Raw genomic sequence first — 72,089 nt, 5'->3', positions numbered from 1 at the left:
GCGTGCTTGGGCGAGAGTAGTACTAGGATGGGTGACCTCCTGGGAAGTCCTCGTGTTGCACCCCTTTTTTGCCGAATTCGTAATTTTTATTTGTTTTCGGTTATTTTGAGATGGGAAATGGTTTGGGACGCGTAGATCTCGAAAAAAGAACCAATTTAAAAAAAAAAATGTTTAATTCGGACGATCGGGCACAAAGTTACGGCATTTCGAAGGAAATTAGGGGCTGGAAAGGGTATAAATACAAAATAGCGCAATAAGTGAATGGGTGCGATCATACCAGCACTAATGCACCGGATCCCATCAGAACTCCGCAGTTAAGCGTGCTTGGGCGAGAGTAGTACTAGGATGGGTGACCTCCTGGGAAGTCCTCGTGTTGCACCCCTTTTTTGCCGAATTCGTAATTTTTATTTGTTTTCGGTTATTTTGAGATGGGAAATGGTTTGGGACGCGTAGATCTCGAAAAAAGAACCAATTTAAAAAAAAAAAATGTTTAATTCGGACGATCGGGCACAAAGTTACGGCATTTCGAAGGAAATTAGGGCTGGAAAGGGTATAAATACAAAATAGCGCAATAAGTGAATGGGTGCGATCATACCAGCACTAATGCACCGGATCCCATCAGAACTCCGCAGTTAAGCGTGCTTGGGCGAGAGTAGTACTAGGATGGGTGACCTCCTGGGAAGTCCTCGTGTTGCACCCCTTTTTTGCCGAATTCGTAATTTTTATTTGTTTTCGGTTATTTTGAGATGGGAAATGGTTTGGGACGCGTAGATCTCGAAAAAAGAACCAATTTAAAAAAAAAAAAATGTTTAATTCGGACGATCGGGCACAAAGTTACGGCATTTCGAAGGAAATTAGGGGCTGGAAAGGGTATAAATACAAAATAGCGCAATAAGTGAATGGGTGCGATCATACCAGCACTAATGCACCGGATCCCATCAGAACTCCGCAGTTAAGCGTGCTTGGGCGAGAGTAGTACTAGGATGGGTGACCTCCTGGGAAAGTCCTCGTGTTGCACCCCTTTTTTGCCGAATTCGTAATTTTTATTTGTTTTCGGTTATTTTGAGATGGGAAATGGTTTGGGACGCGTAGATCTCGAAAAAAGAACCAATTTAAAAAAAAAAAAATGTTTAATTCGGACGATCGGGCACAAAGTTACGGCATTTCGAAGGAAATTAGGGGCTGGAAAGGGTATAAATACAAAATAGCGCAATAAGTGAATGGGTGCGATCATACCAGCACTAATGCACCGGATCCCATCAGAACTCCGCAGTTAAGCGTGCTTGGGCGAGAGTAGTACTAGGATGGGTGACCTCCTGGGAAGTCCTCGTGTTGCACCCTTTTTTGCCGAATTCGTAATTTTTATTTGTTTTCGGTTATTTTGAGATGGGAAATGGTTTGGGACGCGTAGATCTCGAAAAAAGAACCAATTTAAAAAAAAAAAATGTTTAATTCGGACGATCGGGCACAAAGTTACGGCATTTCGAAGGAAATTAGGGGCTGGAAAGGGTATAAATACAAAATAGCGCAATAAGTGAATGGGTGCGATCATACCAGCACTAATGCACCGGATCCCATCAGAACTCCGCAGTTAAGCGTGCTTGGGCGAGAGTAGTACTAGGATGGGTGACCTCCTGGGAAGTCCTCGTGTTGCACCCCTTTTTTGCCGAATTCGTAATTTTTATTTGTTTTCGGTTATTTTGAGATGGGAAATGGTTTGGGACGCGTAGATCTCGAAAAAAGAACAATTTAAAAAAAAAAAATGTTTAATTCGGACGATCGGGCACAAAGTTACGGCATTTCGAAGGAAATTAGGGGCTGGAAAGGGTATAAATACAAAATAGCGCAATAAGTGAATGGGTGCGATCATACCAGCACTAATGCACCGGATCCATCAGAACTCCGCAGTTAAGCGTGCTTGGGCGAGAGTAGTACTAGGATGGGTGACCTCCTGGGAAGTCCTCGTGTTGCACCCCTTTTTTGCCGAATTCGTAATTTTTATTTGTTTTCGGTTATTTTGAGATGGGAAATGGTTTGGGACGCGTAGATCTCGAAAAAAGAACCAATTTAAAAAAAAAAAATGTTTAATTCGGACGATCGGGCACAAAAGTTACGGCATTTCGAAGGAAATTAGGGGCTGGAAAGGGTATAAATACAAAATAGCGCAATAAGTGAATGGGTGCGATCATACCAGCACTAATGCACCGGATCCCATCAGAACTCCGCAGTTAAGCGTGCTTGGGCGAGAGTAGTACTAGGATGGGTGACCTCCTGGGAAGTCCTCGTGTTGCACCCCTTTTTTGCCGAATTCGTAATTTTTATTTGTTTTCGGTTATTTTGAGATGGGAAATGGTTTGGGACGCGTAGATCTCGAAAAAAGAACAATTTAAAAAAAAAAAATGTTTAATTCGGACGATCGGGCACAAAGTTACGGCATTTCGAAGGAAATTAGGGGCTGGAAAGGGTATAAATACAAAATAGCGCAATAAGTGAATGGGTGCGATCATACCAGCACTAATGCACCGGATCCCATCAGAACTCCGCAGTTAAGCGTGCTTGGGCGAGAGTAGTACTAGGATGGGTGACCTCCTGGGAAGTCCTCGTGTTGCACCCCTTTTTTGCCGAATTCGTAATTTTTTATTTGTTTTCGGTTATTTTGAGATGGGAAATGGTTTGGGACGCGTAGATCTCGAAAAAAGAACCAATTTAAAAAAAAAAAAATGTTTAATTCGGACGATCGGGCACAAAGTTACGGCATTTCGAAGGAAATTAGGGGCTGGAAAGGGTATAAATACAAAATAGCGCAATAAGTGAATGGGTGCGATCATACCAGCACTAATGCACCGGATCCCATCAGAACTCCGCAGTTAAGCGTGCTTGGGCGAGAGTAGTACTAGGATGGGTGACCTCCTGGGAAGTCCTCGTGTTGCACCCCTTTTTTGCCGAATTCGTAATTTTTATTTGTTTTCGGTTATTTTGAGATGGGAAATGGTTTGGGACGCGTAGATCTCGAAAAAAGAACCAATTTAAAAAAAAAAAATGTTTAATTCGGACGATCGGGCACAAAGTTACGGCATTTCGAAGGAAATTAGGGCTGGAAAGGGTATAAATACAAAATAGCGCAATAAGTGAATGGGTGCGATCATACCAGCACTAATGCACCGGATCCCATCAGAACTCCGCAGTTAAGCGTGCTTGGGCGAGAGTAGTACTAGGATGGGTGACCTCCTGGGAAGTCCTCGTGTTGCACCCCTTTTTTGCCGAATTCGTAATTTTTATTTGTTTTCGGTTATTTTGAGATGGGAAATGGTTTGGGACGCGTAGATCTCGAAAAAAGAACCAATTTAAAAAAAAAAATGTTTAATTCGGACGATCGGGCACAAAGTTACGGCATTTCGAAGGAAATTAGGGGCTGGAAAGGGTATAAATACAAAATAGCGCAATAAGTGAATGGGTGCGATCATACCAGCACTAATGCACCGGATCCCATCAGAACTCCGCAGTTAAGCGTGCTTGGGCGAGAGTAGTACTAGGATGGGTGACCTCCTGGGAAGTCCTCGTGTTGCACCCCTTTTTTGCCGAATTCGTAATTTTTATTTGTTTTCGGTTATTTTGAGATGGGAAATGGTTTGGGACGCGTAGATCTCGAAAAAAGAACCAATTTAAAAAAAAAAAATGTTTAATTCGGACGATCGGGCACAAAGTTACGGCATTTCGAAGGAAATTAGGGGCTGGAAAGGGTATAAATACAAAATAGCGCAATAAGTGAATGGGTGCGATCATACCAGCACTAATGCACCGGATCCCATCAGAACTCCGCAGTTAAGCGTGCTTGGGCGAGAGTAGTACTAGGATGGGTGACCTCCTGGGAAGTCCTCGTGTTGCACCCCTTTTTTGCCGAATTCGTAATTTTTATTTGTTTTCGGTTATTTTGAGATGGGAAATGGTTTGGGACGCGTAGATCTCGAAAAAAGAACCAATTTAAAAAAAAAAATGTTTAATTCGGACGATCGGGCACAAAGTTACGGCATTTCGAAGGAAATTAGGGGCTGGAAAGGGTATAAATACAAAATAGCGCAATAAGTGAATGGGTGCGATCATACCAGCACTAATGCACCGGATCCCATCAGAACTCCGCAGTTAAGCGTGCTTGGGCGAGAGTAGTACTAGGATGGGTGACCTCCTGGGAAGTCCTCGTGTTGCACCCCTTTTTTGCCGAATTCGTAATTTTTATTTGTTTTCGGTTATTTTGAGATGGGAAATGGTTTGGGACGCGTAGATCTCGAAAAAAGAACCAATTTAAAAAAAAAAAATGTTTAATTCGGACGATCGGGGCACAAAGTTACGGCATTTCGAAGGAAATTAGGGGCTGGAAAGGGTATAAATACAAAATAGCGCAATAAGTGAATGGGTGCGATCATACCAGCACTAATGCACCGGATCCCATCAGAACTCCGCAGTTAAGCGTGCTTGGGCGAGAGTAGTACTAGGATGGGTGACCTCCTGGGAAGTCCTCGTGTTGCACCCTTTTTTTGCCGAATTCGTAATTTTTATTTGTTTTCGGTTATTTTGAGATGGGAAATGGTTTGGGACGCGTAGATCTCGAAAAAAGAACCAATTTAAAAAAAAAAAATGTTTAATTCGGACGATCGGGCACAAAGTTACGGCATTTCGAAGGAAATTAGGGGCTGGAAAGGGTATAAATACAAAATAGCGCAATAAGTGAATGGGTGCGATCATACCAGCACTAATGCACCGGATCCCATCAGAACTCCGCAGTTAAGCGTGCTTGGGCGAGAGTAGTACTAGGATGGGTGACCTCCTGGGAAGTCCTCGTGTTGCACCCTTTTTTGCCGAATTCGTAATTTTTATTTGTTTTCGGTTATTTTGAGATGGGAAATGGTTTGGGACGCGTAGATCTCGAAAAAAGAACCAATTTAAAAAAAAAAATGTTTAATTCGGACGATCGGGCACAAAGTTACGGCATTTCGAAGGAAATTAGGGGCTGGAAAGGGTATAAATACAAAATAGCGCAATAAGTGAATGGGTGCGATCATACCAGCACTAATGCACCGGATCCCATCAGAACTCCGCAGTTAAGCGTGCTTGGGCGAGAGTAGTACTAGGATGGGTGACCTCCTGGGAAGTCCTCGTGTTGCACCCCTTTTTTGCCGAATTCGTAATTTTTATTTGTTTTCGGTTATTTTGAGATGGGAAATGGTTTGGGACGCGTAGATCTCGAAAAAAGAACCAATTTTAAAAAAAAAAAATGTTTAATTCGGACGATCGGGCACAAAGTTACGGCATTTCGAAGGAAATTAGGGGCTGGAAAGGGTATAAATACAAAATAGCGCAATAAGTGAATGGGTGCGATCATACCAGCACTAATGCACCGGATCCCATCAGAACTCCGCAGTTAAGCGTGCTTGGGCGAGAGTAGTACTAGGATGGGTGACCTCCTGGGAAGTCTCGTGTTGCACCCTTTTTTGCCGAATTCGTAATTTTTATTTGTTTTCGGTTATTTTGAGATGGGAAATGGTTTGGGACGCGTAGATCTCGAAAAAAGAACCAATTTAAAAAAAAAATGTTTAATTCGGACGATCGGGCACAAAGTTACGGCATTTCGAAGGAAATTAGGGGCTGGAAAGGGTATAAATACAAAATAGCGCAATAAGTGAATGGTGCGATCATACCAGCACTAATGCACCGGATCCCATCAGAACTCCGCAGTTAAGCGTGCTTGGGCGAGAGTAGTACTAGGATGGGTGACCTCCTGGGAAGTCCTCGTGTTGCACCCCTTTTTTGCCGAATTCGTAATTTTTATTTGTTTTCGGTTATTTTGAGATGGGAAATGGTTTGGGACGCGTAGATCTCGAAAAAAGAACCAATTTAAAAAAAAAAAATGTTTAATTCGGACGATCGGGCACAAAGTTACGGCATTTCGAAGGAAATTAGGGGCTGGAAAGGGTATAAATACAAAATAGCGCAATAAGTGAATGGGTGCGATCATACCAGCACTAATGCACCGGATCCATCAGAACTCCGCAGTTAAGCGTGCTTGGGCGAGAGTAGTACTAGGATGGGTGACCTCCTGGGAAGTCCTCGTGTTGCACCCCTTTTTTGCCGAATTCGTAATTTTTATTTGTTTTCGGTTATTTTGAGATGGGAAATGGTTTGGGACGCGTAGATCTCGAAAAAAGAACCAATTTAAAAAAAAAAAAATGTTTAATTCGGACGATCGGGCACAAAGTTACGGCATTTCGAAGGAAATTAGGGGCTGGAAAGGGTATAAATACAAAATAGCGCAATAAGTGAATGGGTGCGATCATACCAGCACTAATGCACCGGATCCCATCAGAACTCCGCAGTTAAGCGTGCTTGGGCGAGAGTAGTACTAGGATGGGTTGACCTCCTGGGAAGTCCTCGTGTTGCACCCTTTTTTGCCGAATTCGTAATTTTTATTTGTTTTCGGTTATTTTGAGATGGGAAATGGTTTGGGACGCGTAGATCTCGAAAAAAGAACCAATTTAAAAAAAAAAAATGTTTAATTCGGACGATCGGGCACAAAGTTACGGCATTTCGAAGGAAATTAGGGGCTGGAAAGGGTATAAATACAAAATAGCGCAATAAGTGAATGGGTGCGATCATACCAGCACTAATGCACCGGATCCCATCAGAACTCCGCAGTTAAGCGTGCTTGGGCGAGAGTAGTACTAGGATGGGTGACCTCCTGGGAAGTCCTCGTGTTGCACCCCTTTTTTGCCGAATTCGTAATTTTTATTTGTTTTCGGTTATTTTGAGATGGGAAATGGTTTGGGACGCGTAGATCTCGAAAAAGAACCAATTTAAAAAAAAAAAATGTTTAATTCGGACGATCGGGCACAAAGTTACGGCATTTCGAAGGAAATTAGGGGCTGGAAAGGGTATAAATACAAAAATAGCGCAATAAGTGAATGGGTGCGATCATACCAGCACTAATGCACCGGATCCCATCAGAACTCCGCAGTTAAGCGTGCTTGGGCGAGAGTAGTACTAGGATGGGTGACCTCCTGGGAAGTCCTCGTGTTGCACCCCTTTTTTGCCGAATTCGTAATTTTTATTTGTTTTCGGTTATTTTGAGATGGGAAATGGTTTGGGACGCGTAGATCTCGAAAAAAGAACCAATTTAAAAAAAAAAAAATGTTTAATTCGGACGATCGGGCACAAAGTTACGGCATTTCGAAGGAAATTAGGGGCTGGAAAGGGTATAAATACAAAATAGCGCAATAAGTGAATGGGTGCGATCATACCAGCACTAATGCAACCGGATCCCATCAGAACTCCGCAGTTAAGCGTGCTTGGGCGAGAGTAGTACTAGGATGGGTGACCTCCTGGGAAGTCCTCGTGTTGCACCCTTTTTTTGCCGAATTCGTAATTTTTATTTGTTTTCGGTTATTTTGAGATGGGAAATGGTTTGGGACGCGTAGATCTCGAAAAAAGAACCAATTTAAAAAAAAAAAATGTTTAATTCGGACGATCGGGCACAAAGTTACGGCATTTCGAAGGAAATTAGGGGCTGGAAAGGGTATAAATACAAAATAGCGCAATAAGTGAATGGGTGCGATCATACCAGCACTAATGCACCGGATCCCATCAGAACTCCGCAGTTAAGCGTGCTTGGGCGAGAGTAGTACTAGGATGGGTGACCTCCTGGGAAGTCCTCGTGTTGCACCCTTTTTTGCCGAATTCGTAATTTTTATTTGTTTTCGGTTATTTTGAGATGGGAAATGGTTTGGGACGCGTAGATCTCGAAAAAAGAACAATTTAAAAAAAAAAAAAATGTTTAATTCGGACGATCGGGCACAAAGTTACGGCATTTCGAAGGAAATTAGGGGCTGGAAAGGGTATAAATACAAAATAGCGCAATAAGTGAATGGGTGCGATCATACCAGCACTAATGCACCGGATCCCATCAGAACTCCGCAGTTAAGCGTGCTTGGGCGAGAGTAGTACTAGGATGGGTGACCTCCTGGGAAGTCTCGTGTTGCACCCCTTTTTTGCCGAATTCGTAATTTTTTATTTGTTTTCGGTTATTTTGAGATGGGAAATGGTTTGGGACGCGTAGATCTCGAAAAAAGAACCAATTTAAAAAAAAAAATGTTTAATTCGGACGATCGGGCACAAAGTTACGGCATTTCGAAGGAAATTAGGGGCTGGAAAGGGTATAAATACAAAATAGCGCAATAAGTGAATGGGTGCGATCATACCAGCACTAATGCACCGGATCCATCAGAACTCCGCAGTTAAGCGTGCTTGGGCGAGAGTAGTACTAGGATGGGTGACCTCCTGGGAAGTCCTCGTGTTGCACCCCTTTTTTGCCGAATTCGTAATTTTTATTTGTTTTCGGTTATTTTGAGATGGGAAATGGTTTGGGACGCGTAGATCTCGAAAAAAGAACCAATTTAAAAAAAAAAAATGTTTAATTCGGACGATCGGGCACAAAGTTACGGCATTTCGAAGGAAATTAGGGGCTGGAAAGGGTATAAATACAAAATAGCGCAATAAGTGAATGGGTGCGATCATACCAGCACTAATGCACCGGATCCCATCAGAACTCCGCAGTTAAGCGTGCTTGGGCGAGAGTAGTACTAGGATGGGTGACCTCCTGGGAAGTCCTCGTGTTGCACCCCTTTTTTGCCGAATTCGTAATTTTTATTTGTTTTCGGTTATTTTGAGATGGGAAATGTTTGGGACGCGTAGATCTCGAAAAAAGAACCAATTTAAAAAAAAAAAATGTTTAATTCGGACGATCGGGCACAAAGTTTACGGCATTTCGAAGGAAATTAGGGGCTGGAAAGGGTATAAATACAAAATAGCGCAATAAGTGAATGGGTGCGATCATACAGCACTAATGCACCGGATCCCATCAGAACTCCGCAGTTAAGCGTGCTTGGGCGAGAGTAGTACTAGGATGGGTGACCTCCTGGAAGTCCTCGTGTTGCACCCCTTTTTTGCCGAATTCGTAATTTTTATTTGTTTTCGGTTATTTTGAGATGGGAAATGGTTTGGGACGCGTAGATCTCGAAAAAAGAACCAATTTAAAAAAAAAAAATGTTTAATTCGGACGATCGGGCACAAAGTTACGGCATTTCGAAGGAAATTAGGGGCTGGAAAGGGTATAAATACAAAATAGCGCAATAAGTGAATGGGTGCGATCATACCAGCACTAATGCACCGGATCCCATCAGAACTCCGCAGTTAAGCGTGCTTGGGCGAGAGTAGTAACTAGGATGGGTTGACCTCCTGGGAAGTCCTCGTGTTGCACCCCTTTTTTGCCGAATTCGTAATTTTTATTTGTTTTCGGTTATTTTGAGATGGGAAATGGTTTGGGACGCGTAGATCTCGAAAAAAAGAACCAATTTAAAAAAAAAAAAATGTTTAATTCGGACGATCGGGCACAAAGTTACGGCATTTCGAAGGAAATTAGGGGCTGGAAAGGGTATAAATACAAAATAGCGCAATAAGTGAATGGGTGCGATCATACCAGCACTAATGCACCGGATCCCATCAGAACTCCGCAGTTAAGCGTGCTTGGGCGAGAGTAGTACTAGGATGGGTGACCTCCTGGGAAGTCCTCGTGTTGCACCCCTTTTTTGCCGAATTCGTAATTTTTTATTTGTTTTCGGTTATTTTTGAGATGGGAAATGGTTTGGGACGCGTAGATCTCGAAAAAAAGAACCAATTTAAAAAAAAAAAAAATGTTTAATTCGGACGATCGGGCACAAAGTTACGGCATTTCGAAGGAAATTAGGGGCTGGAAAGGGTATAAATACAAAATAGCGCAATAAGTGAATGGGTGCGATCATACCAGCACTAATGCACCGGATCCCATCAGAACTCCGCAGTTAAGCGTGCTTGGGCGAGAGTAGTACTAGGATGGGTGACCTCCTGGGAAGTCCTCGTGTTGCACCCCTTTTTTGCCGAATTCGTAATTTTTATTTGTTTTCGGTTATTTTGAGATGGGAAATGGTTTGGGACGCGTAGATCTCGAAAAAAAGAAACCAATTTAAAAAAAAAAAATGTTTAATTCGGACGATCGGGCACAAAGTTACGGCATTTCGAAGGAAATTAGGGGCTGGAAAGGGTATAAATACAAAAATAGCGCAATAAGTGAATGGGTGCGATCATACCAGCACTAATGCACCGGATCCCATCAGAACTCCGCAGTTAAGCGTGCTTGGGCGAGAGTAGTACTAGGATGGGTGACCTCCTGGGAAGTCCTCGTGTTGCACCCCTTTTTTGCCGAATTCGTAATTTTTATTTGTTTTCGGTTATTTTTGAGATGGGAAATGGTTTGGGACGCGTAGATCTCGAAAAAAGAACCAATTTAAAAAAAAAAAAATGTTTAATTCGGACGATCGGGCGACAAAGTTACGGCATTTCGAAGGAAATTAGGGGCTGGAAAGGGTATAAATACAAAATAGCGCAATAAGTGAATGGGTGCGATCATACCAGCACTAATGCACCGGATCCCATCAGAACTCCGCAGTTAAGCGTGCTTGGGCGAGAGTAGTACTAGGATGGGTGACCTCCTGGGAAGTCCCTCGTGTTGCACCCCTTTTTTTGCCGAATTCGTAATTTTTATTTGTTTTCGGTTATTTTGAGATGGGAAATGGTTTGGGACGCGTAGATCTCGAAAAAAGAACCAATTTAAAAAAAAAAATGTTTAATTCGGACGATCGGGCACAAAGTTACGGCATTTCGAAGGAAATTAGGGGCTGGAAAGGGTATAAATACAAAATAGCGCAATAAGTGAATGGGTGCGATCATACCAGCACTAATGCACCGGATCCCATCAGAACTCCGCAGTTAAGCGTGCTTGGGCGAGAGTAGTACTAGGATGGGTGACCTCCTGGGAAGTCCTCGTGTTGCACCCCTTTTTTTGCCGAATTCGTAATTTTTATTTGTTTTCGGTTATTTTGAGATGGGAAATGGTTTGGGACGCGTAGATCTCGAAAAAAGAACCAATTTAAAAAAAAAAAATGTTTAATTCGGACGATCGGGCACAAAGTTACGGCATTTCGAAGGAAATTAGGGCTGGAAAGGGTATAAATACAAAATAGCGCAATAAGTGAATGGGTGCGATCATACCAGCACTAATGCACCGGATCCCATCAGAACTCCGCAGTTAAGCGTGCTTGGGCGAGAGTAGTACTAGGATGGGTGACCTCCTGGGAAGTCCTCGTGTTGCACCCCTTTTTTTTGCCGAATTCGTAATTTTTATTTGTTTTCGGTTATTTTGAGATGGGAAATGGTTTGGGACGCGTAGATCTCGAAAAAAGAACCAATTTAAAAAAAAAAATGTTTAATTCGGACGATCGGGCACAAAGTTACGGCATTTCGAAGGAAATTAGGGGCTGGAAAGGGTATAAATACAAAATAGCGCAATAAGTGAATGGTGCGATCATACCAGCACTAATGCACCGGATCCCATCAGAACTCCGCAGTTAAGCGTGCTTGGGCGAGAGTAGTACTAGGATGGGTGACCTCCTGGGAAGTCCTCGTGTTGCACCCCTTTTTTGCCGAATTCGTAATTTTTATTTGTTTTCGGTTATTTTGAGATGGGAAATGGTTTGGGACGCGTAGATCTCGAAAAAAGAACCAATTTAAAAAAAAAAAAATGTTTAATTCGGACGATCGGGCACAAAGTTACGGCATTTCGAAGGAAATTAGGGCTGGAAAGGGTATAAATACAAAATAGCGCAATAAGTGAATGGGTGCGATCATACCAGCACTAATGCACCGGATCCCATCAGAACTCCGCAGTTAAGCGTGCTTGGGCGAGAGTAGTACTAGGATGGGTGACCTCCTGGGAAGTCCTCGTGTTGCACCCCTTTTTTGCGAATTCGTAATTTTTATTTGTTTTCGGTTATTTTGAGATGGGAAATGGTTTGGGACGCGTAGATCTCGAAAAAAGAACCAATTTAAAAAAAAAAAATGTTTAATTCGGACGATCGGGCACAAAGTTACGGCATTTCGAAGGAAATTAGGGGCTGGAAAGGGTATAAATACAAAAATAGCGCAATAAGTGAATGGGTGCGATCATACCAGCACTAATGCACCGGATCCCATCAGAACTCCGCAGTTAAGCGTGCTTGGGCGAGAGTAGTACTAGGATGGGTGACCTCCTGGAAGTCCTCGTGTTGCACCCCTTTTTTGCCGAATTCGTAATTTTTATTTGTTTTCGGTTATTTTGAGATGGGAAATGGTTTTGGGACGCGTAGATCTCGAAAAAAGAACCAATTTAAAAAAAAAAATGTTTAATTCGGACGATCGGGCACAAAGTTACGGCATTTCGAAGGAAATTAGGGGCTGGAAAGGGTATAAATACAAAATAGCGCAATAAGTGAATGGGTGCGATCATACCAGCACTAATGCACCGGATCCCATCAGAACTCCGCAGTTAAGCGTGCTTGGGCGAGAGTAGTACTAGGATGGTGACCTCCTGGGAAGTCCTCGTGTTGCACCCCTTTTTTGCCGAATTCGTAATTTTTATTTGTTTTCGGTTATTTTGAGATGGGAAATGGTTTGGGACGCGTAGATCTCGAAAAAAGAACCAATTTTAAAAAAAAAATGTTTAATTCGGACGATCGGGCACAAAGTTACGGCATTTCGAAGGAAATTAGGGGCTGGAAAGGGTATAAATACAAAATAGCGCAATAAGTGAATGGTGCGATCATACCAGCACTAATGCACCGGATCCCATCAGAACTCCGCAGTTAAGCGTGCTTGGGCGAGAGTAGTACTAGGATGGGTGACCTCCTGGGAAGTCCTCGTGTTGCACCCCTTTTTTGCCGAATTCGTAATTTTTATTTGTTTTCGGTTATTTTGAGATGGGAAATGGTTTGGGACGCGTAGATCTCGAAAAAAGAACCAATTTAAAAAAAAAAATGTTTAATTCGGACGATCGGGCACAAAGTTACGGCATTTCGAAGGAAATTAGGGGCTGGAAAGGGTATAAATACAAAATAGCGCAATAAGTGAATGGGTGCGATCATACCAGCACTAATGCACCGGATCCCATCAGAACTCCGCAGTTAAGCGTGCTTGGGCGAGAGTAGTACTAGGATGGGTGACCTCCTGGGAAGTCCTCGTGTTGCACCCCTTTTTTGCCGAATTCGTAATTTTTATTTGTTTTCGGTTATTTTGAGATGGGAAATGGTTTGGGACGCGTAGATCTCGAAAAAAGAACCAATTTAAAAAAAAAAATGTTTAATTCGGACGATCGGGCACAAAGTTACGGCATTTCGAAGGAAATTAGGGGCTGGAAAGGGTATAAATACAAAATAGCGCAATAAGTGAATGGGTGCGATCATACCAGCACTAATGCACCGGATCCCATCAGAACTCCGCAGTTAAGCGTGCTTGGGCGAGAGTAGTACTAGGATGGGTGACCTCCTGGAAGTCCTCGTGTTGCACCCCTTTTTTGCCGAATTCGTAATTTTTATTTGTTTTCGGTTATTTTGAGATGGGAAATGGTTTGGGACGCGTAGATCTCGAAAAAAGAACCAATTTAAAAAAAAAAAATGTTTAATTCGGACGATCGGGCACAAAGTTACGGCATTTCGAAGGAAATTAGGGGCTGGAAAGGGTATAAATACAAAATAGCGCAATAAGTGAATGGGTGCGATCATACCAGCACTAATGCACCGGATCCCATCAGAACTCCGCAGTTAAGCGTGCTTGGGCGAGAGTAGTACTAGGATGGGTGACCTCCTGGGAAGTCCTCGTGTTGCACCCCTTTTTTTGCCGAATTCGTAATTTTTATTTGTTTTCGGTTATTTTGAGATGGGAAATGGTTTGGGACGCGTAGATCTCGAAAAAAGAACCAATTTAAAAAAAAAAATGTTTAATTCGGACGATCGGGCACAAAGTTACGGCATTTCGAAGGAAATTAGGGGCTGGAAAGGGTATAAATACAAAATAGCGCAATAAGTGAATGGGTGCGATCATACCAGCACTAATGCACCGGATCCCATCAGAACTCCGCAGTTAAGCGTGCTTGGGCGAGAGTAGTACTAGGATGGGTGACCTCCTGGGAAGTCCTCGTGTTGCACCCCTTTTTTGCCGAATTCGTAATTTTTATTTGTTTTCGGTTATTTTGAGATGGGAAATGGTTTGGGACGCGTAGATCTCGAAAAAAAGAACCAATTTAAAAAAAAAAATGTTTAATTCGGACGATCGGGCACAAAGTTACGGCATTTCGAAGGAAATTAGGGGCTGGAAAGGGTATAAATACAAAATAGCGCAATAAGTGAATGGGTGCGATCATACCAGCACTAATGCACCGGATCCCATCAGAACTCCGCAGTTAAGCGTGCTTGGGCGAGAGTAGTACTAGGATGGGTGACCTCCTGGGAAGTCCTCGTGTTGCACCCCTTTTTTGCCGAATTCGTAATTTTTATTTGTTTTCGGTTATTTTGAGATGGGAAATGGTTTGGGACGCGTAGATCTCGAAAAAAGAACCAATTTAAAAAAAAAAATGTTTAATTCGGACGATCGGGCACAAAGTTACGGCATTTCGAAGGAAATTAGGGGCTGGAAAGGGTATAAATACAAAATAGCGCAATAAGTGAATGGGTGCGATCATACCAGCACTAATGCACCGGATCCCATCAGAACTCCGCAGTTAAGCGTGCTTGGGCGAGAGTAGTACTAGGATGGGTGACCTCCTGGGAAGTCCTCGTGTTGCACCCCTTTTTTGCCGAATTCGTAATTTTTATTTGTTTTCGGTTATTTTGAGATGGGAAATGGTTTGGGACGCGTAGATCTCGAAAAAAGAACCAATTTAAAAAAAAAAATGTTTAATTCGGACGATCGGGCACAAAGTTACGGCATTTCGAAGGAAATTAGGGGCTGGAAAGGGTATAAATACAAAATAGCGCAATAAGTGAATGGGTGCGATCATACCAGCACTAATGCACCGGATCCCATCAGAACTCCGCAGTTAAGCGTGCTTGGGCGAGAGTAGTACTAGGATGGGTGACCTCCTGGGAAGTCCTCGTGTTGCACCCTTTTTTGCCGAATTCGTAATTTTTATTTGTTTTCGGTTATTTTGAGATGGGAAATGGTTTGGGACGCGTAGATCTCGAAAAAAGAACCAATTTAAAAAAAAAATGTTTAATTCGGACGATCGGGCACAAAGTTACGGCATTTCGAAGGAAATTAGGGGCTGGAAAGGGTATAAATACAAAATAGCGCAATAAGTGAATGGGTGCGATCATACCAGCACTAATGCACCGGATCCCATCAGAACTCCGCAGTTAAGCGTGCTTGGGCGAGAGTAGTACTAGGATGGGTGACCTCCTGGGAAGTCCTCGTGTTGCACCCCTTTTTTGCCGAATTCGTAATTTTTATTTGTTTTCGGTTATTTTGAGATGGGAAATGGTTTGGGACGCGTAGATCTCGAAAAAAGAACCAATTTAAAAAAAAAAATGTTTAATTCGGACGATCGGGCACAAAGTTACGGCATTTCGAAGGAAATTAGGGGCTGGAAAGGGTATAAATACAAAATAGCGCAATAAGTGAATGGGTGCGATCATACCAGCACTAATGCACCGGATCCCATCAGAACTCCGCAGTTAAGCGTGCTTGGGCGAGAGTAGTACTAGGATGGGTGACCTCCTGGGAAGTCCTCGTGTTGCACCCCTTTTTTGCCGAATTCGTAATTTTTATTTGTTTTCGGTTATTTTGAGATGGGAAATGGTTTGGGACGCGTAGATCTCGAAAAAAGAACCAATTTAAAAAAAAAAAATGTTTAATTCGGACGATCGGGCACAAAGTTACGGCATTTCGAAGGAAATTAGGGGCTGGAAAGGGTATAAATACAAAATAGCGCAATAAGTGAATGGGTGCGATCATACCAGCACTAATGCACCGGATCCCATCAGAACTCCGCAGTTAAGCGTGCTTGGGCGAGAGTAGTACTAGGATGGGTGACCTCCTGGGAAGTCCTCGTGTTGCACCCCTTTTTTTGCCGAATTCGTAATTTTTATTTGTTTTCGGTTATTTTGAGATGGGAAATGGTTTGGGACGCGTAGATCTCGAAAAAAGAACCAATTTAAAAAAAAAAATGTTTAATTCGGACGATCGGGCACAAAGTTACGGCATTTCGAAGGAAATTAGGGGCTGGAAAGGGTATAAATACAAAATAGCGCAATAAGTGAATGGGTGCGATCATACCAGCACTAATGCACCGGATCCCATCAGAACTCCGCAGTTAAGCGTGCTTGGGCGAGAGTAGTACTAGGATGGGTGACCTCCTGGGAAGTCCTCGTGTTGCACCCCTTTTTTGCCGAATTCGTAATTTTTATTTGTTTTCGGTTATTTTGAGATGGGAAATGGTTTGGGACGCGTAGATCTCGAAAAAAGAACCAATTTAAAAAAAAAATGTTTAATTCGGACGATCGGGCACAAAGTTACGGCATTTCGAAGGAAATTAGGGGCTGGAAAGGGTATAAATACAAAATAGCGCAATAAGTGAATGGGTGCGATCATACCAGCACTAATGCACCGGATCCCATCAGAACTCCGCAGTTAAGCGTGCTTGGGCGAGAGTAGTACTAGGATGGGTGACCTCCTGGGAAGTCCTCGTGTTGCACCCCTTTTTTGCCGAATTCGTAATTTTTATTTGTTTTCGGTTATTTTGAGATGGGAAATGGTTTGGGACGCGTAGATCTCGAAAAAAAGAACCAATTTAAAAAAAAAAATGTTTAATTCGGACGATCGGGCACAAAGTTACGGCATTTCGAAGGAAATTAGGGGCTGGAAAGGGTATAAATACAAAATAGCGCAATAAGTGAATGGGTGCGATCATACCAGCACTAATGCACCGGATCCCATCAGAACTCCGCAGTTAAGCGTGCTTGGGCGAGAGTAGTACTAGGATGGGTGACCTCCTGGGAAGTCCTCGTGTTGCACCCCTTTTTTGCCGAATTCGTAATTTTTATTTGTTTTCGGTTATTTTGAGATGGGAAATGGTTTGGGACGCGTAGATCTCGAAAAAAGAACCAATTTAAAAAAAAAAATGTTTAATTCGGACGATCGGGCACAAAGTTACGGCATTTCGAAGGAAATTAGGGGCTGGAAAGGGTATAAATACAAAATAGCGCAATAAGTGAATGGGTGCGATCATACCAGCACTAATGCACCGGATCCCATCAGAACTCCGCAGTTAAGCGTGCTTGGGCGAGAGTAGTACTAGGATGGGTGACCTCCTGGGAAGTCCTCGTGTTGCACCCCTTTTTTGCCGAATTCGTAATTTTTATTTGTTTTCGGTTATTTTGAGATGGGAAATGGTTTGGGACGCGTAGATCTCGAAAAAAGAACCAATTTAAAAAAAAAAATGTTTAATTCGGACGATCGGGCACAAAGTTACGGCATTTCGAAGGAAATTAGGGGCTGGAAAGGGTATAAATACAAAATAGCGCAATAAGTGAATGGGTGCGATCATACCAGCACTAATGCACCGGATCCCATCAGAACTCCGCAGTTAAGCGTGCTTGGGCGAGAGTAGTACTAGGATGGGTGACCTCCTGGGAAGTCCTCGTGTTGCACCCCTTTTTTGCCGAATTCGTAATTTTTATTTGTTTTCGGTTATTTTGAGATGGGAAATGGTTTGGGACGCGTAGATCTCGAAAAAAGAACCAATTTAAAAAAAAAATGTTTAATTCGGACGATCGGGCACAAAGTTACGGCATTTCGAAGGAAATTAGGGGCTGGAAAGGGTATAAATACAAAATAGCGCAATAAGTGAATGGGTGCGATCATACCAGCACTAATGCACCGGATCCCATCAGAACTCCGCAGTTAAGCGTGCTTGGGCGAGAGTAGTACTAGGATGGGTGACCTCCTGGGAAGTCCTCGTGTTGCACCCCTTTTTTGCCGAATTCGTAATTTTTATTTGTTTTCGGTTATTTTGAGATGGGAAATGGTTTGGGACGCGTAGATCTCGAAAAAAGAACCAATTTAAAAAAAAAAATGTTTAATTCGGACGATCGGGCACAAAGTTACGGCATTTCGAAGGAAATTAGGGGCTGGAAAGGGTATAAATACAAAATAGCGCAATAAGTGAATGGGTGCGATCATACCAGCACTAATGCACCGGATCCCATCAGAACTCCGCAGTTAAGCGTGCTTGGGCGAGAGTAGTACTAGGATGGGTGACCTCCTGGGAAGTCCTCGTGTTGCACCCCTTTTTTGCCGAATTCGTAATTTTTATTTGTTTTCGGTTATTTTGAGATGGGAAATGGTTTGGGACGCGTAGATCTCGAAAAAAGAACCAATTTAAAAAAAAAAAATGTTTAATTCGGACGATCGGGCACAAAGTTACGGCATTTCGAAGGAAATTAGGGGCTGGAAAGGGTATAAATACAAAATAGCGCAATAAGTGAATGGGTGCGATCATACCAGCACTAATGCACCGGATCCCATCAGAACTCCGCAGTTAAGCGTGCTTGGGCGAGAGTAGTACTAGGATGGGTGACCTCCTGGGAAGTCCTCGTGTTGCACCCCTTTTTTGCCGAATTCGTAATTTTTATTTGTTTTCGGTTATTTTGAGATGGGAAATGGTTTGGGACGCGTAGATCTCGAAAAAAGAACCAATTTAAAAAAAAAATGTTTAATTCGGACGATCGGGCACAAAGTTACGGCATTTCGAAGGAAATTAGGGGCTGGAAAGGGTATAAATACAAAATAGCGCAATAAGTGAATGGGTGCGATCATACCAGCACTAATGCACCGGATCCCATCAGAACTCCGCAGTTAAGCGTGCTTGGGCGAGAGTAGTACTAGGATGGGTGACCTCCTGGGAAGTCCTCGTGTTGCACCCCTTTTTTGCCGAATTCGTAATTTTTATTTGTTTTCGGTTATTTTGAGATGGGAAATGGTTTGGGACGCGTAGATCTCGAAAAAAGAACCAATTTAAAAAAAAAATGTTTAATTCGGACGATCGGGCACAAAGTTACGGCATTTCGAAGGAAATTAGGGGCTGGAAAGGGTATAAATACAAAATAGCGCAATAAGTGAATGGGTGCGATCATACCAGCACTAATGCACCGGATCCCATCAGAACTCCGCAGTTAAGCGTGCTTGGGCGAGAGTAGTACTAGGATGGGTGACCTCCTGGGAAGTCCTCGTGTTGCACCCCTTTTTTGCCGAATTCGTAATTTTTATTTGTTTTCGGTTATTTTGAGATGGGAAATGGTTTGGGACGCGTAGATCTCGAAAAAAAGAACCAATTTAAAAAAAAAAATGTTTAATTCGGACGATCGGGCACAAAGTTACGGCATTTCGAAGGAAATTAGGGGCTGGAAAGGGTATAAATACAAAATAGCGCAATAAGTGAATGGGTGCGATCATACCAGCACTAATGCACCGGATCCCATCAGAACTCCGCAGTTAAGCGTGCTTGGGCGAGAGTAGTACTAGGATGGGTGACCTCCTGGGAAGTCCTCGTGTTGCACCCCTTTTTTGCCGAATTCGTAATTTTTATTTGTTTTCGGTTATTTTGAGATGGGAAATGGTTTGGGACGCGTAGATCTCGAAAAAAGAACCAATTTAAAAAAAAAAATGTTTAATTCGGACGATCGGGCACAAAGTTACGGCATTTCGAAGGAAATTAGGGGCTGGAAAGGGTATAAATACAAAATAGCGCAATAAGTGAATGGGTGCGATCATACCAGCACTAATGCACCGGATCCCATCAGAACTCCGCAGTTAAGCGTGCTTGGGCGAGAGTAGTACTAGGATGGGTGACCTCCTGGGAAGTCCTCGTGTTGCACCCCTTTTTTGCCGAATTCGTAATTTTTATTTGTTTTCGGTTATTTTGAGATGGGAAATGGTTTGGGACGCGTAGATCTCGAAAAAAAGAACCAATTTAAAAAAAAAATGTTTAATTCGGACGATCGGGCACAAAGTTACGGCATTTCGAAGGAAATTAGGGGCTGGAAAGGGTATAAATACAAAATAGCGCAATAAGTGAATGGGTGCGATCATACCAGCACTAATGCACCGGATCCCATCAGAACTCCGCAGTTAAGCGTGCTTGGGCGAGAGTAGTACTAGGATGGGTGACCTCCTGGGAAGTCCTCGTGTTGCACCCCTTTTTTTGCCGAATTCGTAATTTTTATTTGTTTTCGGTTATTTTGAGATGGGAAATGGTTTGGGACGCGTAGATCTCGAAAAAAGAACCAATTTAAAAAAAAAAATGTTTAATTCGGACGATCGGGCACAAAGTTACGGCATTTCGAAGGAAATTAGGGGCTGGAAAGGGTATAAATACAAAATAGCGCAATAAGTGAATGGGTGCGATCATACCAGCACTAATGCACCGGATCCCATCAGAACTCCGCAGTTAAGCGTGCTTGGGCGAGAGTAGTACTAGGATGGGTGACCTCCTGGGAAGTCCTCGTGTTGCACCCCTTTTTTGCCGAATTCGTAATTTTTATTTGTTTTCGGTTATTTTGAGATGGGAAATGGTTTGGGACGCGTAGATCTCGAAAAAAGAACCAATTTAAAAAAAAAATGTTTAATTCGGACGATCGGGCACAAAGTTACGGCATTTCGAAGGAAATTAGGGGCTGGAAAGGGTATAAATACAAAATAGCGCAATAAGTGAATGGGTGCGATCATACCAGCACTAATGCACCGGATCCCATCAGAACTCCGCAGTTAAGCGTGCTTGGGCGAGAGTAGTACTAGGATGGGTGACCTCCTGGGAAGTCCTCGTGTTGCACCCCTTTTTTGCCGAATTCGTAATTTTTATTTGTTTTCGGTTATTTTGAGATGGGAAATGGTTTGGGACGCGTAGATCTCGAAAAAAGAACCAATTTAAAAAAAAAAATGTTTAATTCGGACGATCGGGCACAAAGTTACGGCATTTCGAAGGAAATTAGGGGCTGGAAAGGGTATAAATACAAAATAGCGCAATAAGTGAATGGGTGCGATCATACCAGCACTAATGCACCGGATCCCATCAGAACTCCGCAGTTAAGCGTGCTTGGGCGAGAGTAGTACTAGGATGGGTGACCTCCTGGGAAGTCCTCGTGTTGCACCCCTTTTTTGCCGAATTCGTAATTTTTATTTGTTTTCGGTTATTTTGAGATGGGAAATGGTTTGGGACGCGTAGATCTCGAAAAAAGAACCAATTTAAAAAAAAAAAATGTTTAATTCGGACGATCGGGCACAAAGTTACGGCATTTCGAAGGAAATTAGGGGCTGGAAAGGGTATAAATACAAAATAGCGCAATAAGTGAATGGGTGCGATCATACCAGCACTAATGCACCGGATCCCATCAGAACTCCGCAGTTAAGCGTGCTTGGGCGAGAGTAGTACTAGGATGGGTGACCTCCTGGGAAGTCCTCGTGTTGCACCCCTTTTTTGCCGAATTCGTAATTTTTATTTGTTTTCGGTTATTTTGAGATGGGAAATGGTTTGGGACGCGTAGATCTCGAAAAAAGAACCAATTTAAAAAAAAAATGTTTAATTCGGACGATCGGGCACAAAGTTACGGCATTTCGAAGGAAATTAGGGGCTGGAAAGGGTATAAATACAAAATAGCGCAATAAGTGAATGGGTGCGATCATACCAGCACTAATGCACCGGATCCCATCAGAACTCCGCAGTTAAGCGTGCTTGGGCGAGAGTAGTACTAGGATGGGTGACCTCCTGGGAAGTCCTCGTGTTGCACCCCTTTTTTGCCGAATTCGTAATTTTTATTTGTTTTCGGTTATTTTGAGATGGGAAATGGTTTGGGACGCGTAGATCTCGAAAAAAGAACCAATTTAAAAAAAAAATGTTTAATTCGGACGATCGGGCACAAAGTTACGGCATTTCGAAGGAAATTAGGGGCTGGAAAGGGTATAAATACAAAATAGCGCAATAAGTGAATGGGTGCGATCATACCAGCACTAATGCACCGGATCCCATCAGAACTCCGCAGTTAAGCGTGCTTGGGCGAGAGTAGTACTAGGATGGGTGACCTCCTGGGAAGTCCTCGTGTTGCACCCCTTTTTTGCCGAATTCGTAATTTTTATTTGTTTTCGGTTATTTTGAGATGGGAAATGGTTTGGGACGCGTAGATCTCGAAAAAAGAACCAATTTAAAAAAAAAAATGTTTAATTCGGACGATCGGGCACAAAGTTACGGCATTTCGAAGGAAATTAGGGGCTGGAAAGGGTATAAATACAAAATAGCGCAATAAGTGAATGGGTGCGATCATACCAGCACTAATGCACCGGATCCCATCAGAACTCCGCAGTTAAGCGTGCTTGGGCGAGAGTAGTACTAGGATGGGTGACCTCCTGGGAAGTCCTCGTGTTGCACCCCTTTTTTGCCGAATTCGTAATTTTTATTTGTTTTCGGTTATTTTGAGATGGGAAATGGTTTGGGACGCGTAGATCTCGAAAAAAGAACCAATTTAAAAAAAAAAATGTTTAATTCGGACGATCGGGCACAAAGTTACGGCATTTCGAAGGAAATTAGGGGCTGGAAAGGGTATAAATACAAAATAGCGCAATAAGTGAATGGGTGCGATCATACCAGCACTAATGCACCGGATCCCATCAGAACTCCGCAGTTAAGCGTGCTTGGGCGAGAGTAGTACTAGGATGGGTGACCTCCTGGGAAGTCCTCGTGTTGCACCCCTTTTTTGCCGAATTCGTAATTTTTATTTGTTTTCGGTTATTTTGAGATGGGAAATGGTTTGGGACGCGTAGATCTCGAAAAAAGAACCAATTTAAAAAAAAAAAATGTTTAATTCGGACGATCGGGCACAAAGTTACGGCATTTCGAAGGAAATTAGGGGCTGGAAAGGGTATAAATACAAAATAGCGCAATAAGTGAATGGGTGCGATCATACCAGCACTAATGCACCGGATCCCATCAGAACTCCGCAGTTAAGCGTGCTTGGGCGAGAGTAGTACTAGGATGGGTGACCTCCTGGGAAGTCCTCGTGTTGCACCCCTTTTTTGCCGAATTCGTAATTTTTATTTGTTTTCGGTTATTTTGAGATGGGAAATGGTTTGGGACGCGTAGATCTCGAAAAAAGAACCAATTTAAAAAAAAAAATGTTTAATTCGGACGATCGGGCACAAAGTTACGGCATTTCGAAGGAAATTAGGGGCTGGAAAGGGTATAAATACAAAATAGCGCAATAAGTGAATGGGTGCGATCATACCAGCACTAATGCACCGGATCCCATCAGAACTCCGCAGTTAAGCGTGCTTGGGCGAGAGTAGTACTAGGATGGGTGACCTCCTGGGAAGTCCTCGTGTTGCACCCCTTTTTTGCCGAATTCGTAATTTTTATTTGTTTTCGGTTATTTTGAGATGGGAAATGGTTTGGGACGCGTAGATCTCGAAAAAAGAACCAATTTAAAAAAAAAAAATGTTTAATTCGGACGATCGGGCACAAAGTTACGGCATTTCGAAGGAAATTAGGGGCTGGAAAGGGTATAAATACAAAATAGCGCAATAAGTGAATGGGTGCGATCATACCAGCACTAATGCACCGGATCCCATCAGAACTCCGCAGTTAAGCGTGCTTGGGCGAGAGTAGTACTAGGATGGGTGACCTCCTGGGAAGTCCTCGTGTTGCACCCCTTTTTTGCCGAATTCGTAATTTTTATTTGTTTTCGGTTATTTTGAGATGGGAAATGGTTTGGGACGCGTAGATCTCGAAAAAAGAACCAATTTAAAAAAAAAAATGTTTAATTCGGACGATCGGGCACAAAGTTACGGCATTTCGAAGGAAATTAGGGGCTGGAAAGGGTATAAATACAAAATAGCGCAATAAGTGAATGGGTGCGATCATACCAGCACTAATGCACCGGATCCCATCAGAACTCCGCAGTTAAGCGTGCTTGGGCGAGAGTAGTACTAGGATGGGTGACCTCCTGGAAGTCCTCGTGTTGCACCCCTTTTTTGCCGAATTCGTAATTTTTATTTGTTTTCGGTTATTTTGAGATGGGAAATGGTTTGGGACGCGTAGATCTCGAAAAAAGAACCAATTTAAAAAAAAAAAATGTTTAATTCGGACGATCGGGCACAAAGTTACGGCATTTCGAAGGAAATTAGGGCTGGAAAGGGTATAAATACAAAATAGCGCAATAAGTGAATGGGTGCGATCATACCAGCACTAATGCACCGGATCCCATCAGAACTCCGCAGTTAAGCGTGCTTGGGCGAGAGTAGTACTAGGATGGGTGACCTCCTGGGAAGTCCTCGTGTTGCACCCCTTTTTTGCCGAATTCGTAATTTTTATTTGTTTTCGGTTATTTTGAGATGGGAAATGGTTTGGGACGCGTAGATCTCGAAAAAAGAACCAATTTAAAAAAAAAAAATGTTTAATTCGGACGATCGGGCACAAAGTTACGGCATTTCGAAGGAAATTAGGGGCTGGAAAGGGTATAAATACAAAATAGCGCAATAAGTGAATGGGTGCGATCATACCAGCACTAATGCACCGGATCCCATCAGAACTCCGCAGTTAAGCGTGCTTGGGCGAGAGTAGTACTAGGATGGGTGACCTCCTGGAAGTCCTCGTGTTGCACCCCTTTTTTGCCGAATTCGTAATTTTTATTTGTTTTCGGTTATTTTGAGATGGGAAATGGTTTGGGACGCGTAGATCTCGAAAAAAGAACCAATTTAAAAAAAAAATGTTTAATTCGGACGATCGGGCACAAAGTTACGGCATTTCGAAGGAAATTAGGGGCTGGAAAGGGTATAAATACAAAATAGCGCAATAAGTGAATGGGTGCGATCATACCAGCACTAATGCACCGGATCCCATCAGAACTCCGCAGTTAAGCGTGCTTGGGCGAGAGTAGTACTAGGATGGGTGACCTCCTGGGAAGTCCTCGTGTTGCACCCCTTTTTTGCCGAATTCGTAATTTTTATTTGTTTTCGGTTATTTTGAGATGGGAAATGGTTTGGGACGCGTAGATCTCGAAAAAAGAACCAATTTAAAAAAAAAATGTTTAATTCGGACGATCGGGCACAAAGTTACGGCATTTCGAAGGAAATTAGGGGCTGGAAAGGGTATAAATACAAAATAGCGCAATAAGTGAATGGGTGCGATCATACCAGCACTAATGCACCGGATCCCATCAGAACTCCGCAGTTAAGCGTGCTTGGGCGAGAGTAGTACTAGGATGGGTGACCTCCTGGGAAGTCCTCGTGTTGCACCCCTTTTTTGCCGAATTCGTAATTTTTTATTTGTTTTCGGTTATTTTGAGATGGGAAATGGTTTGGGACGCGTAGATCTCGAAAAAAGAACCAATTTAAAAAAAAAAATGTTTAATTCGGACGATCGGGCACAAAGTTACGGCATTTCGAAGGAAATTAGGGGCTGGAAAGGGTATAAATACAAAATAGCGCAATAAGTGAATGGGTGCGATCATACCAGCACTAATGCACCGGATCCCATCAGAACTCCGCAGTTAAGCGTGCTTGGGCGAGAGTAGTACTAGGATGGGTGACCTCCTGGGAAGTCCTCGTGTTGCACCCCTTTTTTGCCGAATTCGTAATTTTTATTTGTTTTCGGTTATTTTGAGATGGGAAATGGTTTGGGACGCGTAGATCTCGAAAAAAGAACCAATTTAAAAAAAAAAAATGTTTAATTCGGACGATCGGGCACAAAGTTACGGCATTTCGAAGGAAATTAGGGGCTGGAAAGGGTATAAATACAAAATAGCGCAATAAGTGAATGGGTGCGATCATACCAGCACTAATGCACCGGATCCCATCAGAACTCCGCAGTTAAGCGTGCTTGGGCGAGAGTAGTACTAGGATGGGTGACCTCCTGGGAAGTCCTCGTGTTGCACCCCTTTTTTGCCGAATTCGTAATTTTTATTTGTTTTCGGTTATTTTGAGATGGGAAATGGTTTGGGACGCGTAGATCTCGAAAAAAGAACCAATTTAAAAAAAAAAAATGTTTTAATTCGGACGATCGGGCACAAAGTTACGGCATTTCGAAGGAAATTAGGGGCTGGAAAGGGTATAAATACAAAATAGCGCAATAAGTGAATGGGTGCGATCATACCAGCACTAATGCACCGGATCCCATCAGAACTCCGCAGTTAAGCGTGCTTGGGCGAGAGTAGTACTAGGATGGGTGACCTCCTGGGAAGTCCTCGTGTTGCACCCCTTTTTTTGCCGAATTCGTAATTTTTATTTGTTTTCGGTTATTTTGAGATGGGAAATGGTTTGGGACGCGTAGATCTCGAAAAAAGAACCAATTTAAAAAAAAAAATGTTTAATTCGGACGATCGGGCACAAAGTTACGGCATTTCGAAGGAAATTAGGGGCTGGAAAGGGTATAAATACAAAATAGCGCAATAAGTGAATGGGTGCGATCATACCAGCACTAATGCACCGGATCCCATCAGAACTCCGCAGTTAAGCGTGCTTGGGCGAGAGTAGTACTAGGATGGGTGACCTCCTGGGAAGTCCTCGTGTTGCACCCCTTTTTTGCCGAATTCGTAATTTTTATTTGTTTTCGGTTATTTTGAGATGGGAAATGGTTTGGACGCGTAGATCTCGAAAAAAGAACCAATTTAAAAAAAAAAAAATGTTTAATTCGGACGATCGGGCACAAAGTTACGGCATTTCGAAGGAAATTAGGGGCTGGAAAGGGTATAAATACAAAATAGCGCAATAAGTGAATGGGTGCGATCATACCAGCACTAATGCACCGGATCCCATCAGAACTCCGCAGTTAAGCGTGCTTGGGCGAGAGTAGTACTAGGATGGGTGACCTCCTGGGAAGTCCTCGTGTTGCACCCCTTTTTTGCCGAATTCGTAATTTTTATTTGTTTTCGGTTATTTTGAGATGGGAAATGGTTTGGGACGCGTAGATCTCGAAAAAAGAACCAATTTAAAAAAAAAAATGTTTTAATTCGGACGATCGGGCACAAAGTTACGGCATTTCGAAGGAAATTAGGGGCTGGAAAGGGTATAAATACAAAATAGCGCAATAAGTGAATGGGTGCGATCATACCAGCACTAATGCACCGGATCCCATCAGAACTCCGCAGTTAAGCGTGCTTGGGCGAGAGTAGTACTAGGATGGGTGACCTCCTGGGAAGTCCTCGTGTTGCACCCCTTTTTTGCCGAATTCGTAATTTTTATTTGTTTTCGGTTATTTTGAGATGGGAAATGGTTTGGGACGCGTAGATCTCGAAAAAAGAACCAATTTAAAAAAAAAAATGTTTAATTCGGACGATCGGGCACAAAGTTACGGCATTTCGAAGGAAATTAGGGGCTGGAAAGGGTATAAATACAAAATAGCGCAATAAGTGAATGGGTGCGATCATACCAGCACTAATGCACCGGATCCCATCAGAACTCCGCAGTTAAGCGTGCTTGGGCGAGAGTAGTACTAGGATGGGTGACCTCCTGGGAAGTCCTCGTGTTGCACCCCTTTTTTTGCCGAATTCGTAATTTTTATTTGTTTTCGGTTATTTTGAGATGGGAAATGGTTTGGGACGCGTAGATCTCGAAAAAAGAACCAATTTAAAAAAAAAAAATGTTTAATTCGGACGATCGGGCACAAAGTTACGGCATTTCGAAGGAAATTAGGGGCTGGAAAGGGTATAAATACAAAATAGCGCAATAAGTGAATGGGTGCGATCATACCAGCACTAATGCACCGGATCCCATCAGAACTCCGCAGTTAAGCGTGCTTGGGCGAGAGTAGTACTAGGATGGGTGACCTCCTGGGAAGTCCTCGTGTTGCACCCCTTTTTTGCCGAATTCGTAATTTTTATTTGTTTTCGGTTATTTTGAGATGGGAAATGGTTTGGGACGCGTAGATCTCGAAAAAAGAACCAATTTAAAAAAAAAAAATGTTTAATTCGGACGATCGGGCACAAAGTTACGGCATTTCGAAGGAAATTAGGGGCTGGAAAGGGTATAAATACAAAATAGCGCAATAAGTGAATGGGTGCGATCATACCAGCACTAATGCACCGGATCCCATCAGAACTCCGCAGTTAAGCGTGCTTGGGCGAGAGTAGTACTAGGATGGGTGACCTCCTGGGAAGTCCTCGTGTTGCACCCCTTTTTTTGCCGAATTCGTAATTTTTATTTGTTTTCGGTTATTTTGAGATGGGAAATGGTTTGGGACGCGTAGATCTCGAAAAAAGAACCAATTTAAAAAAAAAAATGTTTAATTCGGACGATCGGGCACAAAGTTACGGCATTTCGAAGGAAATTAGGGGCTGGAAAGGGTATAAATACAAAATAGCGCAATAAGTGAATGGGTGCGATCATACCAGCACTAATGCACCGGATCCCATCAGAACTCCGCAGTTAAGCGTGCTTGGGCGAGAGTAGTACTAGGATGGGTGACCTCCTGGGAAGTCCTCGTGTTGCACCCCTTTTTTGCCGAATTCGTAATTTTTATTTGTTTTCGGTTATTTTGAGATGGGAAATGGTTTGGGACGCGTAGATCTCGAAAAAAGAACCAATTTAAAAAAAAAAAAATGTTTAATTCGGACGATCGGGCACAAAGTTACGGCATTTCGAAGGAAATTAGGGCTGGAAAGGGTATAAATACAAAATAGCGCAATAAGTGAATGGGTGCGATCATACCAGCACTAATGCACCGGATCCCATCAGAACTCCGCAGTTAAGCGTGCTTGGGCGAGAGTAGTACTAGGATGGGTGACCTCCTGGGAAGTCCTCGTGTTGCACCCCTTTTTTGCCGAATTCGTAATTTTTATTTGTTTTCGGTTATTTTGAGATGGGAAATGGTTTGGGACGCGTAGATCTCGAAAAAAGAACCAATTTAAAAAAAAAAATGTTTAATTCGGACGATCGGGCACAAAGTTACGGCATTTCGAAGGAAATTAGGGGCTGGAAAGGGTATAAATACAAAATAGCGCAATAAGTGAATGGGTGCGATCATACCAGCACTAATGCACCGGATCCCATCAGAACTCCGCAGTTAAGCGTGCTTGGGCGAGAGTAGTACTAGGATGGGTGACCTCCTGGGAAGTCCTCGTGTTGCACCCCTTTTTTGCCGAATTCGTAATTTTTATTTGTTTTCGGTTATTTTGAGATGGGAAATGGTTTGGGACGCGTAGATCTCGAAAAAAGAACCAATTTAAAAAAAAAAATGTTTAATTCGGACGATCGGGCACAAAGTTACGGCATTTCGAAGGAAATTAGGGGCTGGAAAGGGTATAAATACAAAATAGCGCAATAAGTGAATGGGTGCGATCATACCAGCACTAATGCACCGGATCCCATCAGAACTCCGCAGTTAAGCGTGCTTGGCGAGAGTAGTACTAGGATGGGTGACCTCCTGGGAAGTCCTCGTGTTGCACCCCTTTTTTGCCGAATTCGTAATTTTTATTTGTTTTCGGTTATTTTGAGATGGGAAATGGTTTGGGACGCGTAGATCTCGAAAAAAGAACCAATTTAAAAAAAAAAAATGTTTAATTCGGACGATCGGGCACAAAGTTACGGCATTTCGAAGGAAATTAGGGGCTGGAAAGGGTATAAATACAAAATAGCGCAATAAGTGAATGGGTGCGATCATACCAGCACTAATGCACCGGATCCCATCAGAACTCCGCAGTTAAGCGTGCTTGGGCGAGAGTAGTACTAGGATGGGTGACCTCCTGGGAAGTCCTCGTGTTGCACCCCTTTTTTGCCGAATTCGTAATTTTTATTTGTTTTCGGTTATTTTGAGATGGGAAATGGTTTGGGACGCGTAGATCTCGAAAAAAGAACCAATTTAAAAAAAAAAATGTTTAATTCGGACGATCGGGCACAAAGTTACGGCATTTCGAAGGAAATTAGGGGCTGGAAAGGGTATAAATACAAAATAGCGCAATAAGTGAATGGGTGCGATCATACCAGCACTAATGCACCGGATCCCATCAGAACTCCGCAGTTAAGCGTGCTTGGGCGAGAGTAGTACTAGGATGGGTGACCTCCTGGGAAGTCCTCGTGTTGCACCCCTTTTTTGCCGAATTCGTAATTTTTATTTGTTTTCGGTTATTTTGAGATGGGAAATGGTTTTGGACGCGTAGATCTCGAAAAAAGAACCAATTTAAAAAAAAAAATGTTTAATTCGGACGATCGGGCACAAAGTTACGGCATTTCGAAGGAAATTAGGGGCTGGAAAGGGTATAAATACAAAATAGCGCAATAAGTGAATGGGTGCGATCATACCAGCACTAATGCACCGGATCCCATCAGAACTCCGCAGTTAAGCGTGCTTGGGCGAGAGTAGTACTAGGATGGGTGACCTCCTGGGAAGTCCTCGTGTTGCACCCCTTTTTTTGCCGAATTCGTAATTTTTATTTGTTTTCGGTTATTTTGAGATGGGAAATGGTTTGGGACGCGTAGATCTCGAAAAAAGAACCAATTTAAAAAAAAAAAATGTTTAATTCGGACGATCGGGCACAAAGTTACGGCATTTCGAAGGAAATTAGGGGCTGGAAAGGGTATAAATACAAAATAGCGCAATAAGTGAATGGGTGCGATCATACCAGCACTAATGCACCGGATCCCATCAGAACTCCGCAGTTAAGCGTGCTTGGGCGAGAGTAGTACTAGGATGGGTGACCTCCTGGGAAGTCCTCGTGTTGCACCCCTTTTTTGCCGAATTCGTAATTTTTATTTGTTTTCGGTTATTTTGAGATGGGAAATGGTTTGGGACGCGTAGATCTCGAAAAAAGAACCAATTTAAAAAAAAAAATGTTTAATTCGGACGATCGGGCACAAAGTTACGGCATTTCGAAGGAAATTAGGGGCTGGAAAGGGTATAAATACAAAATAGCGCAATAAGTGAATGGGTGCGATCATACCAGCACTAATGCACCGGATCCCATCAGAACTCCGCAGTTAAGCGTGCTTGGGCGAGAGTAGTACTAGGATGGGTGACCTCCTGGGAAGTCCTCGTGTTGCACCCCTTTTTGCCGAATTCGTAATTTTTATTTGTTTTCGGTTATTTTGAGATGGGAAATGGTTTGGGACGCGTAGATCTCGAAAAAAGAACCAATTTAAAAAAAAAAATGTTTAATTCGGACGATCGGGCACAAAGTTACGGCATTTCGAAGGAAATTAGGGGCTGGAAAGGGTATAAATACAAAATAGCGCAATAAGTGAATGGGTGCGATCATACCAGCACTAATGCACCGGATCCCATCAGAACTCCGCAGTTAAGCGTGCTTGGGCGAGAGTAGTACTAGGATGGGTGACCTCCTGGGAAGTCCTCGTGTTGCACCCCTTTTTTGCCGAATTCGTAATTTTTATTTGTTTTCGGTTATTTTGAGATGGGAAATGGTTTGGGACGCGTAGATCTCGAAAAAAGAACCAATTTAAAAAAAAAAAATGTTTAATTCGGACGATCGGGCACAAAGTTACGGCATTTCGAAGGAAATTAGGGGCTGGAAAGGGTATAAATACAAAATAGCGCAATAAGTGAATGGGTGCGATCATACCAGCACTAATGCACCGGATCCCATCAGAACTCCGCAGTTAAGCGTGCTTGGGCGAGAGTAGTACTAGGATGGGTGACCTCCTGGGAAGTCCTCGTGTTGCACCCCTTTTTTGCCGAATTCGTAATTTTTATTTGTTTTCGGTTATTTTGAGATGGGAAATGGTTTGGGACGCGTAGATCTCGAAAAAAGAACCAATTTAAAAAAAAAAATGTTTAATTCGGACGATCGGGCACAAAGTTACGGCATTTCGAAGGAAATTAGGGGCTGGAAAGGGTATAAATACAAAATAGCGCAATAAGTGAATGGGTGCGATCATACCAGCACTAATGCACCGGATCCCATCAGAACTCCGCAGTTAAGCGTGCTTGGGCGAGAGTAGTACTAGGATGGGTGACCTCCTGGGAAGTCCTCGTGTTGCACCCCTTTTTTGCCGAATTCGTAATTTTTATTTGTTTTCGGTTATTTTGAGATGGAAATGGTTTGGGACGCGTAGATCTCGAAAAAAGAACCAATTTAAAAAAAAAAAATGTTTAATTCGGACGATCGGGCACAAAGTTACGGCATTTCGAAGGAAATTAGGGGCTGGAAAGGGTATAAATACAAAATAGCGCAATAAGTGAATGGGTGCGATCATACCAGCACTAATGCACCGGATCCCATCAGAACTCCGCAGTTAAGCGTGCTTGGCGAGAGTAGTACTAGGATGGGTGACCTCCTGGGAAGTCCTCGTGTTGCACCCCTTTTTTGCCGAATTCGTAATTTTTATTTGTTTTCGGTTATTTTGAGATGGGAAATGGTTTGGGACGCGTAGATCTCGAAAAAAGAACCAATTTAAAAAAAAAAATGTTTAATTCGGACGATCGGGCACAAAGTTACGGCATTTCGAAGGAAATTAGGGGCTGGAAAGGGTATAAATACAAAATAGCGCAATAAGTGAATGGGTGCGATCATACCAGCACTAATGCACCGGATCCCATCAGAACTCCGCAGTTAAGCGTGCTTGGGCGAGAGTAGTACTAGGATGGGTGACCTCCTGGGAAGTCCTCGTGTTGCACCCCTTTTTTGCCGAATTCGTAATTTTTATTTGTTTTCGGTTATTTTGAGATGGGAAATGGTTTGGGACGCGTAGATCTCGAAAAAAGAACCAATTTAAAAAAAAAAAATGTTTAATTCGGACGATCGGGCACAAAGTTACGGCATTTCGAAGGAAATTAGGGGCTGGAAAGGGTATAAATACAAAATAGCGCAATAAGTGAATGGGTGCGATCATACCAGCACTAATGCACCGGATCCCATCAGAACTCCGCAGTTAAGCGTGCTTGGGCGAGAGTAGTACTAGGATGGGTGACCTCCTGGGAAGTCCTCGTGTTGCACCCCTTTTTTGCCGAATTCGTAATTTTTATTTGTTTTCGGTTATTTTGAGATGGGAAATGGTTTGGGACGCGTAGATCTCGAAAAAAGAACCAATTTTAAAAAAAAAAATGTTTAATTCGGACGATCGGGCACAAAGTTACGGCATTTCGAAGGAAATTAGGGGCTGGAAAGGGTATAAATACAAAATAGCGCAATAAGTGAATGGGTGCGATCATACCAGCACTAATGCACCGGATCCCATCAGAACTCCGCAGTTAAGCGTGCTTGGGCGAGAGTAGTACTAGGATGGGTGACCTCCTGGGAAGTCCTCGTGTTGCACCCCTTTTTTGCCGAATTCGTAATTTTTATTTGTTTTCGGTTATTTTGAGATGGGAAATGGTTTGGGACGCGTAGATCTCGAAAAAAGAACCAATTTAAAAAAAAAAAATGTTTAATTCGGACGATCGGGCACAAAGTTACGGCATTTCGAAGGAAATTAGGGGCTGGAAAGGGTATAAATACAAAATAGCGCAATAAGTGAATGGGTGCGATCATACCAGCACTAATGCACCGGATCCCATCAGAACTCCGCAGTTAAGCGTGCTTGGGCGAGAGTAGTACTAGGATGGGTGACCTCCTGGGAAGTCCTCGTGTTGCACCCCTTTTTTGCCGAATTCGTAATTTTTATTTGTTTTCGGTTATTTTGAGATGGGAAATGGTTTGGGACGCGTAGATCTCGAAAAAAGAACCAATTTAAAAAAAAAAAATGTTTAATTCGGACGATCGGGCACAAAGTTACGGCATTTCGAAGGAAATTAGGGGCTGGAAAGGGTATAAATACAAAATAGCGCAATAAGTGAATGGGTGCGATCATACCAGCACTAATGCACCGGATCCCATCAGAACTCCGCAGTTAAGCGTGCTTGGGCGAGAGTAGTACTAGGATGGGTGACCTCCTGGGAAGTCCTCGTGTTGCACCCCTTTTTTGCCGAATTCGTAATTTTTATTTGTTTTCGGTTATTTTGAGATGGGAAATGGTTTGGGACGCGTAGATCTCGAAAAAAGAACCAATTTAAAAAAAAAAATGTTTAATTCGGACGATCGGGCACAAAGTTACGGCATTTCGAAGGAAATTAGGGGCTGGAAAGGGTATAAATACAAAATAGCGCAATAAGTGAATGGGTGCGATCATACCAGCACTAATGCACCGGATCCCATCAGAACTCCGCAGTTAAGCGTGCTTGGGCGAGAGTAGTACTAGGATGGGTGACCTCCTGGGAAGTCCTCGTGTTGCACCCCTTTTTTGCCGAATTCGTAATTTTTATTTGTTTTCGGTTATTTTGAGATGGGAAATGGTTTGGGACGCGTAGATCTCGAAAAAAGAACCAATTTAAAAAAAAAAAATGTTTAATTCGGACGATCGGGCACAAAGTTACGGCATTTCGAAGGAAATTAGGGGCTGGAAAGGGTATAAATACAAAATAGCGCAATAAGTGAATGGGTGCGATCATACCAGCACTAATGCACCGGATCCCATCAGAACTCCGCAGTTAAGCGTGCTTGGGCGAGAGTAGTACTAGGATGGGTGACCTCCTGGGAAGTCCTCGTGTTGCACCCCTTTTTTGCCGAATTCGTAATTTTTATTTGTTTTCGGTTATTTTGAGATGGGAAATGGTTTGGGACGCGTAGATCTCGAAAAAAGAACCAATTTAAAAAAAAAAAATGTTTAATTCGGACGATCGGGCACAAAGTTACGGCATTTCGAAGGAAATTAGGGGCTGGAAAGGGTATAAATACAAAATAGCGCAATAAGTGAATGGGTGCGATCATACCAGCACTAATGCACCGGATCCCATCAGAACTCCGCAGTTAAGCGTGCTTGGGCGAGAGTAGTACTAGGATGGGTGACCTCCTGGGAAGTCCTCGTGTTGCACCCCTTTTTTGCCGAATTCGTAATTTTTATTTGTTTTCGGTTATTTTGAGATGGGAAATGGTTTGGGACGCGTAGATCTCGAAAAAAGAACCAATTTAAAAAAAAAAATGTTTAATTCGGACGATCGGGCACAAAGTTACGGCATTTCGAAGGAAATTAGGGGCTGGAAAGGGTATAAATACAAAATAGCGCAATAAGTGAATGGGTGCGATCATACCAGCACTAATGCACCGGATCCCATCAGAACTCCGCAGTTAAGCGTGCTTGGGCGAGAGTAGTACTAGGATGGGTGACCTCCTGGGAAGTCCTCGTGTTGCACCCCTTTTTTGCCGAATTCGTAATTTTTATTTGTTTTCGGTTATTTTGAGATGGGAAATGGTTTGGGACGCGTAGATCTCGAAAAAAGAACCAATTTAAAAAAAAAAAATGTTTAATTCGGACGATCGGGCACAAAGTTACGGCATTTCGAAGGAAATTAGGGGCTGGAAAGGGTATAAATACAAAATAGCGCAATAAGTGAATGGGTGCGATCATACCAGCACTAATGCACCGGATCCCATCAGAACTCCGCAGTTAAGCGTGCTTGGGCGAGAGTAGTACTAGGATGGGTGACCTCCTGGGAAGTCCTCGTGTTGCACCCCTTTTTTGCCGAATTCGTAATTTTTATTTGTTTTCGGTTATTTTGAGATGGGAAATGGTTTGGGACGCGTAGATCTCGAAAAAAGAACCAATTTAAAAAAAAAAATGTTTAATTCGGACGATCGGGCACAAAGTTACGGCATTTCGAAGGAAATTAGGGGCTGGAAAGGGTATAAATACAAAATAGCGCAATAAGTGAATGGGTGCGATCATACCAGCACTAATGCACCGGATCCCATCAGAACTCCGCAGTTAAGCGTGCTTGGGCGAGAGTAGTACTAGGATGGGTGACCTCCTGGGAAGTCCTCGTGTTGCACCCCTTTTTTGCCGAATTCGTAATTTTTATTTGTTTTCGGTTATTTTGAGATGGGAAATGGTTTGGGACGCGTAGATCTCGAAAAAAGAACCAATTTAAAAAAAAAAAATGTTTAATTCGGACGATCGGGCACAAAGTTACGGCATTTCGAAGGAAATTAGGGGCTGGAAAGGGTATAAATACAAAATAGCGCAATAAGTGAATGGGTGCGATCATACCAGCACTAATGCACCGGATCCCATCAGAACTCCGCAGTTAAGCGTGCTTGGGCGAGAGTAGTACTAGGATGGGTGACCTCCTGGGAAGTCCTCGTGTTGCACCCCTTTTTTGCCGAATTCGTAATTTTTATTTGTTTTCGGTTATTTTGAGATGGGAAATGGTTTGGGACGCGTAGATCTCGAAAAAAGAACCAATTTAAAAAAAAAAAATGTTTAATTCGGACGATCGGGCACAAAGTTACGGCATTTCGAAGGAAATTAGGGGCTGGAAAGGGTATAAATACAAAATAGCGCAATAAGTGAATGGGTGCGATCATACCAGCACTAATGCACCGGATCCCATCAGAACTCCGCAGTTAAGCGTGCTTGGGCGAGAGTAGTACTAGGATGGGTGACCTCCTGGGAAGTCCTCGTGTTGCACCCCTTTTTTGCCGAATTCGTAATTTTTATTTGTTTTCGGTTATTTTGAGATGGGAAATGGTTTGGGACGCGTAGATCTCGAAAAAAGAACCAATTTAAAAAAAAAAAATGTTTAATTCGGACGATCGGGCACAAAGTTACGGCATTTCGAAGGAAATTAGGGGCTGGAAAGGGTATAAATACAAAATAGCGCAATAAGTGAATGGGTGCGATCATACCAGCACTAATGCACCGGATCCCATCAGAACTCCGCAGTTAAGCGTGCTTGGGCGAGAGTAGTACTAGGATGGGTGACCTCCTGGGAAGTCCTCGTGTTGCACCCCTTTTTTGCCGAATTCGTAATTTTTATTTGTTTTCGGTTATTTTGAGATGGGAAATGGTTTGGGACGCGTAGATCTCGAAAAAAGAACCAATTTAAAAAAAAAAAATGTTTAATTCGGACGATCGGGCACAAAGTTACGGCATTTCGAAGGAAATTAGGGGCTGGAAAGGGTATAAATACAAAATAGCGCAATAAGTGAATGGGTGCGATCATACCAGCACTAATGCACCGGATCCCATCAGAACTCCGCAGTTAAGCGTGCTTGGGCGAGAGTAGTACTAGGATGGGTGACCTCCTGGGAAGTCCTCGTGTTGCACCCCTTTTTTGCCGAATTCGTAATTTTTATTTGTTTTCGGTTATTTTGAGATGGGAAATGGTTTGGGACGCGTAGATCTCGAAAAAAGAACCAATTTAAAAAAAAAAAATGTTTAATTCGGACGATCGGGCACAAAGTTACGGCATTTCGAAGGAAATTAGGGGCTGGAAAGGGTATAAATACAAAATAGCGCAATAAGTGAATGGGTGCGATCATACCAGCACTAATGCACCGGATCCCATCAGAACTCCGCAGTTAAGCGTGCTTGGGCGAGAGTAGTACTAGGATGGGTGACCTCCTGGGAAGTCCTCGTGTTGCACCCCTTTTTTGCCGAATTCGTAATTTTTATTTGTTTTCGGTTATTTTGAGATGGGAAATGGTTTGGGACGCGTAGATCTCGAAAAAAGAACCAATTTAAAAAAAAAAATGTTTAATTCGGACGATCGGGCACAAAGTTACGGCATTTCGAAGGAAATTAGGGGCTGGAAAGGGTATAAATACAAAATAGCGCAATAAGTGAATGGGTGCGATCATACCAGCACTAATGCACCGGATCCCATCAGAACTCCGCAGTTAAGCGTGCTTGGGCGAGAGTAGTACTAGGATGGGTGACCTCCTGGGAAGTCCTCGTGTTGCACCCCTTTTTTGCCGAATTCGTAATTTTTATTTGTTTTCGGTTATTTTGAGATGGGAAATGGTTTGGGACGCGTAGATCTCGAAAAAAGAACCAATTTAAAAAAAAAAATGTTTAATTCGGACGATCGGGCACAAAGTTACGGCATTTCGAAGGAAATTAGGGGCTGGAAAGGGTATAAATACAAAATAGCGCAATAAGTGAATGGGTGCGATCATACCAGCACTAATGCACCGGATCCCATCAGAACTCCGCAGTTAAGCGTGCTTGGGCGAGAGTAGTACTAGGATGGGTGACCTCCTGGGAAGTCCTCGTGTTGCACCCCTTTTTTGCCGAATTCGTAATTTTTATTTGTTTTCGGTTATTTTGAGATGGGAAATGGTTTGGGACGCGTAGATCTCGAAAAAAGAACCAATTTAAAAAAAAAAAATGTTTAATTCGGACGATCGGGCACAAAGTTACGGCATTTCGAAGGAAATTAGGGGCTGGAAAGGGTATAAATACAAAATAGCGCAATAAGTGAATGGGTGCGATCATACCAGCACTAATGCACCGGATCCCATCAGAACTCCGCAGTTAAGCGTGCTTGGGCGAGAGTAGTACTAGGATGGGTGACCTCCTGGGAAGTCCTCGTGTTGCACCCCTTTTTTGCCGAATTCGTAATTTTTATTTGTTTTCGGTTATTTTGAGATGGGAAATGGTTTGGGACGCGTAGATCTCGAAAAAAGAACCAATTTAAAAAAAAAAATGTTTAATTCGGACGATCGGGCACAAAGTTACGGCATTTCGAAGGAAATTAGGGGCTGGAAAGGGTATAAATACAAAATAGCGCAATAAGTGAATGGGTGCGATCATACCAGCACTAATGCACCGGATCCCATCAGAACTCCGCAGTTAAGCGTGCTTGGGCGAGAGTAGTACTAGGATGGGTGACCTCCTGGGAAGTCCTCGTGTTGCACCCCTTTTTTGCCGAATTCGTAATTTTTATTTGTTTTCGGTTATTTTGAGATGGGAAATGGTTTGGGACGCGTAGATCTCGAAAAAAGAACCAATTTAAAAAAAAAAAATGTTTAATTCGGACGATCGGGCACAAAGTTACGGCATTTCGAAGGAAATTAGGGGCTGGAAAGGGTATAAATACAAAATAGCGCAATAAGTGAATGGGTGCGATCATACCAGCACTAATGCACCGGATCCCATCAGAACTCCGCAGTTAAGCGTGCTTGGGCGAGAGTAGTACTAGGATGGGTGACCTCCTGGGAAGTCCTCGTGTTGCACCCCTTTTTTGCCGAATTCGTAATTTTTATTTGTTTTCGGTTATTTTGAGATGGGAAATGGTTTGGGACGCGTAGATCTCGAAAAAAGAACCAATTTAAAAAAAAAAATGTTTAATTCGGACGATCGGGCACAAAGTTACGGCATTTCGAAGGAAATTAGGGGCTGGAAAGGGTATAAATACAAAATAGCGCAATAAGTGAATGGGTGCGATCATACCAGCACTAATGCACCGGATCCCATCAGAACTCCGCAGTTAAGCGTGCTTGGGCGAGAGTAGTACTAGGATGGGTGACCTCCTGGGAAGTCCTCGTGTTGCACCCCTTTTTTGCCGAATTCGTAATTTTTATTTGTTTTCGGTTATTTTGAGATGGGAAATGGTTTGGGACGCGTAGATCTCGAAAAAAGAACCAATTTAAAAAAAAAAAATGTTTAATTCGGACGATCGGGCACAAAGTTACGGCATTTCGAAGGAAATTAGGGGCTGGAAAGGGTATAAATACAAAATAGCGCAATAAGTGAATGGGTGCGATCATACCAGCACTAATGCACCGGATCCCATCAGAACTCCGCAGTTAAGCGTGCTTGGGCGAGAGTAGTACTAGGATGGGTGACCTCCTGGGAAGTCCTCGTGTTGCACCCCTTTTTTGCCGAATTCGTAATTTTTATTTGTTTTCGGTTATTTTGAGATGGGAAATGGTTTGGGACGCGTAGATCTCGAAAAAAGAACCAATTTAAAAAAAAAAAAATGTTTAATTCGGACGATCGGGCACAAAGTTACGGCATTTCGAAGGAAATTAGGGGCTGGAAAGGGTATAAATACAAAATAGCGCAATAAGTGAATGGGTGCGATCATACCAGCACTAATGCACCGGATCCCATCAGAACTCCGCAGTTAAGCGTGCTTGGGCGAGAGTAGTACTAGGATGGGTGACCTCCTGGGAAGTCCTCGTGTTGCACCCCTTTTTTGCCGAATTCGTAATTTTTATTTGTTTTCGGTTATTTTGAGATGGGAAATGGTTTGGGACGCGTAGATCTCGAAAAAAGAACCAATTTAAAAAAAAAAAATGTTTAATTCGGACGATCGGGCACAAAGTTACGGCATTTCGAAGGAAATTAGGGGCTGGAAAGGGTATAAATACAAAATAGCGCAATAAGTGAATGGGTGCGATCATACCAGCACTAATGCACCGGATCCCATCAGAACTCCGCAGTTAAGCGTGCTTGGGCGAGAGTAGTACTAGGATGGGTGACCTCCTGGGAAGTCCTCGTGTTGCACCCCTTTTTTGCCGAATTCGTAATTTTTATTTGTTTTCGGTTATTTTGAGATGGGAAATGGTTTGGGACGCGTAGATCTCGAAAAAAGAACCAATTTAAAAAAAAAAAAATGTTTAATTCGGACGATCGGGCACAAAGTTACGGCATTTCGAAGGAAATTAGGGGCTGGAAAGGGTATAAATACAAAATAGCGCAATAAGTGAATGGGTGCGATCATACCAGCACTAATGCACCGGATCCCATCAGAACTCCGCAGTTAAGCGTGCTTGGGCGAGAGTAGTACTAGGATGGGTGACCTCCTGGGAAGTCCTCGTGTTGCACCCCTTTTTTGCCGAATTCGTAATTTTTATTTGTTTTCGGTTATTTTGAGATGGGAAATGGTTTGGGACGCGTAGATCTCGAAAAAAGAACCAATTTAAAAAAAAAAATGTTTAATTCGGACGATCGGGCACAAAGTTACGGCATTTCGAAGGAAATTAGGGGCTGGAAAGGGTATAAATACAAAATAGCGCAATAAGTGAATGGGTGCGATCATACCAGCACTAATGCACCGGATCCCATCAGAACTCCGCAGTTAAGCGTGCTTGGGCGAGAGTAGTACTAGGATGGGTGACCTCCTGGGAAGTCCTCGTGTTGCACCCCTTTTTTGCCGAATTCGTAATTTTTATTTGTTTTCGGTTATTTTGAGATGGGAAATGGTTTGGGACGCGTAGATCTCGAAAAAAGAACCAATTTAAAAAAAAAAAATGTTTAATTCGGACGATCGGGCACAAAGTTACGGCATTTCGAAGGAAATTAGGGGCTGGAAAGGGTATAAATACAAAATAGCGCAATAAGTGAATGGGTGCGATCATACCAGCACTAATGCACCGGATCCCATCAGAACTCCGCAGTTAAGCGTGCTTGGGCGAGAGTAGTACTAGGATGGGTGACCTCCTGGGAAGTCCTCGTGTTGCACCCCTTTTTTGCCGAATTCGTAATTTTTATTTGTTTTCGGTTATTTTGAGATGGGAAATGGTTTGGGACGCGTAGATCTCGAAAAAAGAACCAATTTAAAAAAAAAAAATGTTTAATTCGGACGATCGGGCACAAAGTTACGGCATTTCGAAGGAAATTAGGGGCTGGAAAGGGTATAAATACAAAATAGCGCAATAAGTGAATGGGTGCGATCATACCAGCACTAATGCACCGGATCCCATCAGAACTCCGCAGTTAAGCGTGCTTGGGCGAGAGTAGTACTAGGATGGGTGACCTCCTGGGAAGTCCTCGTGTTGCACCCCTTTTTTGCCGAATTCGTAATTTTTATTTGTTTTCGGTTATTTTGAGATGGGAAATGGTTTGGGACGCGTAGATCTCGAAAAAAGAACCAATTTAAAAAAAAAAAATGTTTAATTCGGACGATCGGGCACAAAGTTACGGCATTTCGAAGGAAATTAGGGGCTGGAAAGGGTATAAATACAAAATAGCGCAATAAGTGAATGGGTGCGATCATACCAGCACTAATGCACCGGATCCCATCAGAACTCCGCAGTTAAGCGTGCTTGGGCGAGAGTAGTACTAGGATGGGTGACCTCCTGGGAAGTCCTCGTGTTGCACCCCTTTTTTGCCGAATTCGTAATTTTTATTTGTTTTCGGTTATTTTGAGATGGGAAATGGTTTGGGACGCGTAGATCTCGAAAAAAGAACCAATTTAAAAAAAAAAAAATGTTTAATTCGGACGATCGGGCACAAAGTTACGGCATTTCGAAGGAAATTAGGGGCTGGAAAGGGTATAAATACAAAATAGCGCAATAAGTGAATGGGTGCGATCATACCAGCACTAATGCACCGGATCCCATCAGAACTCCGCAGTTAAGCGTGCTTGGGCGAGAGTAGTACTAGGATGGGTGACCTCCTGGGAAGTCCTCGTGTTGCACCCCTTTTTTGCCGAATTCGTAATTTTTATTTGTTTTCGGTTATTTTGAGATGGGAAATGGTTTGGGACGCGTAGATCTCGAAAAAAGAACCAATTTAAAAAAAAAAAATGTTTAATTCGGACGATCGGGCACAAAGTTACGGCATTTCGAAGGAAATTAGGGGCTGGAAAGGGTATAAATACAAAATAGCGCAATAAGTGAATGGGTGCGATCATACCAGCACTAATGCACCGGATCCCATCAGAACTCCGCAGTTAAGCGTGCTTGGGCGAGAGTAGTACTAGGATGGGTGACCTCCTGGGAAGTCCTCGTGTTGCACCCCTTTTTTGCCGAATTCGTAATTTTTATTTGTTTTCGGTTATTTTGAGATGGGAAATGGTTTGGGACGCGTAGATCTCGAAAAAAGAACCAATTTAAAAAAAAAAAATGTTTAATTCGGACGATCGGGCACAAAGTTACGGCATTTCGAAGGAAATTAGGGGCTGGAAAGGGTATAAATACAAAATAGCGCAATAAGTGAATGGGTGCGATCATACCAGCACTAATGCACCGGATCCCATCAGAACTCCGCAGTTAAGCGTGCTTGGGCGAGAGTAGTACTAGGATGGGTGACCTCCTGGGAAGTCCTCGTGTTGCACCCCTTTTTTGCCGAATTCGTAATTTTTATTTGTTTTCGGTTATTTTGAGATGGGAAATGGTTTGGGACGCGTAGATCTCGAAAAAAGAACCAATTTAAAAAAAAAAAAATGTTTAATTCGGACGATCGGGCACAAAGTTACGGCATTTCGAAGGAAATTAGGGGCTGGAAAGGGTATAAATACAAAATAGCGCAATAAGTGAATGGGTGCGATCATACCAGCACTAATGCACCGGATCCCATCAGAACTCCGCAGTTAAGCGTGCTTGGGCGAGAGTAGTACTAGGATGGGTGACCTCCTGGGAAGTCCTCGTGTTGCACCCCTTTTTTGCCGAATTCGTAATTTTTATTTGTTTTCGGTTATTTTGAGATGGGAAATGGTTTGGGACGCGTAGATCTCGAAAAAAGAACCAATTTAAAAAAAAAAAATGTTTAATTCGGACGATCGGGCACAAAGTTACGGCATTTCGAAGGAAATTAGGGGCTGGAAAGGGTATAAATACAAAATAGCGCAATAAGTGAATGGGTGCGATCATACCAGCACTAATGCACCGGATCCCATCAGAACTCCGCAGTTAAGCGTGCTTGGGCGAGAGTAGTACTAGGATGGGTGACCTCCTGGGAAGTCCTCGTGTTGCACCCCTTTTTTGCCGAATTCGTAATTTTTATTTGTTTTCGGTTATTTTGAGATGGGAAATGGTTTGGGACGCGTAGATCTCGAAAAAAGAACCAATTTAAAAAAAAAAATGTTTAATTCGGACGATCGGGCACAAAGTTACGGCATTTCGAAGGAAATTAGGGGCTGGAAAGGGTATAAATACAAAATAGCGCAATAAGTGAATGGGTGCGATCATACCAGCACTAATGCACCGGATCCCATCAGAACTCCGCAGTTAAGCGTGCTTGGGCGAGAGTAGTACTAGGATGGGTGACCTCCTGGGAAGTCCTCGTGTTGCACCCCTTTTTTGCCGAATTCGTAATTTTTATTTGTTTTCGGTTATTTTGAGATGGGAAATGGTTTGGGACGCGTAGATCTCGAAAAAAGAACCAATTTAAAAAAAAAAAAATGTTTAATTCGGACGATCGGGCACAAAGTTACGGCATTTCGAAGGAAATTAGGGGCTGGAAAGGGTATAAATACAAAATAGCGCAATAAGTGAATGGGTGCGATCATACCAGCACTAATGCACCGGATCCCATCAGAACTCCGCAGTTAAGCGTGCTTGGGCGAGAGTAGTACTAGGATGGGTGACCTCCTGGGAAGTCCTCGTGTTGCACCCCTTTTTTGCCGAATTCGTAATTTTTATTTGTTTTCGGTTATTTTGAGATGGGAAATGGTTTGGGACGCGTAGATCTCGAAAAAAGAACCAATTTAAAAAAAAAAAATGTTTAATTCGGACGATCGGGCACAAAGTTACGGCATTTCGAAGGAAATTAGGGGCTGGAAAGGGTATAAATACAAAATAGCGCAATAAGTGAATGGGTGCGATCATACCAGCACTAATGCACCGGATCCCATCAGAACTCCGCAGTTAAGCGTGCTTGGGCGAGAGTAGTACTAGGATGGGTGACCTCCTGGGAAGTCCTCGTGTTGCACCCCTTTTTTGCCGAATTCGTAATTTTTATTTGTTTTCGGTTATTTTGAGATGGGAAATGGTTTGGGACGCGTAGATCTCGAAAAAAGAACCAATTTAAAAAAAAAAAAATGTTTAATTCGGACGATCGGGCACAAAGTTACGGCATTTCGAAGGAAATTAGGGGCTGGAAAGGGTATAAATACAAAATAGCGCAATAAGTGAATGGGTGCGATCATACCAGCACTAATGCACCGGATCCCATCAGAACTCCGCAGTTAAGCGTGCTTGGGCGAGAGTAGTACTAGGATGGGTGACCTCCTGGGAAGTCCTCGTGTTGCACCCCTTTTTTGCCGAATTCGTAATTTTTATTTGTTTTCGGTTATTTTGAGATGGGAAATGGTTTGGGACGCGTAGATCTCGAAAAAAGAACCAATTTAAAAAAAAAAAATGTTTAATTCGGACGATCGGGCACAAAGTTACGGCATTTCGAAGGAAATTAGGGGCTGGAAAGGGTATAAATACAAAATAGCGCAATAAGTGAATGGGTGCGATCATACCAGCACTAATGCACCGGATCCCATCAGAACTCCGCAGTTAAGCGTGCTTGGGCGAGAGTAGTACTAGGATGGGTGACCTCCTGGGAAGTCCTCGTGTTGCACCCCTTTTTTGCCGAATTCGTAATTTTTATTTGTTTTCGGTTATTTTGAGATGGGAAATGGTTTGGGACGCGTAGATCTCGAAAAAAGAACCAATTTAAAAAAAAAAATGTTTAATTCGGACGATCGGGCACAAAGTTACGGCATTTCGAAGGAAATTAGGGGCTGGAAAGGGTATAAATACAAAATAGCGCAATAAGTGAATGGGTGCGATCATACCAGCACTAATGCACCGGATCCCATCAGAACTCCGCAGTTAAGCGTGCTTGGGCGAGAGTAGTACTAGGATGGGTGACCTCCTGGGAAGTCCTCGTGTTGCACCCCTTTTTTGCCGAATTCGTAATTTTTATTTGTTTTCGGTTATTTTGAGATGGGAAATGGTTTGGGACGCGTAGATCTCGAAAAAAGAACCAATTTAAAAAAAAAAAATGTTTAATTCGGACGATCGGGCACAAAGTTACGGCATTTCGAAGGAAATTAGGGGCTGGAAAGGGTATAAATACAAAATAGCGCAATAAGTGAATGGGTGCGATCATACCAGCACTAATGCACCGGATCCCATCAGAACTCCGCAGTTAAGCGTGCTTGGGCGAGAGTAGTACTAGGATGGGTGACCTCCTGGGAAGTCCTCGTGTTGCACCCCTTTTTTGCCGAATTCGTAATTTTTATTTGTTTTCGGTTATTTTGAGATGGGAAATGGTTTGGGACGCGTAGATCTCGAAAAAAGAACCAATTTAAAAAAAAAAATGTTTAATTCGGACGATCGGGCACAAAGTTACGGCATTTCGAAGGAAATTAGGGGCTGGAAAGGGTATAAATACAAAATAGCGCAATAAGTGAATGGGTGCGATCATACCAGCACTAATGCACCGGATCCCATCAGAACTCCGCAGTTAAGCGTGCTTGGGCGAGAGTAGTACTAGGATGGGTGACCTCCTGGGAAGTCCTCGTGTTGCACCCCTTTTTTGCCGAATTCGTAATTTTTATTTGTTTTCGGTTATTTTGAGATGGGAAATGGTTTGGGACGCGTAGATCTCGAAAAAAGAACCAATTTAAAAAAAAAAAAATGTTTAATTCGGACGATCGGGCACAAAGTTACGGCATTTCGAAGGAAATTAGGGGCTGGAAAGGGTATAAATACAAAATAGCGCAATAAGTGAATGGGTGCGATCATACCAGCACTAATGCACCGGATCCCATCAGAACTCCGCAGTTAAGCGTGCTTGGGCGAGAGTAGTACTAGGATGGGTGACCTCCTGGGAAGTCCTCGTGTTGCACCCCTTTTTTGCCGAATTCGTAATTTTTATTTGTTTTCGGTTATTTTGAGATGGGAAATGGTTTGGGACGCGTAGATCTCGAAAAAAGAACCAATTTAAAAAAAAAAATGTTTAATTCGGACGATCGGGCACAAAGTTACGGCATTTCGAAGGAAATTAGGGGCTGGAAAGGGTATAAATACAAAATAGCGCAATAAGTGAATGGGTGCGATCATACCAGCACTAATGCACCGGATCCCATCAGAACTCCGCAGTTAAGCGTGCTTGGGCGAGAGTAGTACTAGGATGGGTGACCTCCTGGGAAGTCCTCGTGTTGCACCCCTTTTTTGCCGAATTCGTAATTTTTATTTGTTTTCGGTTATTTTGAGATGGGAAATGGTTTGGGACGCGTAGATCTCGAAAAAAGAACCAATTTAAAAAAAAAAAATGTTTAATTCGGACGATCGGGCACAAAGTTACGGCATTTCGAAGGAAATTAGGGGCTGGAAAGGGTATAAATACAAAATAGCGCAATAAGTGAATGGGTGCGATCATACCAGCACTAATGCACCGGATCCCATCAGAACTCCGCAGTTAAGCGTGCTTGGGCGAGAGTAGTACTAGGATGGGTGACCTCCTGGGAAGTCCTCGTGTTGCACCCCTTTTTTGCCGAATTCGTAATTTTTATTTGTTTTCGGTTATTTTGAGATGGGAAATGGTTTGGGACGCGTAGATCTCGAAAAAAGAACCAATTTAAAAAAAAAAAAATGTTTAATTCGGACGATCGGGCACAAAGTTACGGCATTTCGAAGGAAATTAGGGGCTGGAAAGGGTATAAATACAAAATAGCGCAATAAGTGAATGGGTGCGATCATACCAGCACTAATGCACCGGATCCCATCAGAACTCCGCAGTTAAGCGTGCTTGGGCGAGAGTAGTACTAGGATGGGTGACCTCCTGGGAAGTCCTCGTGTTGCACCCCTTTTTTGCCGAATTCGTAATTTTTATTTGTTTTCGGTTATTTTGAGATGGGAAATGGTTTGGGACGCGTAGATCTCGAAAAAAGAACCAATTTAAAAAAAAAAATGTTTAATTCGGACGATCGGGCACAAAGTTACGGCATTTCGAAGGAAATTAGGGGCTGGAAAGGGTATAAATACAAAATAGCGCAATAAGTGAATGGGTGCGATCATACCAGCACTAATGCACCGGATCCCATCAGAACTCCGCAGTTAAGCGTGCTTGGGCGAGAGTAGTACTAGGATGGGTGACCTCCTGGGAAGTCCTCGTGTTGCACCCCTTTTTTGCCGAATTCGTAATTTTTATTTGTTTTCGGTTATTTTGAGATGGGAAATGGTTTGGGACGCGTAGATCTCGAAAAAAGAACCAATTTAAAAAAAAAAAATGTTTAATTCGGACGATCGGGCACAAAGTTACGGCATTTCGAAGGAAATTAGGGGCTGGAAAGGGTATAAATACAAAATAGCGCAATAAGTGAATGGGTGCGATCATACCAGCACTAATGCACCGGATCCCATCAGAACTCCGCAGTTAAGCGTGCTTGGGCGAGAGTAGTACTAGGATGGGTGACCTCCTGGGAAGTCCTCGTGTTGCACCCCTTTTTTGCCGAATTCGTAATTTTTATTTGTTTTCGGTTATTTTGAGATGGGAAATGGTTTGGGACGCGTAGATCTCGAAAAAAGAACCAATTTAAAAAAAAAAAATGTTTAATTCGGACGATCGGGCACAAAGTTACGGCATTTCGAAGGAAATTAGGGGCTGGAAAGGGTATAAATACAAAATAGCGCAATAAGTGAATGGGTGCGATCATACCAGCACTAATGCACCGGATCCCATCAGAACTCCGCAGTTAAGCGTGCTTGGGCGAGAGTAGTACTAGGATGGGTGACCTCCTGGGAAGTCCTCGTGTTGCACCCCTTTTTTGCCGAATTCGTAATTTTTATTTGTTTTCGGTTATTTTGAGATGGGAAATGGTTTGGGACGCGTAGATCTCGAAAAAAGAACCAATTTAAAAAAAAAAAAATGTTTAATTCGGACGATCGGGCACAAAGTTACGGCATTTCGAAGGAAATTAGGGGCTGGAAAGGGTATAAATACAAAATAGCGCAATAAGTGAATGGGTGCGATCATACCAGCACTAATGCACCGGATCCCATCAGAACTCCGCAGTTAAGCGTGCTTGGGCGAGAGTAGTACTAGGATGGGTGACCTCCTGGGAAGTCCTCGTGTTGCACCCCTTTTTTTGCCGAATTCGTAATTTTTATTTGTTTTCGGTTATTTTGAGATGGGAAATGGTTTGGGACGCGTAGATCTCGAAAAAAGAACCAATTTAAAAAAAAAAAATGTTTAATTCGGACGATCGGGCACAAAGTTACGGCATTTCGAAGGAAATTAGGGGCTGGAAAGGGTATAAATACAAAATAGCGCAATAAGTGAATGGGTGCGATCATACCAGCACTAATGCACCGGATCCCATCAGAACTCCGCAGTTAAGCGTGCTTGGGCGAGAGTAGTACTAGGATGGGTGACCTCCTGGGAAGTCCTCGTGTTGCACCCCTTTTTTGCCGAATTCGTAATTTTTATTTGTTTTCGGTTATTTTGAGATGGGAAATGGTTTGGGACGCGTAGATCTCGAAAAAAGAACCAATTTAAAAAAAAAAAATGTTTAATTCGGACGATCGGGCACAAAGTTACGGCATTTCGAAGGAAATTAGGGGCTGGAAAGGGTATAAATACAAAATAGCGCAATAAGTGAATGGGTGCGATCATACCAGCACTAATGCACCGGATCCCATCAGAACTCCGCAGTTAAGCGTGCTTGGGCGAGAGTAGTACTAGGATGGGTGACCTCCTGGGAAGTCCTCGTGTTGCACCCCTTTTTTTGCCGAATTCGTAATTTTTATTTGTTTTCGGTTATTTTGAGATGGGAAATGGTTTGGGACGCGTAGATCTCGAAAAAAGAACCAATTTAAAAAAAAAAAAATGTTTAATTCGGACGATCGGGCACAAAGTTACGGCATTTCGAAGGAAATTAGGGGCTGGAAAGGGTATAAATACAAAATAGCGCAATAAGTGAATGGGTGCGATCATACCAGCACTAATGCACCGGATCCCATCAGAACTCCGCAGTTAAGCGTGCTTGGGCGAGAGTAGTACTAGGATGGGTGACCTCCTGGGAAGTCCTCGTGTTGCACCCCTTTTTTGCCGAATTCGTAATTTTTATTTGTTTTCGGTTATTTTGAGATGGGAAATGGTTTGGGACGCGTAGATCTCGAAAAAAGAACCAATTTAAAAAAAAAAAATGTTTAATTCGGACGATCGGGCACAAAGTTACGGCATTTCGAAGGAAATTAGGGGCTGGAAAGGGTATAAATACAAAATAGCGCAATAAGTGAATGGGTGCGATCATACCAGCACTAATGCACCGGATCCCATCAGAACTCCGCAGTTAAGCGTGCTTGGGCGAGAGTAGTACTAGGATGGGTGACCTCCTGGGAAGTCCTCGTGTTGCACCCCTTTTTTGCCGAATTCGTAATTTTTATTTGTTTTCGGTTATTTTGAGATGGGAAATGGTTTGGGACGCGTAGATCTCGAAAAAAAGAACCAATTTAAAAAAAAAAAATGTTTAATTCGGACGATCGGGCACAAAGTTACGGCATTTCGAAGGAAATTAGGGGCTGGAAAGGGTATAAATACAAAATAGCGCAATAAGTGAATGGGTGCGATCATACCAGCACTAATGCACCGGATCCCATCAGAACTCCGCAGTTAAGCGTGCTTGGGCGAGAGTAGTACTAGGATGGGTGACCTCCTGGGAAGTCCTCGTGTTGCACCCCTTTTTTGCCGAATTCGTAATTTTTATTTGTTTTCGGTTATTTTGAGATGGGAAATGGTTTGGGACGCGTAGATCTCGAAAAAAAGAACCAATTTAAAAAAAAAAAATGTTTAATTCGGACGATCGGGCACAAAGTTACGGCATTTCGAAGGAAATTAGGGGCTGGAAAGGGTATAAATACAAAATAGCGCAATAAGTGAATGGGTGCGATCATACCAGCACTAATGCACCGGATCCCATCAGAACTCCGCAGTTAAGCGTGCTTGGGCGAGAGTAGTACTAGGATGGGTGACCTCCTGGGAAGTCCTCGTGTTGCACCCCTTTTTTGCCGAATTCGTAATTTTTATTTGTTTTCGGTTATTTTGAGATGGGAAATGGTTTGGGACGCGTAGATCTCGAAAAAAAGAACCAATTTAAAAAAAAAAAATGTTTAATTCGGACGATCGGGCACAAAGTTACGGCATTTCGAAGGAAATTAGGGGCTGGAAAGGGTATAAATACAAAATAGCGCAATAAGTGAATGGGTGCGATCATACCAGCACTAATGCACCGGATCCCATCAGAACTCCGCAGTTAAGCGTGCTTGGGCGAGAGTAGTACTAGGATGGGTGACCTCCTGGGAAGTCCTCGTGTTGCACCCCTTTTTTGCCGAATTCGTAATTTTTATTTGTTTTCGGTTATTTTGAGATGGGAAATGGTTTGGGACGCGTAGATCTCGAAAAAAGAACCAATTTAAAAAAAAAAAATGTTTAATTCGGACGATCGGGCACAAAGTTACGGCATTTCGAAGGAAATTAGGGGCTGGAAAGGGTATAAATACAAAATAGCGCAATAAGTGAATGGGTGCGATCATACCAGCACTAATGCACCGGATCCCATCAGAACTCCGCAGTTAAGCGTGCTTGGGCGAGAGTAGTACTAGGATGGGTGACCTCCTGGGAAGTCCTCGTGTTGCACCCCTTTTTTGCCGAATTCGTAATTTTTATTTGTTTTCGGTTATTTTGAGATGGGAAATGGTTTGGGACGCGTAGATCTCGAAAAAAGAACCAATTTAAAAAAAAAAAAATGTTTAATTCGGACGATCGGGCACAAAGTTACGGCATTTCGAAGGAAATTAGGGGCTGGAAAGGGTATAAATACAAAATAGCGCAATAAGTGAATGGGTGCGATCATACCAGCACTAATGCACCGGATCCCATCAGAACTCCGCAGTTAAGCGTGCTTGGGCGAGAGTAGTACTAGGATGGGTGACCTCCTGGGAAGTCCTCGTGTTGCACCCCTTTTTTTGCCGAATTCGTAATTTTTATTTGTTTTCGGTTATTTTGAGATGGGAAATGGTTTGGGACGCGTAGATCTCGAAAAAAAGAACCAATTTTAAAAAAAAAAAATGTTTAATTCGGAACGATCGGGCACAAAGTTACGGCATTTCGAAGGAAATTAGGGGCTGGAAAGGGTATAAATACAAAATAGCGCAATAAGTGAATGGGTGCGATCATACCAGCACTAATGCACCGGATCCCATCAGAACTCCGCAGTTAAGCGTGCTTGGGCGAGAGTAGTACTAGGATGGGTGACCTCCTGGGAAGTCCTCGTGTTGCACCCCTTTTTTGCCGAATTCGTAATTTTTATTTGTTTTCGGTTATTTTGAGATGGGAAATGGTTTGGGACGCGTAGATCTCGAAAAAAGAACCAATTTAAAAAAAAAAAATGTTTAATTCGGACGATCGGGCACAAAGTTACGGCATTTCGAAGGAAATTAGGGGCTGGAAAGGGTATAAATACAAAATAGCGCAATAAGTGAATGGGTGCGATCATACCAGCACTAATGCACCGGATCCCATCAGAACTCCGCAGTTAAGCGTGCTTGGGCGAGAGTAGTACTAGGATGGGTGACCTCCTGGGAAGTCCTCGTGTTGCACCCCTTTTTTGCCGAATTCGTAATTTTTATTTGTTTTCGGTTATTTTGAGATGGGAAATGGTTTGGGACGCGTAGATCTCGAAAAAAGAACCAATTTAAAAAAAAAAAATGTTTAATTCGGACGATCGGGCACAAAGTTACGGCATTTCGAAGGAAATTAGGGGCTGGAAAGGGTATAAATACAAAATAGCGCAATAAGTGAATGGTGCGATCATACCAGCACTAATGCACCGGATCCCATCAGAACTCCGCAGTTAAGCGTGCTTGGGCGAGAGTAGTACTAGGATGGGTGACCTCCTGGGAAGTCCTCGTGTTGCACCCCTTTTTTTGCCGAATTCGTAATTTTTATTTGTTTTCGGTTATTTTGAGATGGGAAATGGTTTGGGACGCGTAGATCTCGAAAAAAGAACCAATTTAAAAAAAAAAAATGTTTAAATTCGGGACGATCGGGCACAAAGTTACGGCATTTCGAAGGAAATTAGGGGCTGGAAAGGGTATAAATACAAAATAGCGCAATAAGTGAATGGGTGCGATCATACCAGCACTAATGCACCGGATCCCATCAGAACTCCGCAGTTAAGCGTGCTTGGGCGAGAGTAGTACTAGGATGGGTGACCTCCTGGGAAGTCCTCGTGTTGCACCCCTTTTTTTGCCGAATTCGTAATTTTTATTTGTTTTCGGTTATTTTGAGATGGGAAATGGTTTGGGACGCGTAGATCTCGAAAAAGAAACCAATTTAAAAAAAAAAAAAATGTTTAATTCGGACGATCGGGCACAAAGTTACGGCATTTCGAAGGAAATTAGGGGCTGGAAAGGGTATAAATACAAAATAGCGCAATAAGTGAATGGGGTGCGATCATACCAGCACTAATGCACCGGATCCCATCAGAACTCCGCAGTTAAGCGTGCTTGGGCGAGAGTAGTACTAGGATGGGTGACCTCCTGGGAAGTCCTCGTGTTGCACCCCTTTTTTGCCGAATTCGTAATTTTTATTTGTTTTCGGTTATTTTGAGATGGGAAATGGTTTGGGACGCGTAGATCTCGAAAAAAGAACCAATTTTAAAAAAAAAAAAAATGTTTAATTCGGACGATCGGGCACAAAGTTACGGCATTTCGAAGGAAATTAGGGGCTGGAAAGGGTATAAATACAAAATAGCGCAATAAGTGAATGGGTGCGATCATACCAGCACTAAATGCACCGGATCCCATCAGAACTCCGCAGTTTAAGCGTGCTTGGGCGAGAGTAGTACTAGGATGGGTGACCTCCTGGGAAGTCCTCGTGTTGCACCCCTTTTTTGCCGAATTCGTAATTTTTATTTGTTTTCGGTTATTTTGAGATGGGGAAATGGTTTGGGACGCGTAGATCTCGAAAAAAGAACCAATTTAAAAAAAAAAAAATGTTTAATTCGGACGATCGGGCACAAAAGTTACGGCATTTCGAAGGAAATTAGGGGCTGGAAAGGGTATAAATACAAAATAGCGCAATAAGTGAATGGGTGCGATCATACCAGCACTAATGCACCGGATCCCATCAGAACTCCGCAGTTAAGCGTGCTTGGGCGAGAGTAGTACTAGGATGGGTGACCTCCTGGGAAGTCCTCGTGTTGCACCCCTTTTTTGCCGAATTCGTAATTTTTATTTGTTTTCGGTTATTTTGAGATGGGAAATGGTTTTGGGACGCGTAGATCTCGAAAAAAGAACCAATTTAAAAAAAAAAAAATGTTTAATTCGGACGATCGGGCACAAAGTTACGGCATTTCGAAGGAAATTAGGGGCTGGAAAGGGTATAAATACAAAATAGCGCAATAAGTGAATGGGTGCGATCATACCAGCACTAATGCACCGGATCCATCAGAACTCCGCAGTTAAGCGTGCTTGGGCGAGAGTAGTACTAGGATGGGGTTGACCTCCTGGGAAGTCCTCGTGTTGCACCCCTTTTTTTGCCGAATTCGTAATTTTTATTTGTTTTCGGTTATTTTGGAGATGGGAAATGGTTTGGGACGCGTAGATCTCGAAAAAAAAAAAGAACCAATTTAAAAAAAAAAAAAATGTTTAATTCGGACGATCGGGCACAAAGTTACGGCATTTCGAAGGAAATTAGGGGCTGGAAAGGGTATAAATACAAAATAGCGCAATAAGTGAATGGGTGCGATCATACCAGCACTAATGCACCGGATCCATCAGAACTCCGCAGTTTAAGCGTGCTTGGGCGGAGAGTAGTACTAGGATGGGTGACCTCCTGGGAAGTCCTCGTGTTGCACCCTTTTTTTGCCGAATTCGTAAATTTTTATTTGTTTTCGGTTATTTTGAGATGGGAAATGGTTTGGGACGCGTAGATCTCGAAAAAAGAACCAATTTAAAAAAAAAAAAATGTTTAATTCGGACGATCGGGCACAAAGTTACGGCATTTCGAAGGAAATTAGGGGCTGGAAAGGGTATAAATACAAAATAGCGCAATAAGTGAATGGGTGCGATCATACCAGCACTAATGCACCGGATCCCATCAGAACTCCGCAGTTAAGCGTGCTTGGGCGAGAGTAGTACTAGGATGGGTGACCTCCTGGGAAGTCTCGTGTTGCACCCCTTTTTTGCCGAATTCGTAATTTTTATTTGTTTTCGGTTATTTTGAGATGGGAAATGGTTTGGGACGCGTAGATCTCGAAAAAAAGAACCAATTTAAAAAAAAAAAATGTTTAATTCGGACGATCGGGCACAAAGTTACGGCATTTCGAAGGAAATTAGGGGCTGGAAAGGGTATAAATACAAAAATAGCGCAATAAGTGAATGGGTGCGATCATACCAGCACTAATGCACCGGATCCCATCAGAACTCCGCAGTTAAGCGTGCTTGGGCGAGAGTAGTACTAGGATGGGTGACCTCCTGGGAAGTCCTCGTGTTGCACCCCTTTTTTGCCGAATTCGTAATTTTTATTTGTTTTCGGTTATTTTGAGATGGGAAATTGGTTTGGGACGCGTAGATCTCGAAAAAAGAACCAATTTAAAAAAAAAAAAATGTTTAATTCGGACGATCGGGCACAAAGTTACGGCATTTCGAAGGAAATTAGGGGCTGGAAAGGGTATAAATACAAAATAGCGCAATAAGTGAATGGGTGCGATCATACCAGCACTAATGCACCGGATCCCATCAGAACTCCGCAGTTAAGCGTGCTTGGGCGAGAGTAGTACTAGGATGGGTGACCTCCTGGGAAGTCCTCGTGTTGCACCCCTTTTTTGCCGAATTTCGTAATTTTTTAATTTGTTTTCGGTTATTTTGAGATGGGAAATGGTTTGGGACGCGTAGATCTCGAAAAAAGAACCAATTTAAAAAAAAAAATGTTTTAATTCGGACGATCGGGCACAAAGTTACGGCATTTCGAAGGAAATTAGGGGCTGGAAAGGTATAAATACAAAATAGCGCAATAAGTGAATGGGTGCGATCATACCAGCACTAATGCACCGGATCCATCAGAACTCCGCAGTTAAGCGTGCTTGGGCGAGAGTAGTACTAGGATGGGTGACCTCCTGGGAAGTCCTCGTGTTGCACCCCTTTTTGCCGAATTCGTAATTTTTATTTGTTTTCGGTTATTTTGAGATGGGAAAATGGTTTGGGACGCGTAGATCTCGAAAAAAGAACCAATTTAAAAAAAAAAAAATGTTTAATTCGGACGATCGGGCAACAAAGTTACGGCATTTCGAAGGAAATTAGGGGCTGGAAAGGGTATAAATACAAAATAGCGCAATAAGTGAATGGGTGCGATCATACCAGCACTAATGCACCGGATCCCATCAGAACTCCGCAGTTAAGCGTGCTTGGGCGAGAGTAGTACTAGGATGGGTGACCTCCTGGGAAGTCCTCGTGTTGCACCCCTTTTTTGCCGAATTCGTAATTTTTATTTGTTTTCGGTTATTTTGAGATGGGAAATGGTTTGGGACGCGTAGATCTCGAAAAAAGAACCAATTTTAAAAAAAAAAAATGTTTAATTCGGACGATCGGGCACAAAGTTACGGCATTTCGAAGGAAATTAGGGGCTGGAAAGGGTATAAATACAAAATAGCGCAATAAGTGAATGGGTGCGATCATACCAGCACTAATGCACCGGATCCCATCAGAACTCCGCAGTTAAGCGTGCTTGGGCGAGAGTAGTACTAGGATGGGTGACCTCCTGGGAAGTCCTCGTGTTGCACCCCTTTTTTTGCCGAATTCGTAATTTTTATTTGTTTTCGGTATTTTTGAGATGGGAAATGGTTTGGGACGCGTAGATCTCGAAAAAAGAACCAATTTAAAAAAAAAAAAAATGTTTAATTCGGACGATCGGGCACAAAGTTACGGCATTTCGAAGGAAATTAGGGGCTGGAAAGGGTATAAATACAAAATAGCGCAATAAGTGAATGGGTGCGATCATACCAGCACTAATGCACCGGATCCCATCAGAACTCCGCAGTTAAGCGTGCTTGGGCGAGAGTAGTACTAGGATGGGTGACCTCCTGGGAAGTCCTCGTGTTGCACCCCTTTTTTGCCGAATTCGTAATTTTTATTTGTTTTTCGGTTATTTTGAGATGGGAAATGGTTTGGGACGCGTAGATCTCGAAAAAAGAACCAATTTAAAAAAAAAAAATGTTTAATTCGGACGATCGGGCACAAAGTTACGGCATTTCGAAGGAAATTAGGGGCTGGAAAGGGTATAAAATACAAAATAGCGCAATAAGTGAATGGGTGCGATCATACCAGCACTAATGCACCGGATCCCATCAGAACTCCGCAGTTAAGCGTGCTTGGGCGAGAGTAGTACTAGGATGGGTGACCTCCTGGGAAGTCCTCGTGTTGCACCCCTTTTTTGCCGAATTCGTAATTTTTATTTGTTTTTCGGTTATTTTGAGATGGGAAATGGTTTGGGACGCGTAGATCTCGAAAAAAGAACCAATTTAAAAAAAAAAATGTTTAATTCGGACGATCGGGCACAAAGTTACGGCATTTCGAAGGAAATTAGGGGCTGGAAAGGGTATAAATACAAAATAGCGCAATAAGTGAATGGGTGCGATCATACCAGCACTAATGCACCGGATCCCATCAGAACTCCGCAGTTAAGCGTGCTTGGGCGAGAGTAGTACTAGGATGGGTGACCTCCTGGGAAGTCCTCGTGTTGCACCCTTTTTTTGCCGAATTCGTAATTTTTATTTGTTTTCGGTTATTTTGAGATGGGAAATGGTTTGGGACGCGTAGATCTCGAAAAAAGAACCAATTTAAAAAAAAAAAATGTTTAATTCGGACGATCGGGCACAAAGTTACGGCATTTCGAAGGAAATTAGGGGCTGGAAAGGGTATAAATACAAAAATAGCGCAATAAGTGAATGGGTGCGATCATACCAGCACTAATGCACCGGATCCCATCAGAACTCCGCAGTTAAGCGTGCTTGGGCGAGAGTAGTACTAGGATGGGTGACCTCCTGGGAAGTCCTCGTGTTGCACCCCTTTTTTGCCGAATTCGTAATTTTTATTTGTTTTCGGTTATTTTGAGATGGGAAATGGTTTGGGACGCGTAGATCTCGAAAAAAGAACCAATTTAAAAAAAAAAAAAATGTTTAATTCGGACGATCGGGCACAAAGTTACGGCATTTCGAAGGAAATTAGGGGCTGGAAAGGGTATAAATACAAAATAGCGCAATAAGTGAATGGGTGCGATCATACCAGCACTAATGCACCGGATCCCATCAGAAACTCCGCAGTTAAGCGTGCTTGGGCGAGAGTAGTACTAGGATGGGTGACCTCCTGGGAAGTCCTCGTGTTGCACCCCTTTTTTGCCGAATTCGTAATTTTTATTTGTTTTCGGTTATTTTGAGATGGGAAATGGTTTGGGACGCGTAGATCTCGAAAAAAAGAACCAATTTAAAAAAAAAAAATGTTTAATTCGGACGATCGGGCACAAAGTTACGGCATTTCGAAGGAAATTAGGGGCTGGAAAGGGTATAAATACAAAATAGCGCAATAAGTGAATGGGTGCGATCATACCAGCACTAATGCACCGGATCCCATCAGAACTCCGCAGTTAAGCGTGCTTGGGCGAGAGTAGTACTAGGATGGGTGACCTCCTGGGAAGTCCTCGTGTTGCACCCCTTTTTTGCCGAATTCGTAATTTTATTTGTTTTCGGTTATTTTGAGATGGGAAATGGTTTGGGACGCGTAGATCTCGAAAAAAGAACCAATTTAAAAAAAAAAAATGTTTAATTCGGACGATCGGGCACAAAGTTACGGCATTTCGAAGGAAATTAGGGGCTGGAAAGGGTATAAATACAAAATAGCGCAATAAGTGAATGGGTGCGATCATACCAGCACTAATGCACCGGATCCCATCAGAACTCCGCAGTTAAGCGTGCTTGGGCGAGAGTAGTACTAGGATGGGTGACCTCCTGGGAAGTCCTCGTGTTGCACCCCTTTTTGCCGAATTCGTAATTTTTATTTGTTTTCGGTTATTTTGAGATGGGAAATGGTTTGGGACGCGTAGATCTCGAAAAAAGAACCAATTTAAAAAAAAAAAAATGTTTAATTCGGACGATCGGGCACAAAGTTACGGCATTTCGAAGGAAATTAGGGGCTGGAAAGGGTATAAATACAAAATAGCGCAATAAGTGAATGGGTGCGATCATACCAGCACTAATGCACCGGATCCCATCAGAACTCCGCAGTTAAGCGTGCTTGGGCGAGAGTAGTACTAGGATGGGTGACCTCCTGGAAGTCCTCGTGTTGCACCCCTTTTTTGCCGAATTCGTAATTTTTATTTGTTTTCGGTTATTTTGAGATGGGAAATGGTTTGGGACGCGTAGATCTCGAAAAAAAGAACCAATTTAAAAAAAAAAAATGTTTAATTCGGACGATCGGGCACAAAGTTACGGCATTTCGAAGGAAATTAGGGGCTGGAAAGGGTATAAATACAAAATAGCGCAATAAGTGAATGGGTGCGATCATACCAGCACTAATGCACCGGATCCCATCAGAACTCCGCAGTTAAGCGTGCTTGGGCGAGAGTAGTACTAGGATGGGTGACCTCCTGGGAAGTCCTCGTGTTGCACCCCTTTTTTGCCGAATTCGTAATTTTTATTTGTTTTCGGTTATTTTGAGATGGGAAATGGTTTGGGACGCGTAGATCTCGAAAAAAGAACCAATTTAAAAAAAAAAATGTTTAATTCGGACGATCGGGCACAAAGTTACGGCATTTCGAAGGAAATTAGGGGCTGGAAAGGGTATAAATACAAAATAGCGCAATAAGTGAATGGGTGCGATCATACCAGCACTAATGCACCGGATCCCATCAGAACTCCGCAGTTAAGCGTGCTTGGGCGAGAGTAGTACTAGGATGGGTGACCTCCTGGGAAGTCCTCGTGTTGCACCCCTTTTTTGCCGAATTCGTAATTTTTATTTGTTTTCGGTTATTTTGAGATGGGAAATGGTTTTGGGACGCGTAGATCTCGAAAAAAGAACCAATTTAAAAAAAAAAATGTTTAATTCGGACGATCGGGCACAAAGTTACGGCATTTCGAAGGAAATTAGGGGCTGGAAAGGGTATAAATACAAAATAGCGCAATAAGTGAATGGGTGCGATCATACCAGCACTAATGCACCGGATCCCATCAGAACTCCGCAGTTAAGCGTGCTTGGGCGAGAGTAGTACTAGGATGGGTGACCTCCTGGGAAGTCCTCGTGTTGCACCCCTTTTTTGCCGAATTCGTAATTTTTATTTGTTTTCGGTTATTTTGAGATGGGAAAATGGTTTGGGACGCGTAGATCTCGAAAAAAGAACCAATTTAAAAAAAAAAAAATGTTTAATTCGGACGATCGGGCACAAAGTTACGGCATTTCGAAGGAAATTAGGGGCTGGAAAGGGTATAAATACAAAATAGCGCAATAAGTGAATGGGTGCGATTCATACCAGCACTAATGCACCGGATCCCATCAGAACTCCGCAGTTAAGCGTGCTTGGGCGAGAGTAGTACTAGGATGGGTGACCTCCTGGGAAGTCCTCGTGTTGCACCCCTTTTTTGCCGAATTCGTAATTTTTATTTGTTTTCGGTTATTTTGAGATGGGAAATGGTTTGGGACGCGTAGATCTCGAAAAAAGAACCAATTTAAAAAAAAAAAATGTTTAATTCGGACGATCGGGCACAAAGTTACGGCATTTCGAAGGAAATTAGGGGCTGGAAAGGGTATAAATACAAAATAGCGCAATAAGTGAATGGGTGCGATCATACCAGCACTAATGCACCGGATCCCATCAGAACTCCGCAGTTAAGCGTGCTTGGGCGAGAGTAGTACTAGGATGGGTGACCTCCTGGGAAGTCCTCGTGTTTGCACCCCTTTTTTTGCCGAATTCGTAATTTTTATTTGTTTTCGGTTATTTTGAGATGGGAAATGGTTTGGGACGCGTAGATCTCGAAAAAAGAACCAATTTAAAAAAAAAAATGTTTAATTCGGACGATCGGGCACAAAGTTACGGCATTTCGAAGGAAATTAGGGGCTGGAAAGGGTATAAATACAAAATAGCGCAATAAGTGAATGGGTGCGATCATACCAGCACTAATGCACCGGATCCCATCAGAACTCCGCAGTTAAGCGTGCTTGGGCGAGAGTAGTACTAGGATGGGTGACCTCCTGGGAAGTCCTCGTGTTGCACCCCTTTTTTGCCGAATTCGTAATTTTTATTTGTTTTCGGTTATTTTGAGATGGGAAATGGTTTGGGACGCGTAGATCTCGAAAAAAGAACCAATTTAAAAAAAAAAAAAATGTTTAATTCGGACGATCGGGCACAAAGTTACGGCATTTCGAAGGAAATTAGGGGCTGGAAAGGGTATAAATACAAAATAGCGCAATAAGTGAATGGGTGCGATCATACCAGCACTAATGCACCGGATCCCATCAGAACTCCGCAGTTAAGCGTGCTTGGGCGAGAGTAGTACTAGGATGGGTGACCTCCTGGGAAGTCCTCGTGTTGCACCCCTTTTTTGCCGAATTCGTAATTTTTATTTGTTTTCGGTTATTTTGAGATGGGAAATGGTTTGGGACGCGTAGATCTCGAAAAAGAACCAATTTAAAAAAAAAAATGTTTAATTCGGACGATCGGGCACAAAGTTACGGCATTTCGAAGGAAATTAGGGGCTGGAAAGGGTATAAATACAAAATAGCGCAATAAGTGAATGGGTGCGATCATACCAGCACTAATGCACCGGATCCCATCAGAACTCCGCAGTTAAGCGTGCTTGGGCGAGAGTAGTACTAGGATGGGTGACCTCCTGGGAAGTCCTCGTGTTGCACCCCTTTTTTGCCGAATTCGTAATTTTTATTTGTTTTCGGTTATTTTGAGATGGGAAATGGTTTGGGACGCGTAGATCTCGAAAAAAGAACCAATTTAAAAAAAAAAAATGTTTAATTCGGACGATCGGGCACAAAGTTACGGCATTTCGAAGGAAATTAGGGGCTGGAAAGGGTTATAAATACAAAATAGCGCAATAAGTGAATGGGTGCGATCATACCAGCACTAATGCACCGGATCCCATCAGAACTCCGCAGTTAAGCGTGCTTGGGCGAGAGTAGTACTAGGATGGGTGACCTCCTGGGAAGTCCTCGTGTTGCACCCCTTTTTTGCCGAATTCGTAATTTTTATTTGTTTTCGGTTATTTTGAGATGGGAAATGGTTTGGGACGCGTAGATCTCGAAAAAAGAACCAATTTAAAAAAAAAAAATGTTTAATTCGGACGATCGGGCACAAAGTTACGGCATTTCGAAGGAAATTAGGGGCTGGAAAGGGTATAAATACAAAATAGCGCAATAAGTGAATGGGTGCGATCATACCAGCACTAATGCACCGGATCCCATCAGAACTCCGCAGTTAAGCGTGCTTGGGCGAGAGTAGTACTAGGATGGGTGACCTCCTGGGAAGTCCTCGTGTTGCACCCCTTTTTTGCCGAATTCGTAATTTTTATTTGTTTTCGGTTATTTTGAGATGGGAAATGGTTTTGGGACGCGTAGATCTCGAAAAAAGAACCAATTTAAAAAAAAAAAATGTTTAATTCGGACGATCGGGCACAAAGTTACGGCATTTCGAAGGAAATTAGGGGCTGGAAAGGGTATAAATACAAAATAGCGCAATAAGTGAATGGTGCGATCATACCAGCACTAATGCACCGGATCCCATCAGAACTCCGCAGTTAAGCGTGCTTGGGCGAGAGTAGTACTAGGATGGGTGACCTCCTGGGAAGTCCTCGTGTTGCACCCCTTTTTTGCCGAATTCGTAATTTTTATTTGTTTTCGGTTATTTTGAGATGGGAAATGGTTTGGGACGCGTAGATCTCGAAAAAAGAACCAATTTAAAAAAAAAAATGTTTAATTCGGACGATCGGGCACAAAGTTACGGCATTTCGAAGGAAATTAGGGGCTGGAAAGGGTATAAATACAAAATAGCGCAATAAGTGAATGGGTGCGATCATACCAGCACTAATGCACCGGATCCCATCAGAACTCCGCAGTTAAGCGTGCTTGGGCGAGAGTAGTACTAGGATGGGTGACCTCCTGGGAAGTCCTCGTGTTGCACCCCTTTTTTGCCGAATTCGTAATTTTTTATTTGTTTTCGGTTATTTTGAGATGGGAAATGGTTTGGGACGCGTAGATCTCGAAAAAAGAACCAATTTAAAAAAAAAAATGTTTAATTCGGACGATCGGGCACAAAGTTACGGCATTTCGAAGGAAATTAGGGGCTGGAAAGGGTATAAATACAAAATAGCGCAATAAGTGAATGGGTGCGATCATACCAGCACTAATGCACCGGATCCCATCAGAACTCCGCAGTTAAGCGTGCTTGGGCGAGAGTAGTACTAGGATGGGTGACCTCCTGGGAAGTCCTCGTGTTGCACCCCTTTTTGCCGAATTCGTAATTTTTATTTGTTTTCGGTTATTTTGAGATGGGAAATGGTTTGGGACGCGTAGATCTCGAAAAAAAGAACCAATTTAAAAAAAAAAAAATGTTTAATTCGGACGATCGGGCACAAAGTTACGGCATTTCGAAGGAAATTAGGGCTGGAAAGGGTATAAATACAAAATAGCGCAATAAGTGAATGGGTGCGATCATACCAGCACTAATGCACCGGATCCCATCAGAACTCCGCAGTTAAGCGTGCTTGGGCGAGAGTAGTACTAGGATGGGTGACCTCCTGGGAAGTCCTCGTGTTGCACCCCTTTTTTGCCGAATTCGTAATTTTTATTTGTTTTCGGTTATTTTGAGATGGGAAATGGTTTGGGACGCGTAGATCTCGAAAAAAGAACCAATTTAAAAAAAAAAAAATGTTTAATTCGGACGATCGGGCACAAAGTTACGGCATTTCGAAGGAAATTAGGGGCTGGAAAGGGTATAAATACAAAATAGCGCAATAAGTGAATGGGTGCGATCATACCAGCACTAATGCACCGGATCCCATCAGAACTCCGCAGTTAAGCGTGCTTGGGCGAGAGTAGTACTAGGATGGGTGACCTCCTGGGAAGTCCTCGTGTTGCACCCCTTTTTTGCCGAATTCGTAATTTTTATTTGTTTTCGGTTATTTTGAGATGGGAAATGGTTTGGGACGCGTAGATCTCGAAAAAAAGAACCAATTTAAAAAAAAAAAAATGTTTAATTCGGACGATCGGGCACAAAGTTACGGCATTTCGAAGGAAATTAGGGGCTGGAAAGGGTATAAATACAAAATAGCGCAATAAGTGAATGGGTGCGATCATACCAGCACTAATGCACCGGATCCCATCAGAACTCCGCAGTTAAGCGTGCTTGGGCGAGAGTAGTACTAGGATGGGTGACCTCCTGGGAAGTCCTCGTGTTGCACCCCTTTTTTGCCGAATTCGTAATTTTTATTTGTTTTCGGTTATTTTGAGATGGGAAATGGTTTGGGACGCGTAGATCTCGAAAAAAGAACCAATTTAAAAAAAAAAAATGTTTAATTCGGACGATCGGGCACAAAGTTACGGCATTTCGAAGGAAATTAGGGGCTGGAAAGGGTATAAATACAAAATAGCGCAATAAGTGAATGGGTGCGATCATACCAGCACTAATGCACCGGATCCCATCAGAACTCCGCAGTTAAGCGTGCTTGGGCGAGAGTAGTACTAGGATGGGTGACCTCCTGGGAAGTCCTCGTGTTGCACCCCTTTTTTGCCGAATTCGTAATTTTTATTTGTTTTCGGTTATTTTGAGATGGGAAATGGTTTGGGACGCGTAGATCTCGAAAAAAGAACCAATTTAAAAAAAAAAAATGTTTAATTCGGACGATCGGGCACAAAGTTACGGCATTTCGAAGGAAATTAGGGGCTGGAAAGGGTATAAATACAAAATAGCGCAATAAGTGAATGGGTGCGATCATACCAGCACTAATGCACCGGATCCCATCAGAACTCCGCAGTTAAGCGTGCTTGGGCGAGAGTAGTACTAGGATGGGTGACCTCCTGGGAAGTCCTCGTGTTGCACCCCTTTTTTGCCGAATTCGTAATTTTTATTTGTTTTCGGTTATTTTGAGATGGGAAATGGTTTGGGACGCGTAGATCTCGAAAAAAGAACCAATTTAAAAAAAAAAAAATGTTTAATTCGGACGATCGGGCACAAAGTTACGGCATTTCGAAGGAAATTAGGGGCTGGAAAGGGTATAAATACAAAATAGCGCAATAAGTGAATGGGTGCGATCATACCAGCACTAATGCACCGGATCCCATCAGAACTCCGCAGTTAAGCGTGCTTGGGCGAGAGTAGTACTAGGATGGGTGACCTCCTGGGAAGTCCTCGTGTTGCACCCCTTTTTTGCCGAATTCGTAATTTTTATTTGTTTTCGGTTATTTTGAGATGGGAAAATGGTTTGGGACGCGTAGATCTCGAAAAAAGAACCAATTTAAAAAAAAAAAATGTTTAATTCGGACGATCGGGCACAAAGTTACGGCATTTCGAAGGAAATTAGGGCTGGAAAGGGTATAAATACAAAATAGCGCAATAAGTGAATGGGTGCGATCATACCAGCACTAATGCACCGGATCCCATCAGAACTCCGCAGTTAAGCGTGCTTGGGCGAGAGTAGTACTAGGATGGGTGACCTCCTGGGAAGTCCTCGTGTTGCACCCCTTTTTTGCCGAATTCGTAATTTTTATTTGTTTTCGGTTATTTTGAGATGGGAAATGGTTTGGGACGCGTAGATCTCGAAAAAAGAACCAATTTAAAAAAAAAAAATGTTTAATTCGGACGATCGGGCACAAAGTTACGGCATTTCGAAGGAAATTAGGGGCTGGAAAGGGTATAAATACAAAATAGCGCAATAAGTGAATGGGTGCGATCATACCAGCACTAATGCACCGGATCCCATCAGAACTCCGCAGTTAAGCGTGCTTGGGCGAGAGTAGTACTAGGATGGGTGACCTCCTGGGAAGTCCTCGTGTTGCACCCCTTTTTTGCCGAATTCGTAATTTTTATTTGTTTTCGGTTATTTTGAGATGGGAAATGGTTTGGGACGCGTAGATCTCGAAAAAAGAACCAATTTTAAAAAAAAAAATGTTTAATTCGGACGATCGGGCACAAAGTTACGGCATTTCGAAGGAAATTAGGGGCTGGAAAGGGTATAAATACAAAATAGCGCAATAAGTGAATGGGTGCGATCATACCAGCACTAATGCACCGGATCCCATCAGAACTCCGCAGTTAAGCGTGCTTGGGCGAGAGTAGTACTAGGATGGGTGACCTCCTGGGAAGTCCTCGTGTTGCACCCCTTTTTTGCCGAATTCGTAATTTTTATTTGTTTTCGGTTATTTTGAGATGGGAAATGGTTTGGGACGCGTAGATCTCGAAAAAAGAACCAATTTAAAAAAAAAAAATGTTTAATTCGGACGATCGGGCACAAAGTTACGGCATTTCGAAGGAAATTAGGGGCTGGAAAGGGTATAAATACAAAATAGCGCAATAAGTGAATGGGTGCGATCATACCAGCACTAATGCACCGGATCCCATCAGAACTCCGCAGTTAAGCGTGCTTGGGCGAGAGTAGTACTAGGATGGGTGACCTCCTGGGAAGTCCTCGTGTTGCACCCCTTTTTTGCCGAATTCGTAATTTTTATTTGTTTTCGGTTATTTTGAGATGGGAAATGGTTTGGGACGCGTAGATCTCGAAAAAAGAACCAATTTAAAAAAAAAATGTTTTAATTCGGACGATCGGGCACAAAGTTACGGCATTTCGAAGGAAATTAGGGGCTGGAAAGGGTATAAATACAAAATAGCGCAATAAGTGAATGGGTGCGATCATACCAGCACTAATGCACCGGATCCCATCAGAACTCCGCAGTTAAGCGTGCTTGGGCGAGAGTAGTACTAGGATGGGTGACCTCCTGGGAAGTCCTCGTGTTGCACCCCTTTTTGCCGAATTCGTAATTTTTATTTGTTTTCGGTTATTTTGAGATGGGAAATGGTTTGGGACGCGTAGATCTCGAAAAAAGAACCAATTTTAAAAAAAAAATGTTTAATTCGGACGATCGGGCACAAAGTTACGGCATTTCGAAGGAAATTAGGGGCTGGAAAGGGTATAAATACAAAATAGCGCAATAAGTGAATGGGTGCGATCATACCAGCACTAATGCACCGGATCCCATCAGAACTCCGCAGTTAAGCGTGCTTGGGCGAGAGTAGTACTAGGATGGGTGACCTCCTGGAAGTCCTCGTGTTGCACCCCTTTTTTGCCGAATTCGTAATTTTTATTTTGTTTTCGGTTATTTTGAGATGGGAAATGGTTTGGGACGCGTAGATCTCGAAAAAAGAACCAATTTAAAAAAAAAAATGTTTAATTCGGACGATCGGGCACAAAGTTACGGCATTTCGAAGGAAATTAGGGGCTGGAAAGGGTATAAATACAAAATAGCGCAATAAGTGAATGGGTGCGATCATACCAGCACTAATGCACCGGATCCCATCAGAACTCCGCAGTTAAGCGTGCTTGGGCGAGAGTAGTACTAGGATGGGTGACCTCCTGGGAAGTCCTCGTGTTGCACCCCTTTTTTTGCCGAATTCGTAATTTTTATTTGTTTTCGGTTATTTTGAGATGGGAAATGGTTTGGGACGCGTAGATCTCGAAAAAAGAACCAATTTAAAAAAAAAAATGTTTAATTCGGACGATCGGGCACAAAGTTACGGCATTTCGAAGGAAATTAGGGGCTGGAAAGGGTATAAATACAAAATAGCGCAATAAGTGAATGGGTGCGATCATACCAGCACTAATGCACCGGATCCCATCAGAACTCCGCAGTTAAGCGTGCTTGGGCGAGAGTAGTACTAGGATGGGTGACCTCCTGGGAAGTCCTCGTGTTGCACCCCTTTTTTGCCGAATTCGTAATTTTTATTTGTTTTCGGTTATTTTGAGATGGGAAATGGTTTGGGACGCGTAGATCTCGAAAAAAAGAACCAATTTAAAAAAAAAAATGTTTAATTCGGACGATCGGGCACAAAGTTACGGCATTTCGAAGGAAATTAGGGGCTGGAAAGGGTATAAATACAAAATAGCGCAATAAGTGAATGGGTGCGATCATACCAGCACTAATGCACCGGATCCATCAGAACTCCGCAGTTAAGCGTGCTTGGGCGAGAGTAGTACTAGGATGGGTGACCTCCTGGGAAGTCCTCGTGTTGCACCCCTTTTTTGCCGAATTCGTAATTTTTATTTGTTTTCGGTTATTTTGAGATGGGAAATGGTTTGGGACGCGTAGATCTCGAAAAAAGAACCAATTTAAAAAAAAAAATGTTTAATTCGGACGATCGGGCACAAAGTTACGGCATTCGAAGGAAATTAGGGGCTGGAAAGGGTATAAATACAAAATAGCGCAATAAGTGAATGGGTGCGATCATACCAGCACTAATGCACCGGATCCATCAGAACTCCGCAGTTAAGCGTGCTTGGGCGAGAGTAGTACTAGGATGGGTGACCTCCTGGGAAGTCCTCGTGTTGCACCCCTTTTTTGCCGAATTCGTAATTTTTATTTGTTTTCGGTTATTTTGAGATGGAAATGGTTTGGGACGCGTAGATCTCGAAAAAAAGAACCAATTTAAAAAAAAAAATGTTTAATTCGGACGATCGGGCACAAAGTTACGGCATTTCGAAGGAAATTAGGGGCTGGAAAGGGTATAAATACAAAATAGCGCAATAAGTGAATGGGTGCGATCATACCAGCACTAATGCACCGGATCCCATCAGAACTCCGCAGTTAAGCGTGCTTGGCGAGAGTAGTACTAGGATGGGTGACCTCCTGGGAAGTCCTCGTGTTGCACCCCTTTTTTGCCGAATTCGTAATTTTTATTTGTTTTCGTTATTTTGAGATGGGAAATGGTTTGGGACGCGTAGATCTCGAAAAAAGAACCAATTTAAAAAAAAAATGTTTAATTCGGACGATCGGGCACAAAGTTACGGCATTTCGAAGGAAATTAGGGGCTGGAAAGGGTATAAATACAAAATAGCGCAATAAGTGAATGGGTGCGATCATACCAGCACTAATGCACCGGATCCCATCAGAACTCCGCAGTTAAGCGTGCTTGGGCGAGAGTAGTACTAGGATGGGTGACCTCCTGGGAAGTCCTCGTGTTGCACCCCTTTTTTGCCGAATTCGTAATTTTTATTTGTTTCGGTTATTTTGAGATGGGAAATGGTTTGGGACGCGTAGATCTCGAAAAAAAGAACCAATTTAAAAAAAAAATGTTTAATTCGGACGATCGGGCACAAAGTTACGGCATTTCGAAGGAAATTAGGGGCTGGAAAGGTATAAATACAAAATAGCGCAATAAGTGAATGGGTGCGATCATACCAGCACTAATGCACCGGATCCCATCAGAACTCCGCAGTTAAGCGTGCTTGGGCGAGAGTAGTACTAGGATGGGTGACCTCCTGGGAAGTCCTCGTGTTGCACCCCTTTTTTGCCGAATTCGTAATTTTTATTTGTTTTCGGTTATTTTGAGATGGGAAATGGTTTGGGACGCGTAGATCTCGAAAAAAGAACCAATTTAAAAAAAAAAAATGTTTAATTCGGACGATCGGGCACAAAGTTACGGCATTTCGAAGGAAATTAGGGGCTGGAAAGGGTATAAATACAAAATAGCGCAATAAGTGAATGGGTGCGATCATACCAGCACTAATGCACCGGATCCCATCAGAACTCCGCAGTTAAGCGTGCTTGGGCGAGAGTAGTACTAGGATGGGTGACCTCCTGGGAAGTCTCGTGTTGCACCCCTTTTTTGCCGAATTCGTAATTTTTATTTGTTTTCGGTTATTTTGAGATGGGAAATGGTTTGGGACGCGTAGATCTCGAAAAAAGAACCAATTTAAAAAAAAAAATGTTTAATTCGGACGATCGGGCACAAAGTTACGGCATTTCGAAGGAAATTAGGGCTGGAAAGGGTATAAATACAAAATAGCGCAATAAGTGAATGGGTGCGATCATACCAGCACTAATGCACCGGATCCCATCAGAACTCCGCAGTTAAGCGTGCTTGGGCGAGAGTAGTACTAGGATGGGTGACCTCCTGGGAAGTCCTCGTGTTGCACCCCTTTTTTGCCGAATTCGTAATTTTTATTTGTTTTCGGTTATTTTGAGATGGGAAATGGTTTGGGACGCGTAGATCTCGAAAAAGAACCAATTTAAAAAAAAAATGTTTAATTCGGACGATCGGCACAAAGTTACGGCATTTCGAAGGAAATTAGGGGCTGGAAAGGGTATAAATACAAAATAGCGCAATAAGTGAATGGGTGCGATCATACCAGCACTAATGCACCGGATCCCATCAGAACTCCGCAGTTAAGCGTGCTTGGGCGAGAGTAGTACTAGGATGGGTGACCTCCCGGGAAGTCCTCGTGTTGCACCCCTTTTTTGCCGAATTCGTAATTTTTATTTGTTTTCGGTTATTTTGAGATGGGAAATGGTTTGGGACGCGTAGATCTCGAAAAAAGAACCAATTTAAAAAAAAAAATGTTTAATTCGGACGATCGGGCACAAAGTTACGGCATTTCGAAGGAAATTAGGGGTTGGAAAGGGTATAAATACAAAATAGCGCAATAAGTGAATGGGTGCGTCATACCAGCACTAATGCACCGGATCCCATCAGAACTCCGCAGTTAAGCGTGCTTGGGCGAGAGTAGTACTAGGATGGGTGACCTCCCGGGAAGTCCTCGTGTTGCACCCCTTTTTTGCCGAATTCGTAATTTTTATTTGTTTTCGGTTATTTTGAGATGGGAAATGGATTGGGACGCGTAGATCTCGAAAAAAAGAACCAATTTAAAAAAAAAAAATGTTTAATTCGGACGATCGGGCACAAAGTTACGGCATTTCGAAGGAAATTAGGGGCTGGAAAGGGTATAAATACAAAATAGCGCAATAAGTGAATGGGTGCGATCATACCAGCACTAATGCACCGGATCCCATCAGAACTCCGCAGTTAAGCGTGCTTGGGCGAGAGTAGTACTAGGATGGGTGACCTCCTGGGAAGTCCTCGTGTTGCACCCCTTTTTTGCCGAATTCGTAATTTTTATTTGTTTTCGGTTATTTGAGATGGGAAATGGTTTGGGACGCGTAGATCTCGAAAAAAAGAACCAATTTAAAAAAAAAATGTTTAATTCGGACGATCGGGCACAAAGTTACGGCATTTCGAAGGAAATTAAGGGCTGGAAAGGGTATAAATACAAAATAGCGCAATAAGTGAATGGGTGCGATCATACCAGCACTAATGCACCGGATCCCATCAGAACTCCGCAGTTAAGCGTGCTTGGGCGAGAGTAGTACTAGGATGGGTGACCTCCTGGGAAGTCCTCGTGTTGCACCCCTTTTTTGCCGAATTCGTAATTTTTATTTGTTTTCGGTTATTTTGAGATGGGAAATGGTTTGGGACGCGTAGATCTCGAAAAAAGAACCAATTTAAAAAAAAATTGTTTAATTCGGACGATCGGGCACAAAGTTACGGCATTTCGAAGGAAATTAGGGGCTGGAAAGGGTATAAATACAAAATAGCGCAATAAGTGAATGGGTGCGATCATACCAGCACTAATGCACCGGATCCCATCAGAACTCCGCAGTTAAGCGTGCTTGGGCGAGAGTAGTACTAGGATGGGTGACCTCCTGGAAGTCCTCGTGTTGCACCCCTTTTTTGCCGAATTCGTAATTTTTATTTGTTTTCGGTTATTTTTGAGATGGGAAATGGTTTGGGACGCGTAGATCTCGAAAAAAGAACCAATTTAAAAAAAAAAATGTTTAATTCGGACGATCGGGCATAAAGTTACGGCATTTCGAAGGAAATTAGGGGCTGGAAAGGGTATAAATACAAAATAGCGCAATAAGTGAATGGGTGCGATCATACCAGCACTAATGCACCGGATCCCATCAGAACTCCGCAGTTAAGCGTGCTTGGGCGAGAGTAGTACTAGGATGGGTGACCTCCTGGGAAGTCCTCGTGTTGCACCCCTTTTTTGCCGAATTCGTAATTTTTATTTGTTTTCGGTTATTTTGAGATGGGAAATGGTTTGGGACGCGTAGATCTCGAAAAAAGAACCAATTTAAAAAAAAAATGTTTAATTCAGACGATCGGGCACAAAGTTACGGCATTTCGAAGGAAATTAGGGGTTGGAAAGGGTATAAATACAAAATAGCGCAATAAGTGAATGGGTGCGGTCATACCAGCACTAATGCACCGGATCCCATCAGAACTCCGCAGTTAAGCGTGCTTGGGCGAGAGTAGTACTAGGATGGGTGACCTCCCGGGAAGTCCTCGTGTTGCACCCCTTTTTTGCCGAATTCGTAATTTTTATTTGTTTTCGGTTATTTTGAGATGGGAAATGGATTGGGACGCGTAGATCTCGAAAAAAGAACCAATTTAAAAAAAAAAATGTTTAATTCGGACGATCGGGCACAAAGTTACGGCATTTCGAAGGAAATTAGGGGCTGGAAAGGGTATAAATACAAAATAGCGCAATAAGTGAATGGGTGCGATCATACCAGCACTAATGCACCGGATCCCATCAGAACTCCGCAGTTAAGCGTGCTTGGGCGAGA

Source organism: Chenopodium quinoa, unplaced genomic scaffold, assembly GCF_001683475.1.
Source record: "Chenopodium quinoa cultivar QQ74 unplaced genomic scaffold, ASM168347v1, whole genome shotgun sequence".
In the NCBI taxonomy this organism is placed as follows: Eukaryota; Viridiplantae; Streptophyta; class Magnoliopsida; order Caryophyllales; family Amaranthaceae; genus Chenopodium; species Chenopodium quinoa.
This window is presented reverse-complemented; position numbering follows the sequence as displayed.